This window comes from Ixodes scapularis, unplaced genomic scaffold, assembly GCF_016920785.2.
Source record: "Ixodes scapularis isolate PalLabHiFi unplaced genomic scaffold, ASM1692078v2 PGA_scaffold12__126_contigs__length_90152505, whole genome shotgun sequence".
NCBI classification, from domain to species: Eukaryota; Metazoa; Arthropoda; class Arachnida; order Ixodida; family Ixodidae; genus Ixodes; species Ixodes scapularis.
The window spans coordinates 40,437,043-40,508,206 of NW_024609838.1; the positions used below are offsets into that span (position 1 = coordinate 40,437,043).

General features: G+C 46.4%; 3 protein-coding genes across 12 annotated transcripts; 2 read left to right on the forward strand and 1 right to left on the reverse strand.

Moving 5' to 3' along the window:
- The first annotated feature begins 2,715 nt into the window (after nt 1-2,715).
- Nucleotides 2,716-52,694, forward strand: LOC8043995 (calcium homeostasis endoplasmic reticulum protein). 10 transcript variants are annotated; one of them, XM_040206904.3, is made up of 21 exons: nt 2,716-2,854; nt 7,233-7,403; nt 12,402-12,598; nt 15,445-15,582; nt 16,941-17,017; nt 17,930-18,004; nt 18,506-18,617; nt 21,111-21,161; nt 21,256-21,294; nt 22,197-22,334; nt 25,386-25,601; nt 25,865-26,564; nt 26,807-27,079; nt 33,055-33,105; nt 34,192-34,266; nt 37,077-37,234; nt 37,680-37,813; nt 42,990-43,178; nt 46,165-46,371; nt 48,878-48,957; nt 50,503-52,694. In XM_040206904.3, the coding sequence occupies exons 1-21, from the start codon at nt 2,818-2,820 to the stop codon at nt 50,700-50,702; spliced, it is 3,318 nt and encodes a 1,105-aa protein (XP_040062838.2). In that variant the 5' UTR covers nt 2,716-2,817; the 3' UTR covers nt 50,703-52,694. The 10 variants fall into 10 exon arrangements, with proteins under 10 accessions (XP_040062838.2, XP_040355571.2, XP_040355570.2 ...); XM_040499637.2 differs by having other exon boundaries at nt 37,137-37,234; XM_040499636.2 differs by having other exon boundaries at nt 25,868-26,564.
- A 5,864-nt stretch (nt 52,695-58,558) lies between these two features.
- On the reverse strand, nt 58,559-60,965 carry LOC8043999 (heat shock protein 68). Its single transcript, XM_029971344.4, has one exon. The coding sequence runs from the start codon at nt 60,567-60,569 to the stop codon at nt 58,665-58,667; it is 1,905 nt and encodes a 634-aa protein (XP_029827204.3). The 5' UTR covers nt 60,570-60,965; the 3' UTR covers nt 58,559-58,664.
- A 1,397-nt stretch (nt 60,966-62,362) lies between these two features.
- LOC115312540 (heat shock protein beta-6-like) lies at nt 62,363-63,207 on the forward strand. Its single transcript, XM_029971341.3, has one exon. The coding sequence runs from the start codon at nt 62,552-62,554 to the stop codon at nt 63,104-63,106; it is 555 nt and encodes a 184-aa protein (XP_029827201.3). The 5' UTR covers nt 62,363-62,551; the 3' UTR covers nt 63,107-63,207.
- The last annotated feature ends 7,957 nt before the right edge of the window (nt 63,208-71,164 follow it).

A 71,164-nucleotide genomic window follows, 5' to 3' on the forward strand; every position in this document is an offset into this window, starting at 1 on the left:
ACGGTTCTCGAAAACCGCGCTCACGAGAATAATCAAAACGGGTTCGATTTGGTTAACAAGAAAAGCATCGATTTTCCTCTCCTTGCTAACCTCGCTCACAAACTAAAAAAAAAAAAAAAAAAAAGTGCCAAAATTTGCGTTTTGTTGCCTTGATAATATATATATATATATATATATATAGCAGGGTGTCGAACCGGAACCGAACCGAAAACCGGAACCGAACCGGTATTTTTTCCGGAACTGAACCCGAACCCGAACCGCTATATTGTTATTGCGATGAACCCGAACTGAACCGGAAAAAAATAACGGTTACCGACTCATGTCAAAACGGTTCGGCCACGCGCTGTTGACAATGAATGTGCTATCAATGCCATTTGTTTTTTAAGTGCCGTCAACTGACACACACCTCGCTTACATATTTTTCTTCTCCACTCAGTCTTAGGAATATAAACGCTGCATCCATGAATCTTGACAAACGCTGCATCCATAAATCTTGACATAGGAACCAGTATTGCGCTGGTCGCGGCTTGCACGAAAGAAAAAAAATTAAAAGGCTGTGCAAAAAAAAAAAAAAAAAATCGCGTCACGGGATTTTGTTTTCCTACAATCTCGTAAATCCTAAATGCTGCTGTGTGCTCATTTCATAACACGTTTCTAGAACGCGCGAGTTCTTGAAGCTTGTTTCCATCGGAATGAGAAAAGAAAAGGCTGTGGAGTTTGATAATAATGCATCCGGTTTCGTATAGGCACTTAGAAGCTAACATATTTGTGAGACAGCGAATTCTTCTATTTTAATATTTATCCTATTACGCCCTTCTGGCGTTGCGTTCGGTGAAGTGTTTTTCATATTCCGTATCCTGTTTAATGAAAACTTCTTTAAGGGTCTAATTTGAGTTACCGAAGGCTAGTTCAAATAAAGAAAGCTGTATTTTCTCCCCACTGTTCCTTCAATTGCTTACACGCCGAGGTGGCGGGATAGTTAGCGAGTTCTACTTGTAAGTGGGTTTGTAAGGAGGTCGCGGATTTTACAGCTACTGCGTCGGACCCAATTAGATGAAGTCCGAATGCGTAAACGTCGGTGAGGTAACCTTTGAGTGCACATAAAGAAACCATTCCTGGTAGAAATCCCTGAGCCTTACACTACGATGTATCCCGTTTCGTATGTGCTGATTTCAGATGTTTTATTTGTAATTTATTTTGATGTTGCAATTTGTCATTTATAATTTCCGAACCGGTTCGCGAACCGGTTCGCGGATCGAATTAATCGAACCGGAACTGAACCGGAACAAAATAAATTTACCTGAACCTGAACCGTAACCGAACCCGTATATTTTTCGGTTCGACACACTGATATATATATATATATATATATATATATATATATATATATATATATATATATATAAAAGAAGCTTCATAGAAAGATTTCAGTTCTAAGTTCAGTCACCCTGCTTGCCCTTCGACCACTGCGTCCAAATCTAGAAGTCAAACATAATAGTAATAGTAAAAACAACATCAATAAGAATCATATAAATAGCCAATAAACCTGTCTTCCCTTTTTTTTTTTTTTTTTTCTTTTTCTTGAAGCACTACAGTGTATGTTTACTAAAATGACGTTCAACGTCTCGATTTAAGAATATACATGCCCATGATCAACCTTATTTTATAATTTATTTTATTAATAAATATAAATATTCAAAATGCAGTATAAGTTCACTAACAGTATCCTACAAAACACGTTCAGGTGATTATACCGTAAAATTTTTATCCAAATAATGCTAAACCTGAAACACCCTGTCGTTACAAACCCTATAAAGCCGGTCGTGTTGTAAACACGCGGCTTATGTGTGCATAAACGCGGGATTACTCGTACATCGCGGTGCACCCAGTGCGCGGAACCGAATTTGTTTTTCTTTGAATAGCGGAAGCGTGCGAGCGGCGCGAGCATCTCAAACGATCCCCAGGAGGTGCTGCTTGAAAATGCATTCGGAATTGGGAAATGACAGTGTCTAGATGTCCCACTTACTTCGTCCGATTCTTCGTACTCCATGCCGACCGCCCGGGCCGCTAGCCGCTACATGTCAAAATGTCGAACGCATTTTCTCCCTGCTACCGAAACCAGATGGCAGCACCATTCAATATGACTAAATTAAAAGATTTCTGATTTAACGTTCTTGAAGGTATGTGAAACGTTACTTCGAGTTATGCGCAGGAGGCAATAAGTTCTGAGAGGTTGACTGAATCTCTGGACTGAAGTATTGAAGTCTCCGTTTTGCAGGTTTTGCATGTAGCGCATGGCTGGGAGCAGCTGTGATCCGTAGAGCAGAAGGTGCGCCTAACCGATTTTGAAGAGGCTGTCACACAAACTGCAGCTTTTACTAGCTCGCGTAAAAAAATGTAACCTGAACTTTTTGTATATTATAAAAAGTCTTGTTAAACTTGTGTTAACTAGATGGCGCAAGTAATCGTTCAATTAAGTAAACTTACCTGTGTGCGTTTGTCTACCAGTCTTTGTGCTATCATCATCATTATAATTGGTAAAAGTAAAAGTTCAATCTTTAATTTACGAGGCCAATTTTAGAAGAAAATTTATTGTATTATTTTACGTATTTATTGCTGTATTTATTGTGAGAATGTTTTTAATTAGTTTGTGCAAGAAAATAATGTCAACAATGTAAGCAAAGCATGCCACCAGGAGGCCAGCGTCGCTTTTCCGGATTTTTTTTTTTTACACAGTGAGAAAAACGTTGTTTGGCGGTGCGCGAGTGTGAGACATGTAGACCTGTAAATCCTGTACATATTTCGGCATTTCCCCAAATGCCTGACATCATGGATGTGCCCACGGCTCCTCCAGGTGCGTTCTCTTTAACCGGACAGTTTCAAAACGTCGTTATCTATCGTGTACGTGACCATGAAAGCTCCCGAAAATTCTCACCGCGAAAAACACGCGCCTCGTCTCCGCGACGCTAAATTCGCATTGTTCTGGGCCTGCTAACTTGACGTCGCTTCACGAGCAGCATTTCTTTTTAACGTCCCTAGTTTTTGCCTGTGTCGCTCAGTGCAATACCCTGACGTAAGGTGATTCGTAAACAACTGCAGACGACTAGCGATCTCGCCAAGGCGGCTTGGATGCTGAAGCTTTGAGGCATTTCAAAACCCTGCCTCATTTTGGCTAGTTTTCTGTTCCGTTTCTCTGCGGCTATAAGGAATTGTGAACTTTGTTTCGGTAATCGTTTCAGTCCCTTCTTTGTACGGTTCATCTGCTTCGCTTAAAGAAGCATTGCGTTTTGCGCGCGCTTCGACTCGCTTACATTATCAACGTCAAACATACCGTGACCTAATCTGTCTCGTGCGTCGCTGTAGAAATACGTAGAATCTTCGGGCCTACAACTTTCGCAGTATTTATATCATACACTCCTGAGAATTAATCTTTCCGATGAGCGTCGTACCGGCGTGCAGCCGTTTATCACTATGGGGTGATGCACGTTGAAGTCCTCGGGGCTAGCAGCCATAACAGGCAAAAATCTCATCCTACAACGTAAACCAGCGCCACCATACTACGGCAGGCCGACCTCATGCTGTCTAAACATTCAATGTCTAATTTGCACTTGCGCTGCTCTTGCACACAACATTGTTGGCAAAACACCAATGCATAATGTATTTGATGTCTCACCAATACAAAATATTGTCATTATCACACCAGTACCCAACACCTGTATAGTCTGTGACAGGTTAAGAATTCAGTAGATCCAGGGACTCCGGAACCGGGGGGGCAGGGGGGGCCAGAGCCCCCCCAAGATTTTTCAGAATGGGGCTGAGCCCCCTCACTTCGACTTCGAAGAAACGCAAAGCTCTTTATTCATCTATTGTAATTCCTCCAGTCAGCGAAGCAGTGGAAGAGGCCGGATCAACGCCAAATAACCTTCTTCTGCTTTGCCCAGCAAGGTGGACTTTCAAAATAAGGATGAAAAGGTTCGCTGAAAACTACGAGTTCAGGAGACACTGAACGAGCTGTTACAAGGAGAATATTCGATTGCAGACAACAGCAGGGCCAATTTTGAAGGGTTATCAGAGGCTTTTGAAAATGTTTGAAATGCTGCTAGGAGTAAACATTTCTATAGCTTTGTTCGGTCCATGCGAAGGACTTGCAAGGGTACAGCAACGTTCAACGTTTCGCGCCGCAGGTATCAAAGAGGCTGCAGAGACTCTCTGCGAGGCATTGTCCCGTCTGCGGTCTGAAGTCGAGTTTGAAGAGTTGTGGGACTGCGCGAGCTCAACTGCAATGCGGCTAGGTTTGAAGGACCCTCGCAGCGCAAGGCCGACGAAACCGCCAAAAAGGCTTGAAATGAGCAACACACCTTCTCCGCCAGTTGTACTTGATTGCAAGGCAGCGTTACGGAAGGAGTATTTTGCGGCTGTAGACTGCATTCTGAGTGAAACTCAACGGCGGTTTGAATAGCCTGGTATGAAGCAGGGGGGGGGGGGGGCTACTAAATGTATAGAGCACCTTGATTAACGCTGCCGGGGGAAGACAGTTCACAACAGATGACCTGAAAGAGGCCTATAGGAGTGCATGCATGTGATTCTGATCTGGCCCGACTCTCTGCGGAGTTTTTACTTTTGCCGGCTCTTTTATGCAACCTAGATTCCCTCACAATTGACGCCATATTGAGGACACTACAGGCAAAATCCGTCGAAATTCGTGACCTCCTGGACGAAATCATAAAATATACTAAACTTCTTCATTCTGTGCATGCCTGCATGCATCTGTCGCTTCGGGGGGCGCTCGTTTAGTGCCTTACACCGAATTAAAACGTATCTACTCAGCGCATGGGTCAGGGGAGGCTAATACACCTCCTTATTTTGCACATTCAAAAAGGAAGTACGTCAAGCTCAACCTGGATGACATCAAGGAATTCGTCTTCTGGACTGCTGAGCGAACGGCGACCTTTTGTCTTCCTTGAGACGATCAACACACATGGCTTTATATATGGATCTGTTTCCTTCATCACGCTTTTGTGCACATTTTTAAAATATGTATTAAGATGTCATTGTATATATGTAATGATCTTGGCTTACTCGTTCATTTCATAGCGTGGGTGTCTTTTTGGATGAACATTGGAAGAATAATAAACGTGATTCTCCGCAAACTTAATTTTGCAATGCAGTGTATCCTTGTAGGAATTTTGAAATTGTCTGAAGCACTATGCATAAGGGTTTTTGCGATATTGGAGAGTTTTAGTGGTTCGTACGTAAAAGCATTGAGGGTCGGAAAGTGCATGCGCAAAATGCAATATTGCGTTCTACGCGTGTGCATTTCCTACCCGCAATTGTATTGCGTACGAGCCACTAAAACTCCCTACTGTTGTTATAAAACAGGAAGGACAAGTGATTGTACATGCTAAGTAAGGAACTTCATGCAAATAATATTTGATTTTTTAATAAACAATAAGTAAAACTAAGACTATAGAAATTCGGCTCCAGCCCTTGTCTCCTATAATAAAATATACAAAAACAAAATGCTTGACTTCAGCCCCCCCACTCAAAATCGACTTCCGGAGTCCCTGTGTAGATCTTATCAAAAGCACGCTGGAAGCTCGCACCTCCAGCGTGAGCTTACTGCTTTTGATAACACTTTGTCGCATCCTCTAAATATTTAATTCTTAGCCTGTCGCCAACTGTAACATTTTCCGACGCTTGTCTTTTGCGATGGGCACGCAGTCAGAAATTAACTATGGGATGCATTGGCTTTGTTTTGTGTTCCCTAAATTGTAAGGAGCATTCACTGGATGCAAGTCTCACATGTTACATATTGCTTGCGTCGAAAAACCTGCAACAATGTGAGGGTCTTAAAGCGGTAACATAATGGGACCTTGAAAGGGTACATCCTGGCAGTACCAGAGTCGCGGAAAATTTGCTTTAACCCTGCGGAAAGTTTTTTTTCTGGATATTACTACCAACTCCGACAATTTTTGTGATCTTATTGGGCACCGCACGGAGTGCCTCTCAACCATTTATGCTCTAAAGTTGTTTGAGAGGCACTCTGCAGAAGCAGTACTTGACGAAATGCATGACTTGCATGTGACGCCACCACGCCATGCTGGCGGTCATTTATGCATGTAACTCTTGCCGAGAAGAAAATTGGGTGGTGCGAAATGTACGCTGCGCAATGCACTCACTCGCTCAGCAGCAAGGAGACCGCAATATCAGCTGTGCCATCATTGCAAGCCATATGGAGCTTATGGAATCGTGACATAAATCAGAATTTTTCTCGAGGTGATTAACACCATCAGAATTATAAGACAACGTCAGAACCATTATTGTGGGCACCTTCATTTTCCCGAGAAATCGTCCATAATTTGAGTCGTCTTTAATAAGGAGGCAAAAATGCATGTTTTTGTGTAGTTTGTCCCCGAAAATTGTTGTCTGTACAACGAGGTACCCATAATAACTGGGTCTATGTTATTGAGGCATTACTGTATTTGTGCATAGACGGTACTGCAGCTCACGTCAAAACTCCTTTGGCTTCCCAAGTTGGAATGCTTGCACCTCCATTTTGAATCTTGGAAGGGTGAACTGGCAAATCCTTCTGTCACTGTTTTCCTTTTTGCAGTCTACTGATCCCCGGTGTGATTCGTTAGTCAGACCCTGTTGAAATGCACATAGGGTAAAAGAAATCGGTGAACACTCTGTAGTATTTTTTTAACAGTACACACTAGCATCTGCTGGTTTTCGCAAAAATAAAAGGCACGTGGTAAGCACTCGGTTCGAGTGCTTGAAGTCAGTCTCCCCAATTTGCGCGAGCCTTATTAATACAACTCTTCAAAACACTGTCTTTTTTTAATACTTAAAATGATCATCAGCATCACTTATTAAACGTGAGGGCGCAAGTGAGTTGGATGAGTTCGTCATTGTAGGATTACCCAAGACTGCGGTGACGACAGAAAAATGAAGAAGGAAAGACTTCTTTCCTTCTTCTGTTTTTTTTTTTTTCTGTTGTCCCCACACTCTCGAGTAATTCTACAGGGAATGTCACTTGCTTACATGCCATCAAGTGTCTACGACAAGACCCTTATTGCTCACATGTGCCATCTCTACTTCTGCTCCTCCGACATTCTCATCTCCTAACCAGTCTTATGTTGCACAACATGAGGGATGTTTCAGAAGTTGCGCATCTGTGCTGGCGTCCCTCGCGGTTTCAATAGCCACAACCGGTGTCCCTCTCCTTCCAGACCAAGAGTTGCGCAACATCATTGACAAGCTTGCCCAGTTTGTGGCACGGAATGGACCGGAGTTTGAGCAGATGACCAAGCAGAAACAGAAGGACAACCCCAAGTTCTCGTTCCTGTTTGGTGGAGAGTACTATGCCTACTACCAGCACCAGGTCTCCTCACAACAGACCTGTAAGTTCCTTACCTCTGTATCCTGTAACTCAGAACGCTGTACCTCCGAGACTCGTACATCCGAATCCTGTGTCTTTGAATCCTGTACCCCTGAACCCTTTCCATATGACTCTTGTACTTGGAATCGGGACCTTCTAAATATTGTGCCTCTGAATCCTCTATCTCTGAGTCTTATACCTCTGAATCTTGTACTTCTGAATCTTCTGCCTCTGAATCCCATATTTCGTTCTCTACCTCTGGGTATTTTGCCTCTAAGTCATGTAACCCCTGTACTGTATTTGTCCTGTATATGAGTCTGAGCCCAGGTTATTTGTACTATGTAATAACTGTATCGTGGTGCAAATGCAATTAGGCTTACTTATGGCTGAGTCCCACTAGAGTGGCGAACAGAAACAACGGTACTGATTCGTCTGGCGTCGCACTCCGCTCGAGGAGGAGGAGGAAAGAAGGAGGAAGAGGAGGATCGGAGAGGAGGGAAGAAAGAAGGGGAGGAGGAATAGAGAGAGAAGAGGAGTGGGTGAGGAGAAAACTGGGAAGGGGCCCCCGGAAAATTTGTTGGGAAAAAAAAAAAAGAAGGGGAGTTGCAATCGGGAAGGTCCCCCGGCGATTTTTTTTTTTTTTTGGGGGGGTAGTTTGTTGTGGGGAAAGCAGACGACGACTTTCAGAAGCACAGAAGCAATGAGCGTGCGCTCTTCACATTGCGGCTATTTCTCAGGTTTTCAAGAACGTACTAGATTAATGGTTTTGATTTCGTATTCGTGAATTATAGTTTTTTTGCGAAACTGGGTCAATCCTGGGTAAAATTGGTTTCCCAAACTTATCTTAAAGGGATTGTTTGTATTCTGCTGACAACTCGCCACGTTGCGCTGTTAGCATTTGGAATCTGGGTTGAATTTCACAACGTGAATTATAGTTTATTTTCAGGACTGGGTCAATTCCTGGTTAAAAATTTGTTTCTTAAACTTATGTGAAAGGGACTGTCCCTATTCCGCTCACAAATCGCCACGGTGCGCTGAGCCGAGGGTATTAAATATATTAACCCAATTAATTATCTGTAAAAGCGACCAGTGTTTAGTCAAACATCCAGAAACAGAGTTTCTAAATCTGCTAGAACGCCCTAAGCACATGAAAAGAAGATATCTCATTCCAAATCGTCTGCTTCCCCACAACAAAGTACCCACAAAAATTCGCCGGGGGACGTCTCCAACCCCAAGTTCCTTCTTTTTTTTTTTTCCACAACAAACTTTCAGGGGGCTTTTTCAGTTTCCTCCTCACCCCCTCCTCCTCTCTCTCTCTCTATTCCTCCTCTCCTTCCTTCTTTCCTCCTCTCCAATCCTCCTCTCCCTCCTTCTTTCCTCCCCCTCCTCGAGCGGAGTGCGACGCCAGAGGAATCTGTACCGAAACAACCGACAAGCCGCAGGCACGCGAAGATATCTTTGGCAGGCTTGTAGTCGCTCATACTTACTTCGCGAGAACTGAGAGACTCAAGCCTGCCAGAGGTACCTTTGCGTGCATGCCACACGTGCTTGAGGCATGTCGGTTGTCCGTTTGTCGCTCGGGTATTATCAACATGGTTGTCAAAAACTTGATGCAGCTACAGCTCAAGACACTCTAGTTTGTGTATCGTGGCCCTTTTAGAGTCTTGGATTTTAAGTGTGCTTTAATTCTAAGTGTGCTTTCAAGGTGAAATTATATCTTTGTGAAAAATCTCATAAAGGGAAGCTAAAACACTTTTAAGAAAAAAACAAAAAGAACGAGTTAGAGGTGATTTTTGGCGTATTTTTATCCCATAAATCTGAATATCACATTTGTTTTCCCCGAAGATGTAACTAAATGCGAGAAAACGTGGAAAAACCTCCGACAAGTCATAACGTCATACTAGGATCTTTGGGCTGCCAAGCGCGTGTCGCTCGTGTGAGCAGCGCGTGCAATTGCCAGCTTGCCAGGAGGGCAAGCTGGCAATTGCCCGCCCGCACTGATACCAGTTATGACGTCCCTTTCTGACCTTTTCGAAAACAGGAAAAGTGTGCGCACATATCTTCGATTAGTGCTGAAGATGTGCGAAAGCAAAGATTTTAAAAACTCCTAATATGACGTCACACCTCGGGAAGGAGGGTCTTCAGCGGTACTTTAAAAGTCAATTTCTCCAGCCTCCATGCACCAAATTGAAAAATAACCCCAATATTTGTGATCCTGGAGGCCAAATGAAGACGTTTTAACTGTTTATCCTCAAATACAGAACCGCTTCAGTTTCTCTTCAACTTCTAAAACATGCTAAATTAAGAAGAAGAAAAAAAAAAGGGGGGGTCCTGGTGTGCAAGCTAGAATATATTTGCCTTTGCTTAAAGGGGTAGGGAAACGAAATTTCAGCGCTCATTTTCTGGCTTTAATGTGCTGCATGTTGCACCCTAACCTCAATAACACCAGTCTTCCGTTGAAAAGCACAAGAAAACTAATTTTAAACCTAAATAAACGACTTTCAATGTGCACCTAGTGGATGCATGCTAAGCCTATTTGGGAGGTAGTCTAGCAACGTTGTGGAATCTGCTACGTAGTCGTGACGTAGCAGATTCCTTCGGAGCAGCGCCGCCCTTTGGCATTTCAACGTTTTCCTTCTTAGCTTTCCTCCTGAACTCACAAATCGCGCATTGTACCAAAAAGTCCAAGAAGACGGAAAGGAAGGACTCCCCTCTTTCTCGGACTCTCGTTCGTGCAACCGGAAACAGCCATTCTCCCCCTAGAAGATTAGCACGTCCCTCAAAAATCGAACAAAAGTTGCTCTCCCCACCCCGTTCAGCCCTAAGCTGACAGTGTTGTGGAAGCTGCGTGCTCCTTGGGCCAGCCACACGCTCGTCACCCCACGGGTACTTCGAACGGCTCGATTGTAACGCGCTGACGCTATTGACACCACCACAACGCTGACAACGCCACCAAGGACAGAGCTCATAACCACGCCTGCTTTGCTACTCCACGAACACGGAAAATCTTTTCTTTCTCTTTTTGTTTGCGCCGGATATCCCATGACGCATCGCGCTCTCCGCTCGCTTCTCTTCGAGCGCTTGCTCGAGTGCACCGTTTGGAACGAAAAATATAGCCAGTCGTTCAAAATACAATTGTGCGATTATCATTTACGGCCATTATCCGTCATGCCCGACTCATTTCCAAACGAAATCTGAATATTTCAATTTTTGTTTCTGTACAGGTTTTGATTGTAGCTCTTTTTGCTAGTAACCCCAGTACAATGACATAATTGTTTCATAGCAAAAAGTACCATATTTTTTTCTCAAGGCGCATATCAAAAGCTTTAGGAAGGCATCGATGAAACTATTCTGGCTTGCATATAGTTGCTTTCTTTTTTTTTTATTTTGCCTGTTTAAAAAGAAAAAAGAAAATTGCTCCATCAAAGAGTTTTTGAGTTTTGAAACATAAAGTAAAACAACGATAAAAGTGGCACCATACTCGTGCCTTCAATATAAATAATAAAAAAATATTGATAAAGAAATTGTATTGTCTAGTCTCCTTTTTCTCTTGTATATTAATCTCTTTATTATAGTATACTTTGTCCTAAAATATCTGTAAAAGGTGACCGAGGAACAAGTTCATTTTGAAAACAAAAACCTGCAGATTTGAGCTCATTCAAGTGAAAGACTACAACTTTATTGAAAATAAAATGCAGAGAAGAAAAGAGTTTGGCAGCAGTTGCATTGTAGATTTTGGCAGCTGCAGAACCAGCACCAATTTCCCCAGATCATAGAGTAAAATTAATATATTTATGCAATATTCCTTTCTTATATCATAAATTACATCAGTACTGTAGTAGTTCTGGGAGTAAAATAGTTCCTGGTTTCTTGCGGTGTCTTGCACGCCAACTATAGTGAACACTAATCATGCCATCAAGTGACATTGCAGTGTAATGCTACATAAAGGCATCACCTAATATTGTGAAAAAAAGGACGTTGCCCGTAATCATCATCATTGGAAGTTGAGTGAATAGAAGAAAACAAAGTTGCCTGGGATTCCAAGAAAGATGAGGAAGACAATACTGTGCCGCAGCTTGAGAGAGATTATAAACAAGTTTGCAAGTAGGTTGGCAACAGGGGGTATTTGAAATAGTCCATGCAGCGGTCTCTCCACGCTCCTTGACAACATTATGTTGGGATATCAGGGGAAGTGTGCCGACAGCACAGGCAAGGGTAATCCCGCAATTCATGCCTACCGTAAAATACCGGGCTAGCGCCCACTCAAGATTTTGAGATAATCATGAAAAAATGGGGGATGGGCGCTTGTCCGGTCATCAATTCTACAGATCAATGTACTGTGCATATTTTCTCGGATTTTACAAATTTGGGAATGGGCGCTTAATGTGGTATGGGCGGATGCACGGTATTCTACGGTATGAGGCACTACATAATTGGTACGCTGGACGCAGCACCGCCCTGCACTCCGGGGAAGGAAGAGAAGAAAAGGCTGACAAAAATGGTTGCATTGAGAATTTCTCTCCAGTCCGTAGAGGTATTGTTCAACTGTAAATAGGGGCTCAACCCTTTATACCTTTTCTTATATTTCTTGCCCGCCCTGTTTAATTTTAAACCCAATTTCCAAAGAGCCAACTTGCCTTTACCATTGTGGCACAGCTGCCAGTTTACAGATAGTATTGCACTGCTCTTGGCCTCTGGGAGATTCATGGAACGTCACATTTGAGGTGACTGCTCGCAGTGCGTGCTCAAGATGAGTTCTTATTTATGGTCTCCCAAAGAAGACAATCTTGATGTTGTGCAATGTGCGTGTTGGAAGCGTTGTGGAAGCTTGCTGGCAGCACGTGCTTAGCAGCGGCAAGCTCAGCTATGGCCGCCAGTGAATGGCACCTGTAGCTGCACCTTTACTTCTAGACGCCCATAACAATGTGGCACGAAAAAGCTGGTACTGAGTATACTGCTTGTTTTAGCGGTTTGTGGCTATGGCACATCAGCTTGCTCTCGCATCCCCTGCTAACACCAGCAGCGCTGAAACCCAAGGATGCAGCGCCGCAGGCGGTGGCAGCTGTGGGTGGCGCCAACCCGCAGTGGCCGGTAGCGGCTCCCACGACGGTGGCGCTGGCACAGCTTCAGCAGCAGGTGCAGGAGATTCAGGAGCAGATTCGCCAGAGCGAGCAGAATTTGGCTGCCCAACACCAGGTCCTCCTGCAACAGCAGCAGGTAAGCCTTTTTGGGAACCCACATTTCTAAAGGGACGGCATCCTGTATTGCTTGCGGGCCGTCGTTCCGTTTATCATAATAAGGTTGCAATGATCCATAGTTTAAAGCGCGAACATTCAAGCTATCGTTTGCCAACAACAGCTCGACATGTAGCTGGGGAAATTCAGTTCAGCCTTTTTTTGGTAACTTCGATAACAATACCCGATAGTAGTACAACCCCCCCCCCCCCCCTCCCTTAAAAAAAGTGTACATAATATGAGTGATCTATAATAACTAAAGAAAAAGTGAAAGCCGTTTACAACTCCCAGTAACGCCCGATTGGAGCGCAGCTCTTGAGGAGGAGGAGGGAAGGGTACTGGGGGGGGGGGTGTCAAGTGACCTTAGAGGGGGGGGGGGGGGGGGTCACGTGACGTGGGGTCACATGACGATGCCGATGACGTCATCAGTAACGATGACAATGCGGATACCATGACGTTATCAGTGATGTCACTGATGACGTGATCAGTGATGATGACGATGCGGATGCCGATGACGTCATCAGTGATGATAACGATGACGATGCGGATTTCGGTGACGTAATCAGTGACGTCACTGATGACGTCATTGGGGGGTCACGTGACCTTGGGGGGGGGTGTCACGTGACCTTGGGGGTCACGTGACCCTGGGGGAGGGGTCAAATGACCTCGGGAAATCACGTGACCTTGGGGTGACCTTGGGGTCACGTGACCTTGGGGTGACCTTGGTTACGCCGACGCCGACATTGCGGCGTTTTTTGCGAGATGCAACAGGTTGCATGCAACCTGCAAGTTGTATGCAACATACAACCTGTTGCATGCAATCTTCTCTAAGCTGCATGCAACAGGTTCCACAGGATGCAACAGGTTGCATGCACCCTGTTGCATCTTCTCTGAGCTGCATGCAACAGGTTGCACAAGATGCAACAGGTTGCATGCAGCGCGCAATTACGCCGACGGCAACGGCGACGCCGACGCCGCTCAGGCTGGAAACGGGCCCCTAAGAGCTGCGCTCTAAAATGAAAGCCGCTTACAACTCCCTGTAACGCCAAATTAGAGTGCAGCTTTTGAGGAGGAGAAGGGAAGGGTACTGAAGGGAGGGTATACCCCTCCTCCCTCCTCATCCTCCCTGCTACTCCTCCTGCCCTCCTCCTCCTTCACCTCCTTTGCCCCTCATCTTTCAACCTCCTCTCGTCCTCCCTTCCTCCTTGCCGCTCGAGCCCTCCTCCTCCATCCTCCTCCCCTTCTCCCTCCCGACGCCAACGCGTTACCAAACGTGTTACGGTTACGCCGCTCAAGCCAGAAACGGGCGCCTAAAAGCTGCGCTCTAAAATGCATGTAGTATTTACCCAGATTATTCCCACAAATTTTGTCTCTATAGCGAGATATTCATAAAAAGGCTCGAGGTACACCTAAGCACTTCTTATGAGTTGTGAATGCAAAAGCATGCACGCCGCTCTTCCGCTTCCTTTTTTCGTCTGTGGCATACTTGCGTCGACGATCATGCGTGGGCGTGGAGTGGAGGAGCTGATGCCTCGCAAACACGCAGCGCCATGGGGTGGCGGTCGTTGAAATTGACGCGCAGTGGCCAATGGGAGCCTCGTCGACACGTGCCAGCCAATGGGACCGAAGCCGAAATCCGTCGGCTTTACTCCGCTCCTTTGGGATCGGGGACCTAGGTGCCGTTTGGCTAGGCTCTCGCGTGCTGGCTTCACTCGGAGAAAGGATTTAAGGTGCCGTTTGGCACAGCTTCAAAACTGATGACGTCGGCTCGCTCCATGAGACATAATGCCTTTGCATAAATAACGGGATTCATTTCAACGAGTCACGAGTGTATGATGCATGCTGAAAGGTGCCGGCGAGGTATTGGGCATTGCTATTGGAGTTGAGGCCAGTTCACACTGCCCGTTCGCTTATGTTACGTTATGTTACGGAAGCTAAGGTCTGCTTATGTTGAGAGTCAATGGGACATTTGTGCTGCGTGTGAAGCGTGGCAACCAATTGAAGAAGTGGCTTTGCATGCGACATACGAAACATGGATGTCTCGGCGATTCATAAAGTAACATTAGAAAACATGAGCAAGTGCCCCCGGCACGAATGGGCCTTTATCGGATCGATCTACTAAAACTCTCAACTGGTGAAAAGGGGAACGGGTCATTGTACTGTAGCTGCTTAATTTATAATGGAGAAAAACCCTTTTGGAATATGTAGCATACTTTAGTAATGGAGGAAATAGGGCAATTTTATGCTTTCATTGGACTCTGAAATTGTAGGGATCAAGGAAACTTTATGGAAGACCTTATTATACTGCCTGCTTTATGCTAAACGTTTGATTGGAAGACCTGGAGACCGACTTTCTGTGGTACCGATGGCTTTATCAAAGGTATCGTACGAATACCAACTTCATGGCTCGGAATAATGCTTAATTGTCGTTATTATCGATAATTGCATAGTCAGTGAAATGCTAAGAATGCTGCTGACGCTCCACTTCCAGTGCGGGCTTCCCGCGTCTGGCAACTGTATACTGCATTGCTATCATATTATTGCGCATTTTTCCTTTCTCCTTGAGGGCTTGTAATAATGCTCTTGCATTGGAAATCTTTTCAGTAAAAAAAAAAAACTGTCCTGTGACTGTGTTTTACTAATACTTTTGTTTATCTCGATGTGTTTAGTTGCCTACCTCCCCTTTAATACCTTCTGGGCCCTGAGGGTACTGTAATAAATAAAAGAATATTGAGTAATTAGTTGTTCAGATGAACCTGTGGTGAACGTCGGAATAGCCGCAGTTCAAACGGTCGTTGTGCGATTCTCCTTCTCGACGCCTCCTTGCAGGTGCAGTTAGATGAGGCAATACGCAAGGCCCAAGATGACAAGCTGACGGCACAGGCCAAGAGCTGCGACCTCGAGATCGCAGAATTGGATAAGGTCCTTCAGCCTATCATTGAATCCTGCACAAAGGACGCCATCTCTGTGAGTTGGCCTCCGCCACCCCCCGAAGCGACGCTTCGTCCCACCCCGTTCCTTGTTTGTTTGTTTACGAGTCACACCAGACGGCCGAACAACAAACTCTTCTTGCTGGCTTGCCCCATGCACTTCGTTGAACTATCTTTGTTACGCTCGAGCATCTAAAAGTAATCGCGCCGTGTACTTGTTTAGACGGTGGAAAGTTAATCGGCCCCAATGGTGTTGCCACTGTAGACGAGAAATTTAGCCAGTGCAGTACCGCCACTAGCCTGGGGTCATTAACGTGTGTCACACTGTAGTGGCACACGACCGAACATAGATACAATGTCCATCCACAGTGTTCATCCAGATCAAAACGGGCAGGGGTGGGGATTGAGACCAGGACCCTTGGGTTCTGCAAAGAGAGCTTTTGCTCCTTGCACTGTGATCTGCGGTTCGATAATGAGGTCGGCCACCGATTTCCTGCTTGAGCGTTGACGAAAGAACTCGGTTGTCATCAAGTGGTACTGTCAAAGAGCACCCAGGCTGTCAACAACATGCTTTCTGGCCAGCTCATACATGCAGCACAGCGCCGAAGTATATAGTGCGAATTCAACACTGCATAAACGTTAGCATCAGTGCTTATTTGGCATTGAGTTAGCTTTGTATTGCGTGTGTAAACAGGAAGGCCTTGGGTCACATACAATGGAGCACTGATACAGTGCCGACATACTGCAAGCTCAGCGCCCTGTCTATATATCGCGCTCCGCTAAACACGTGAACAGGTCTTTTGGTATGTTGGTGAGTGGTGTTGATTGATTGTGGTCCTGGTATGTCTGCGCCGTGCGAGTCTTGAATTGAGGAGGTCGCGTCACTCTTTGGCTGTCAGGCTCACCCTGAAAGAACTACCATTATGTGGCAATCATTCTTCCAGGAATTGTTTTATTTCGTTTAATATTTTTTGAGAACAGAATGGGACTTCAGCGTAGGGTCTTGAGACCACCCAGGGAGAGAAGTTTGTGCTACAATTGTCAAAAGCTTTTTTTTCTTTTTATTGTATGACAGGACAGATTTTACATTCAAGAACCATGTTTTTGGGGATAGGGATTGATTTGCATTTGGATAGGAATGGCCCAAGCGTTTTCTTAGTGCACGATTTAATTAAAACAGTGTCTGCAGGGTGGAAATGAAATCCATTTTAAATCGTACTGTAGTGAGATGGCTAAAGTGTTTGTGTAGTCATGTTCCATGCCATTGTAGCAGTTCTCAGTGCATTGTATCAAGGTGGATGTAGGAGAAGCAGTTGTAACCGTTTTTCTCAAAGCTGAAAACACGCTTTTCGTTTCGTTGAGATGACAACACCGAACCCCCTCAACGTTTTTCAGGCTGGAAAGGGTTGGATTTTCTCTCATTCTACCACGCCGCAACGAAACGACCTAATATGCCAGTACCTTCTCAAGAAGTAAGTGATGACGAGGCTTTGGATCTTCTCGTCGTCTTGAGAATTTGTTAATATGTCTCTTGTGCTGGCTTCCAGAAAGGTAGCAAAAGCTAGTAGACTAGTACTCCTGCTTGTTTAGTAGTGAGGGTGATAGAGAGAATGTGCTCAAATGTAGCAATCCCAATATAATGACAGCGAAAGAATGCCATTATCAAGAAGCCACAAGATAAGGCAACCTTCACTAAGCAGAGTTCTGTCTTCATGCTATATTAATTACAACTTTTTATGAAGAGGTAACTGTTAACACTACTGCCCGAGAGCGTTGTGCCCAGTGTTGAGCCAGAGCAATTTCTTTTTTCGTCAAGCGTGCTTCTTGAGATTTAGGTAAAAAAAAATGATCTATATGTATTTGAATGGGCATATCAATATTATTAATACCGATGTCTGTTTATTTCAACAGGTTTTTTTTTTTTTTCTTGCTCTTATCAGAGTCTTAGGAGGACTGCTACTATCAGTCCTTCTGAAAAGGACTGATAGTATGTGAAATAGATAAGTCTAGTATAGCAAGCCACGTGTTTTGTGTCGTCAATAAAATATTTTATATAGTCTTGTTAAGCAATGTTTATGCCATGTCTTCTCGCATTAAAGGCCGGCCTACAAAATCGTTTTCCGCCGGGAAGAAAATCAGTTTCCAATTTTCCTCCTTCCATTCCCTCTCACGCTCTTCTCCCCTCCTCTCCCCACAGGAGTGGATCTCTGAGCTACTCCCCACAGAAAGGAGAAGGGTCTCCCTCTTTCTCAAAGGGAAAGAAGGGATAGAGGGAGAGTTTCCTCCTCCTTTCTGGTTGCTCGTCGGCCTTTACAGGCGTTCTTATTTTCGACGCAACTTTGTTCTTAGAACTTTGCATTCCTCCTTTGTCTATCTTCTGCCAGGGTCACCGTGCCCGGAGCACCCTTCGACATGAAGCTTCACATCGTGTACCTGATCAACGACGTGCTGCACCATTGGTGAGTCGCGTTCCTTGCCCGAACCATGCTGCCTGGAATGCCTCGTTAGTGGTCCGTCGACCTCCGCCCGACGACGTCACACTCGTGTCGCGCCGTCATACGACGCAATCGCGGCGGTGGCGCGGCGGCGGCGCGGCGGCATAGACGGATGCAGCAGACGCCTGTTCCGCTCTAGGTCGGTGTCTAACTTGGCAATCCACGGTAGCTTCGGTGGCCAGGAGTCGACGTTTGCTCATCCCTCTTGCCAAAACTTTTGCGACCAAACCGCCGGGATCGCGACTTCAGACTGCGTGGCATGCCGTCTCCCCTGACCTAATCTATCGACGCTTTGGTACCATTTTCGAAGCACGAGCAGTATAGGAAGCCGAGCGCACGAGTCAAAGACGCGCTCTAGGCACCAAATCGAAACTCGAGTCTTGCAGTCTGAATGAGGAGGTTTCGAGAAGACCTTGTTAGTCGGTTACTGTCTCTGCTGCGTTTGACGGAAGAATTTCCTCGCAGCGTGCGCAAAAACGCCGACGGCTTGAAGCAGGCCCTGGAGCAGTTTGTGGTTCCCATCTTCTGCACGACGAGCATTGGCGTGGACGAGGAGAAAGGCCAGAAACTTGCCAAGGTGAGCGTGGAAAACGCTTGGCTGCAGGCGGAAGATAGGCAGAGCGGGCTAGTATTTCGTGGCACTTCAAATGTCTTTTATTGCTGGTAGCATATGCTCCGTTTTACCGTAAGGGAAAGCAAATGCAACGCTACAAGCATGAGCATGTTGCAGAAAAAGAAGTTGGGTAAAGTGACCATATTCCTCGGGAACCAAGTATGGGGATGGAAGGTGTATTGTGTTGTGAGACTTGAAAACTCTAAATTTCCGTAACAGATCTCACTTTGTTATATCATGTACACCGTGCGCATTTCTTTTCCTTGCAGTTCGCATACTGTATTGTGTGCGCATGTAATATGTTTGGTTGGAGTATTTTTTTTTTGTATTAATGTATTTATTTTTGTAGATACTATGTTAATGGTACTGTTCACATGTTATATGCAAATTAAGAGGGGACACTACCCAAAAAAAACAATTTCTGCAAAAAAACATTCATTTTAAAAAATGTCATATTTACATCCACCAACATCTAGAGGGTATTCCCAGAAAGTTTCATTAGATTGTACTGCATAGTTAATTTTTTATAAATTATTTTTGGTCCAGCAACGCCAAAGAAAAGGTACAGGTTGGAGCACTTTGAACGTATTTTTCTCCATTCCACTTTCTGGCATAAATTTCACATTAGGAAAACTATCGTTTTGTTATTACATAACTTGGATTCATTTTTAAGAGTTTTTCTAGGGTGAAATATTAAGGGGAAGGTAACTATGAGCTTGTATTTTTTATTTTTGTCATTTTTCATGCTCAAAAGCAAAAATTTTGGACAAAGGATGGAAATCTAAAACACTGTATTTGTGTTTATGTGGCTCTTTTGTCATGAAAGATGGTATAACATAGAAATATAGCTCCATAGTTATCTGCTCTGAACTGTCCTAATACAATATAACACATGAAAACGACCAATTTATAAGTAATTTTAAAACAATAGTTTTCCTACGGAGGCACGCCCACTTTCATCTTTGAAGGTCTGCAGGTTTTTTTGTACTTCACCCAGGTTAACAAAATTTGGCAGAAGTGTTCTCAACATGAAAAGAAACAAGCCCTGTAAATATAATTTAAATCAGACGAGTGGTTAAAAAATTTACTTTTTTGGGTAGTGTCCCCCCTTAACCTTCAGCATCAGCATTGCTTTAAAGGGGCGATGCAACAATTTTTGTACTTTGCGCAAATACCACTTAGAAGGGATCCCTGACGTTAATGACCTATGAAACACGCATTCGTTTTTCACCCCGCGCAATAAAATTCCCCCCAAAAATTAAAGAAAAACGAGCAGCATTCACCCCCTCAACTCGCAGCCAAAACAAGCGACCACGTGATCTGGATCCGATTATATGCCGCCAATGTTGATCATAGCCACGCGCTGGGGTTGGCAAAGCACAGGACACGCGCTGAGTTCCAGACATTGTTATGGCTCGGCTATTGTCGTCATTGCAGCGATTGGACACGGGCCACTACCCGAATGCTTCTCAAGCTTGTAATTATCACGAGTCCAAATCAAGTGCCCACGCAATGCTGGGATCCAATCTATGAACCGCATTCAAAGATCATCATTGGGGTGTACTGCGATCCCCACGTTACGTCATAAATTTTTGCAGAGGAGAGATTGAATGAAAACATACGCTTTTGTCCTTGAAATTACACCGCAACAAAGGAGTTTCTTGGCCAGTGGCATTTCGTGCAAGTATCCTTGAGTCCCACTAGTGCCAGTAAGCTCGTGTAAAGTGAAAAACATTCCAGTTGAATATCGTTGCACCGCTCCTTTAAAGCATATCTTGTGGCACCCTCTCTACTGATGCATCCTTTCGTTTAACTGCGTTTTTGATCTCTTTGGGGAAGCCGAAGCTGCACAAAACACTGTCCCACAAGCCTGCTGGCGGGACAGTGGGACCACGGCCGGAAAAGCGGGACCTGTCCCACATAAATCGTGGCGTCTGGTCACTTTATAGTTGGGCTGACTGGTTCATATCAAGGTCAAAAATAGTGCCTAAAGAGAAAAGGATGGAGAACAAGTGGAACGAGTATAGTTGACATTTTCACGAGCGTTTGCATAGCGGGCCAACTCGGAGCGTTGCTCTTGCTTTTGTAGCTTTTCCTTTCCTGGTACATATGGGGAAATTAGGTATAGGTAAAAAGGGTCCTAGAATTGATCCCTATTCCTAGGGTTACGATGTCCTTTTTTAGGCCCCTAGGGTTTCACTAACTGCCTTTGTGATCTAAGGACATTGTGGCCCTGAATCTTTAAGGTTCCACAACTATTTCTAGGGCACCAGAGACTTTTTAACCTTGGATTTCTGGAATTGCACGAAATGTCTTGGGGAATATAGGGGTTCTTTGTCTCTAGGTCCCTAAGGTTTCAATTCCTTTCTCTAGGGATCCTGCAACTTTTTGTTTGTAGATTCCTATGTACAATTTGTGATCATGAGTACTGATAGACATCTCTCATCAATGTTTCAGTTGCTGAAGCTCTGGGAGACAAATAAGTACTTCCCACCCCTTATTCTTGAGGTAGGTGTCTCAGTGGTAGCCTTTCAGCATATCCTCATTTTTGCACCAGCAAGCTAATCTGGAGCATCGCTGTGTTTCTTCTTCTTGTCTTCAGCAACTGAAAAATCCAGCCATCTCCCTCGCCAATTACCAAGTGAGTGATCTCTATTGTCACTGGATTTTTTCAAAGTACTATGGGTTGGGCAATCTGCAATTTCTGTTGTTGAGATTTTTTTTTTTTTTTTGTATATTCTATTTTTTTTTAATAATGAGCATTGTTTCCTATTTGGTTTTCTTATATGGTATTCTACTACTGTGAATGCTGTAGGACTTGTGTCGTGCCCTCCCTCCCCCCCCTTATGCTTGCCCACTTTGGACACTTTTGAAGTAATGTTAAATGCAATGAAAATTAAAAGCTGAAATTAACAGGTCATTATAGTCAACCTGGAAAAGCCAGGGAGATTGTCACAAATTTGTTCCAAAACGCTGTGAAATAAAAAATATGCATAAACGTTTACTTTTTTGGCATGTTGTCTCTGCAAGGGCAGATTCAGGACAGATGACATACGGGCAGTTCCGTCAATGATTCTAGATACAGTACATCTAGCGCCAGCAAAGGTAGCTATAATTGCTGTTAACTTTTCTGTGTGACATTGTCAAGGTTAGCGTAGTTTCGACACTGCTACCGCCACGCACTAGTGCGAGAGCATGTGGCTTCTTGAGTCTTATTTGCATGCGCTCTTGTGCGAAAGAGACGCTGAACGAATCTAACACTCGCATAGGTAGCTTTGAATGCGTTGAACCACTGTGTAACCTAACTAGCCTTCACAGTGTGGCACAAAAATGTTGACGCCGAGTCTCGGGCTCATCCAACGTTGATCGGGGATTGTGATTCTCACTGTTTGTTTCCGAACCTGTTGGCGTCCATTCATGTTCCATGTTCAAGGGTACACTGGTGCGGTGTATGGCTGGAAATCAGTTGTACTAAATCGGTGTGACTTAATGGTAAGGGGACACTGTTGGACTGCCAGTATTTCCGCCTCTTTTCCTCCCCAGGCAAGCCTGATAACGGAGCACGCCGCAGTGATCACGTCGGTGACGGCAGCGGTGCAGGTCAAGTACACGCAGCTGCAGAAACAGCACCAGGACTTTGTGGCGCACCTGACATCTCGGTTGCAGACGATACAGTTTGGGGTAGGTCTCACTTCAGTGTCTTTTTACAAGTGACTGAATTTGGAGCTTAAGTTTCCTACCGTAACCTTATTTCCGTAATCTGATTTTAAGGGGGAACACTGGTCTTGGAGCTTTCTTTCTCATTTTTTGAACAAACCCAATGGAGCTGCACAATGTCTGGTGATATTTTGAGTCATTAGGTTAGTCCTCAGGATAATTATAACTCACCTGCCTTTGTTTGCAAAAACAATAGGAAAATATATTATTTAAAAGAATAATGTTTTAACATGTGACTAGATCAGGGTGTCTAGCAACCGGGAATCGTCAGGGAAATTTTAATTACCGGAAAAAATTGAGCAATGTCAGGGATATTGTCAAAAAGCGAGCCCAGTCAGGGAAAACGAGCCGGAAACGCCATTGAGTGCCCTGAGCAAAGATTTGAGTACTTGGGTGCAGAAAAACAGGCAATAAATTCTGCTTAGAGCAGAGCCCAGGCTCTGCTTACCCAATGTAGAGTGCCGACGCAAAGGGAACAGCCGACAAACCCAGTCAGGCCTTGGATTGGACTGGATTGAGGGCTAAATCCAGTTAGAGCTGCTAGATTTAGTAACAAATGGGAAAGCCGCAGACCCCAATCCAGTCCAAGCCAAAGGTATCCAAGAGTGTCCATTTGACGGCCACGCTGCCCTTCGGTTATTAAAAGAAGGCGTGTGTGGTTGAGCATCGTGTTTTCATCATGTTTCTGGAAGTGTCTTCTTCACTGACGATGTCGGCGGCAAGAAAGGGCTCATTTAATCCAGACTGGACGAACTCAAATATTTTGGAATATGAAAGTTGGATTAAGCCCATGCAAAATGATCCTCACAGTGCTCAATGCTCAATACCTTGTGTTGGAAAAGTCGGAATTTCAAAATATTTTGCTGGACACCCTGCTAGATACTACAAAATATGAAGAATGAAATGTTGGAAGTGCTCTATAAATTGAACCATTTGTAATGACTTTACAACACATTGAAATTCAGTGTTCAGTGTGTGGCTACCAAGCAATAAAACAATAGTTCACTTGAAAATTGTTTGTGCCCATATTAAATAGTCTGCTTTCAACATTCTATGCTTTGCACATTTAGCTACATGTGGCAAAAAAGTTATATTTCTGTCTGCCCTATATGCATCGATATTATAAATTGATATTATGCCTCAAATATTGATCTACAAAATAAGAATCTTGGCAGATGTGAAGAGACGAAGTTTTAAATTTCAAAATCGCTAATCCCCCCCCCCCCCCCAAAAAAAACAAAACAAAAAAAAACATTTGAAATGTTTGGGGCAGCCATGACATCAGTAAAGAAATAGCTTTCATTCTCTAAAAGATAAGCTGACAGCCTTGAGAGTGTTTTTGATTTCCTCTGATTTTATGTCAATGTAACTTTTTTCTTGTAGAGGCTATGTCAAGTTTTTTTTAAATAGTAGAGCATGCTACGAGCTTGCTGCGCATTAAAAATCAGTTTCTTTGTCAACTCGGTTGTGAATGTGTGCCACTTTGATCTGTTATTTCAATGTAAAATAATCGCTTGGTATGTGACCCCCACATTGATGACAATTAGTTCCCTTCCATGTCAATCACAATGATTTCTTTTAAGTTTACAGTGGTAGTGGCATTCATTCAGTCAACTTTGCAAGAAGTAACGGGAGCTGCATAATGGCACGAGTGCCATCCTGTGGCGGGGCATCACAAATGTAGTGTGCTGAAAAATCCGCTTGGCAGTCCACATGGCCAGCATCTCCACTGGAACTAACTCGCTTGAAAGTCTGTGTAATCTCATATTTTATTCTAGCTGGCAGTACAAGAAAAGCTACATATGCATGCTTATTACAGTGCAAACAGTAACAAACAGTAGGATCCCCTGCTAAAACTCTGGAGCATGCTTGTAGCCATAGCTTCACTCTGTCGGTAGCATGTTCACCTGCACTCGCTTGAACTGTCCTTGAAAGTGAATGTTAGTCGGTGTCCTTAAAAGGGGGTCCTTCATGACTGGTCATGCAACGGAAGCCGAAGCTCGCTCGCAACGTTTTGTGAGTCCTGGCATAGAATATTCACTGCCGGATTTATGTCTACGCTCAGTACTGAAACACTGGTGAGCAGAGCTCGGCTGCGAGTCAGTTTGCTGCTCAAGTTTGTGCTTGGCTCTCAATAAAAATGGGGGTGAATGTACCTGCCATGTTCTGCATTTGTCCCTAGTTTGTATTTGCATTCAAGAATCCAAGAATGTTCAAATTTAAACTTTTGTTTCATTACTAGGCTTTACCTTCCACAAATTAGGTGTCTCATTACACTACGTCTTAGATTTCACGAGCTTTTCCCTTTATGAGATTTCTTTTCATCTTTTCTGTAGCCAGTTGCAGCATCCAGTTCTTTTCCTAAATGCTTGCTAATCTTTTTGAGCTAGCTTGCTAATCTTTTTGAGCTACCAATGTACTCGTGTCTTGTCCTTCCCTCACCGCTTCCTTCTAACACAAACTCCCCAAATGCATCCCTATTCCTGGAAATTAGGGAGTCTTTGTCCCTTGACCGGTAAGAATAGAGGGACTTTTGTTCTCTAATTCTTGGGGAGGGTTACTAGTCATCAACACTCACGGTGCTCATTCCTGACCGGTAAGAATAGAGGGACTTTTGTTCCCTAATTCTTGGGGAGGGTTACTAGTCATCAACACTCACGGTGCTCATTCCTTCCCTCACGTCTACTTCTAACGAAGAGTACCTGAATGAACCCGCTTCCTGAGGATCTGGGGAGTCTGTCCCTTTGTCCTTATGGGTCCAGAGTCTTTTCATCCCCAAGTCACCAGGGTCAGTTGGGGGTCGTCAGCTTGTCCAGGGCTCATTCTGTTTTGTACTTGCTTTCTTACTAAAAGTCCCCAAATGAATTCCTCTTCCTGGAGATCCTGAAAGTCTTTGTTCCTTGATTCCTGAGAATCCAGAGTGTCTGCTTCATCACTAGGGATCTAGGGACTTTTCATTCCTGAACCTTTGGGGACAGTTTGCGAATGCCAACGTGTTTGGCACTTGCTTCGCAGCTTCTGCAGCAGACCATGACTCCGGGAACGGGCATTGTGCCGGGCCTTCCACCGCCACAACTGGTGGTTCCCCAGGGCCCCTTGGGTTCGGTGGTGCCACAGTCTCTTCCTGCCAGCACCGTGGCGCCGCCAGTCGGAGCCATGTCGGGACCACAGGGCTCGCCGGCTGTCACTCAGCCCCTCGCCAGCTCTGGACATGCTGCGACCGGCGCACCAGTGAGTGTCAGGAGCTGCAATCTTTTCTGAATGAGACGTTTCTGTTCCTGAAGGTTCTTTTGCTGTCCGCCGGTTCAGATTTTTTTGGTTCGTGCACGGCAAATGTGGTATGTGAGTAGCATGATTGAAACTCTGAGCTAGAGAGGGTAGGACGTGAAATGGGTTGGGGGATATCGCAGACGCAGTTAACAACTCTTCTTGTTGCAGCAGAGCTCTGGCAACACTTCTGATATGGTCTGTCTCTTGCGCTTGTGTGCTCGAAGCAGGGCCCAGCTGCCCCAACCACGACCCAGGCCCCCGAAACCTCCCAGGGGGACTCGGAACCCCAGACTGAGACCTCCAGGGACAACGGAAATAACCAGGAATCCCAAGAAATTGCCAAGGCTGCCGAAAGTGCGGCCACAGCACCGGACAGTACAAGGCCTTCTGACAGTTCGACGTCTTCGGACGGCTTGAGGTCCTCGGACGGCATGATGCCTTCGGACGGCATGATGCCTTCGGTCGGCTTGAGACCATCGGACGGGATGATGCCTTCCGATGGCTTGAGACCATTGGATGCTATGAGACCAGATGGAATGAGACCGGACGGTATGAGACCAGATGGTATGAGACCAGACGAAATAAGACCAGATGGGATGAGACCAGACGTGATGCGACCGGACATGATGCGACCGGACGGGATGCGACCGGACGGGATGCGACCGGACGGGATGCGACCGGACGGGATGCGACCGGAAGGAATGCGACCAGATGGTATGGGCATGAGACCGGATGGTATGAGGCCTGATATGATGAGACCAGATGGAATGAGACCAGACATGATGAGACCGGACGGGATGCGGCCAGATGGAATGCGGCCAGACATGATGAGACCCGACGGCATGAGACCGCTGGACAGGATGAGACCCTCGGACATGCTGGTCGGCGGGGACCAGATGGGAAGAGACATGTTGCGTCCTGGCGGTGAGTCCGTCGAATCGGTGACACACTTTGTAATTTCTGGCGAACGGATAACGGTGGGGCATTTCTCGCAAGCCTGGCCTCCCGCGTGCGCTCGCTGCTTTTCGCACGCACGCTGAAGCGTTGTCGAAGGTAGGAAGCGTACGCTGGAGGCGGGGCCGCCAGAGGACTTTACTGCCGTCTCAATCTGTCTGCGACTACAGTTAAATTGGCCACCATAGCCACGAGACCGCTCGGTTGTGCAGGAATGAACCAGGCGGGCGGCGGTTACGGACCGATGCCCGGACCGCCGCACTACGGGCCGGGCGGTCCGCTGGGACCCGGCGGACACCATGGGGGCGGCGGAGGGGGCTACATGGGCAACGGGCCCCACATGTCCCCCTTCGGACCCCAGCCCCCGCCGCACTACGGGATGCCCCCCGCAGGGTACAACCACCCGCCGCCCAATTTCATGCACCACGGAGGTCCGCAGATGCCGGGGGGCTACGGCGGTGGCATGCCGCCCAGGCCAATGCACGGTGAGTCGGAAGATTTGGTGTCTACACGTTGCTGGGCAGGCTGAGTTTCTTGGCGTGTCGTATGATACATAATATCATGCATTGTAAGACCTTCGGTGCATCAGTTTGGTGTTGCCCAAAAACTTTCCTCTGCAGCTTCTGTCTTGACAGAGATTTGCATTTTTGTTGGTGTCACCCTCCTAAACGTGTGGCTCGCCATTTCTTTTTTTTTTTTTCCTTTCCTTGCATGCTGGTATTATTCTTTTGTGCTCGGCCTTGGGAGAGGTTGTCACTGTCGTCTTCTATCGTGCGTTAGTAGACGCGTGCACTTGCGACACGTGTGATGTTGAAACTGGTATGAAAGAAATGCAGTGTAATCTTAGGAAGGTTGCCTTTGATTCGTAGGAGGCTCATGCTATTTCTGCCATGGGCATGGCTCGTGAAAGATTGAACAACTGACTGCCAATTTATTGTGGACCGGCGCTATATTTTACAGTCATCATAATATGTGTTGTGCCTACTGCATGTAGGTGTCAGTCCTAAAATAAAGGACTTCTGTCCCGTAACAATTTTATATGTCTTATAAATTTGTCGCAAGCTTGTAGTGGGCATTAGTTGAAAATAAGCTCTTCCTTAAATTTTGTGTGTGTGGCCCAGCATGCCATGAACTGGTCTTTTGTTGTGCCGTGTACTTAACCTGGGAGGTAAGTTTTTATTTGTCTGAATCTATAAACTGCGCTACATTCAAACATGCCTAAAGTAATGAGTGAGGGAACAAAGTCTAAATAAAGGAGATAAAAGAAAGCCAGGTTATATTCTGACTTTCTTAATTTTTGGTGGAATTTGGTGGCTGTGCTTCATGGCCAAGACTAGCGGTAGTACAATTGGATACGCTCGGTCATGGATGTCGTGACCATCTTCAGCTGCTGACAGTTTTTTTTTTTTTCCAGCGGCAGAAAGAATAACATTTTCTGTCTTTAGATTGCTGTAATGAATTATGCTTGGTTCAGTGGTCGAGTTTTGTGTTCAGTGTATATCCGTGTGGCAGTTCAAATTACCGTATTTACTCGCATATTGAGCACTTTTTTTTCCCAAAAAATTGACAGATATTTGGGGGGTGCGTTCATTACGCTGGGTAACATTTTTGCAATTATGTACTTCACGCTGATGTAATTTTAGGTTCCAATATCGTACTGTGGCACGTCGCCACTGACGGAGGCACACCCACAGCCGGTCGTGGGTGCGTTACAGTAACCATGCTCTATAAGTTGCAAATCTTTTTAGGGCGCTTTTGGTGTGCCTTTTGCCAAAGAAAAAGCACCCTACAAGGCTAACTCAGCAGGGAGGGCGATGTGATTGTTCTTAGGCCTAACCACTTTCACGATTTCACGGTCCGAAAGTGGATCACAAACGACTTTCTGCAATTTGGATTTCAGAAAGAACAGTGTAGGAGATGTAGGCGGGACGCTACAATCCCTACAACACTACTCGTAAGGCGATATCCCGAATGGACGGCCGTATTTTGGAAAAAAGAGGTCGAGATTGAACCAGGCCGACAAGGCGCGGGACCGTGAAGATACCTAGTTTCCTCCTCTCTTCGCTTCGCTCCCTCAAGGCGGCTAGACAGAGAAAACGCGAGTCCGTTCCCTCTCCTTCTCGGAGAAACATGACATGGACATTTCTGTCAAATGCACCTCCTTTCCTGGAAAAATATAGTCATCCGTTCCAGATATCGCTGTATGAGTGATGTTTTGGTGTTTGTAGCACCCCGTTGCACCCTTTTGCCGCGTGTTTTGTGGAATCCAGATTTCGGTTCAGCATTCCTTTAAAGGACACATGCAAAGGAAAAAAACATTTTTTTAGACAGCTTAGATGGAAAAAGGATGTCATAAAACGATTTTACAACAAAGAAAAAAAATTTTTAGAGAGATATTTAGGGCGCTATACGAATTTGTAGTTGGCACTCGCGGGAGCCGCCACTAATCACGTGGTAGGCCCGCGCGCCGCCGCGCTGCGTCGCCGCCACACGCTGAGCGTTGTGCGAACGCCGCTTCAACGCGTTTTTCCACGCTGCCGTCGCCGCCGCCGCACAAGTTCGTCTGCTTCGGGGCGCCGCTGCCGTTGTCTGACTGGCGCACAGGTCTACCACGTCTGCTTGCGCTTTTTCAGGAGTTTCCTTTGGGCTCTAAAAGTTACTTATTCATCTTAGATTTTTGTTATACTTCAAACAAAGATGAATAAGTTACTTTTAGAGGCCATAGGAAGCTTCCAAAAAAGCGCAAGCACCATGTGACAAATATGGGCCCGTCAAGGGCCACTTTTCCGCGGCGCCCGCCGGCGCCAACTACAAATTCGTATAGCGCCGTAAATATAGCTCTAAATATTTTTTCTTGGTTGTAAAATTGTTTTATGATAACCTTTTTTCATCTAAGCTGTTTTAAAAAAATGTTTTAGAGCGCAGCTCTTATGCGCCCGTTTCCGGCTTGAGTGGCGTCGCCGTCGCCGTAACCAAGGTCATCCCAAGGTCACGTGACCCCTCCCAAGGTCACCTCAAGGTAACGTGACCCCCAAGGTGACCTCCACGTGACCCCTCCCAAGGTCACGTGACCCCCAAGGTGACCCCCACGTGACACCCCGAGGTCACGTGACCCCCCTCCCCGAAGTCACGTGACATCCCCCCCCCCCCCCCCCCCCGGAGCATATTAAAGAATGAGGGGAGGAGAAGGAGGAGGGGTCTACCCTCCCCTCAGTACCCTTCCCTCCTCCTCCTCAAGAGCTGCACTCCAATTCGGCGTTACAGGGCTTTCACTTTTTTTTCCTTTACATGTGTCCTTTAATGCGTCCGGTGGGTGATGCATGTCCGAGGCTGGGCAATTCTTTGACTCCAGCTTCATTAGGTGTGCGCACCGTTCGGTTTCACCGTTGATCACTTCCGCAACTATGCACTTGCAGCCACTACGAGAGCGTGTATTGCTATGCTATGCTTGGATTGGCTTGGCTTGGCCTGGCCGCTTGGGGGCAAAAGAAAATTAGATTGGTCGACTTGGTGGCTAGCTGAGTTAGACGCAGTTCGAAACTCGTGGAGACGGAAATCGGAGGTGCATTCATTCCGGGAGGGAAAAAAAAAATACTCAAAATATTGATGCTCGTTGGGGGGAGAGGGGAGTTTGTTTATTCTGCGTGTGCATTCATTATGCGAGTAAATACGGTGCCTCTTGGGACATTTAGTTAATTTAGCCAACTGGTAAGTGTTCATTCATGAGCATTATTTTTCTCTAGCATAAATTTTGTCAGCTTTTTGAAGACGACATATCGAGGTAGCGCCCACCCCACTTTCACTGAAAACTGGAATAATCTAGTCATCGGTGCTTGTCCGGTCAAATCGGGCAATTAAAGGGCAACTCCGCTTCATTTTTGATATTTAGAAAACTATGCAGCCCTCTACAGTATCGTATAGGAAGACCCCATGTCAAATATTACGATCTAATTCCGTTTATATATTTAATAAACTGGCCAGCAAACCTTCAAGCGAGCCAAGTCGCCGAAATCTGCCAACTCTAGCGTGCGGCGCGAGGCGCAATCATCAGCGCAGTCAATGCCACGGAGTTGGAGCAGCTGACATTGAGCCACTACGTCAGAGGCATGACTACGTCATTCTCACGTTTTGCTTGTTCTTACTGCTCAGAGCGAAATTGAACGATGACGTCATGAGTTTCTCCTCCCGGTGTTGGCTGACCGGGCGTTCACGTGATCACCGTAACACGGATGCACTAGTTTACGTTGCCCTGCGCGCTTATCGGTCTGTTTCTCCGCTCCTCTTTTCCTCTTTCGTCTTCTCCCCTTCCCCTCTCCCCCGGGCCATCACCGTCCACGCCATGCGAAGCGACCTGCCCGCGTCCAATAAAAAAAAAAGAAGAGAGAAAAGACCTGTTCGCGTTGCGTGTCCTGTTTCTCGCTCCCTCCCGAACGTCACAAGACCACGTGGTTCGACGTGACGTGGACATGACTCTGACGACCCGAGACCAACGTTGTTTGACGCAACCGAAGTTTCGGTTTCGGTATCGGCTGATGTTTAAATTAGGATTACACAAATAATATTCCACATTTCGCGCATCCGAAGACGTAGAGTTTTTTTAGTAGTGCTTTGTGAATTTGAATGGACATGAAAGCCTAAATTTTTCGGAATTGAGCGGAGTTGCCCTTTAACGTATAATTTGCAGAATTTCCAAGTTTGGAAAACATTAATAATGGGTGCTTGAACAAAGTGGGCGCTTTCACAGTGTTTTACGGTAATTAAGCAGGCAAACTGGTTGTTAATCGACATGCTGAAACCTGAGGACGGAGGCCTAAAGGACAAAACACAACGTCTCAAGTTTCAGACGCTATGTTTTGTCCTTGTCTTTACCTCCATCTCGGGTGTGCCAGCTTATGTATTTTAAACAATTCTTCTTTCTACCATTCCGCTAAGCATAGTTTCTGTAATCTGTTCTATTCCACGTGTTTTTATTAAATTGGTATTCGTGATCCTTATTATATAAAACATTCAAAATGTGCAAAAGGCCATTTAGCGCATCCACAGTATTTTCTTTAATGCGAGCTCAATGTTATTTTTTAAAGCTTGCTTTCCTTCTTATCTGTCCTTTCTATTATAAATTTTCATTTTGCCTCACTCTTTGTAAGCATTAAAAAGTTGGAACGTATAGTTTTGTGAATTTATTTACATTAAAACGAGTGAAGTCACATTCCTCAAAACCTGCTTCATATGTAGACTTTTGTGCATGTTCTTAATGGATTTTTGCGCTCTTTCGTAGGCGATGATACCGCTGGTAAGTGTTAATAAACCGACATTTTATTTGTTTTGACGTTCGCTCACCTTGTAGTACTTGGCGGCTTTTTCGGATTTGGTCATGATATAACAGAATTGCACCACCTCACCTGGAGATCTCTGTATTACCGTAGTATTTTGAGAGATAGCCCACCTAAAATCTAAAGCAAATTGCGTGAAAATAAGGGGAAAGCTAACTTTCGGTGTGACATAGAGAAAAGTTGAAAACGTGACTGTTATAGATTTTGTGACTTGCGAAAGTTGTGTTCGCAGGGAGGGGCAGTGAACCAAAGATGACTTTCCTTCCCCATCAGCAATGTTCACTCGTCCCCCGCCGTGCTTAAGTAGCACTGTTTTTGCCGAGGCCACCGTTGGCCAGGTCCCTGTAATTACCAGAAGTGTGCCATCTTTCGGTGTTTCTGAGCTAATTGTTCTAAAAATAGAGGGCGAGCTATCTTTCGGGGTTGGGGCATTCCTTTGGATATTACGGTGATTAAATCTGCCACCAATTGGAGGATCTCGTGCTTATCTCATAGCATCATGTACTTATTTTTTGGCTATAAGGTATCCTCGAATATATATGTGCGTATTTAAAGTGTGAAAAACTTTTTAACAGAGTTCCCAATTTGAAAAATTTGTCCGACCATACATTTGTGCATTTTCTCCCTACATTTACTAGTGAAATTAATGTCGCATGACCCATACAACAATTCAGTTTTTGCGCTAAATTTAGCCAGAAAATTGATGTCGTGTGACCAGATTCCTTACAAAATTTAGCAAGGAATCTGGATTGGTACTTAGATCACGTGATGCCGCTTAATGTGACTTCAATTTCTCCACTAAATTTAGCTAGGGAATTGATAGAAGTATAGGTTCTTCTTCACTCCCAAAACAGTTGTTTAATGTCTATTAAACAAATTGGAACAATCAGACTTTAATTACTGTATTTTATGTACTATAAAACTTTTAAAAAAAATTGCTGCCGATTAAAATTTTTTTTTTTTTTTTCATTATACAGAAAAAAGTTGTGGTTGTTTTTGGGCACCAAAAAAGAGAAGCCATTTTTATTATTAATATTAAACTAAATAAACAAATTAGACCTATGCCAATAAGCCAGTCTTAATTCCTAGCTTGCCAACCTCATTGACCCTCGTTGCCACCACCCTTCCAGGCTACGACCCCATGGGCGACGAAGGGCAGTACTACGACGACTACGACATGGGTAAGCTTTCCTAGATGGCGCCTCACGCTAGCCCTAGATAAAGCCCCTCTATCCTGGGAAAAGTGGCGCCATTCATTGTTGTAGAAATGCGCGAGGCACGTGCCGCGCGCCACTTTTGGGAAATTCATGGTGTCTGAAATCTAGCTCAGTGCTGCGCTGTACCGCCATGATCTTCCCAAGGTTTGCACGTGCTTGTGCATCTACGAACCTTGCGCTACTTTTGAAACATGAAGGGGCTTTAGCCCTAGAGCCACGAAATAGGCTACACTTCAGAGTGACGACACGTGAGCCTTCTTGTTGCTTTACCGTAAAATCGTGTCAGTTATCTGAAGCCCTATCTGAAATCGTAGGAGGCTGCTGTTCCGTTCTCCAGAAAGGCTAAAAAAATACATGACAGAGCGAAACGACGTTGCGTGAGGTTACTGACACCGTATCTAAATCCTAGGAAGTTGTATTCCAGAAATGTAAGTGTTGCCACCAGTCCCTTTGAAAAATTCAGTGTGATTTGGTGGCTCAAATATAGGTTTAAATTTGTGTGTGCTAATAACGGTTAATATTTAGCACCTATTAGTCAATAGTAGATGTACCAAAGTTACGGTGTTCTTCACCGTACAGTTATTTCTCTTATTTGTTTCAGTTTCGGTGGTGTCGAGAAACTACCACTTGTATCGAAGCGCTTAGTTGAGTAAAACTCGATAAAATTTCCTACATTTTATTGTCATGAGCTGTATTGGGCGTGCCGAAGCTGAGGTTACTTCAAGCAACAATACTGCGAACTAAAGTGAATGCTCAGGCTCAGCATCTGTTTCTGTCTTCAAATTCTTCCTTCTCCAGCCATCAAAAGTCTGCCATTAGCATGTGCGGGCGATACACACTTGGGTGATGATAGTCATCGAAGTGGCCAGACCAAATTTCGGAAAGGGTTCATTGCGCCCGTCCCGCACTTTGCAACTAAGTGTCAGCACCTATGAGACGAATGGGGGGTCGATACTTCGGAGCGTAGGCTATTTGGTGGCTCCAGCTAGCCCCGGCGCGAGAGTCTGTTGAAGTGCATGATGCATTGCCTCTTCTTGTCCTTCTCTGAAGATGGAGGACCCAGGCCTGACTACGGGAGCTTTTTCATTGACTCGGACGCTGGGCCTTGCGAACCCCGCGCCCCTGGTAATGACGCTTTTCCGCGGCGCGGTTCTCGGGCTGGGCATTTTAGGAGGGGCGTCGCGGTTGTTTGACGTCTTGCGTCTGCGAACCCAAGGCCCCGTTCACACTGCTCGTACATCGTTCAAAAGCCGCAGTGTTCGCTCCAGACACGACATGTTCGTACGCTTGTACCCGTGTCCCACTAGAGCAACATACAGAAACAAAAGACACAGACAAGCCTCAAACCAGATTCTTTCACGATTTGAGACGCTTTGTAGAGTAACGGAGGCTATGCTCAAACACGAGCATCATGCGCGCGAGGGTATCTTTGGCAGGCTTGCAATCGCTCGCGCTTACTTCGCGAGCACCGAACGACTTAACGCCTGCCAAAGGTATCATCACGAGCATGCTGCATGGGTTTCAGGCTTATCGCTGTCTTTTGTCTCTCTCTGTCACTCTAGTGGGACGCGGGCATTGGAACACTTGTCAAGACAGTTTTTGTGCGACCAGCGTGACCGTCATTTGAGGAAGGAACATGCCTCGGACAGTGTTTGCAGATCGTCTTTTGTACGACGTAGTATTAGCGGTGTGACGGCGGCCCAAGGGGACCATGCAAAAACTACCTTTAGCGGTTTGGCTGCACGGTTTGTGTTGCGTCTCCCGGCTCAGATGCCGAGAAAACCATAAAACAGCTACATGGGTACCTTTGGATTGACTAGCTAGCTTTTGTGAGGGCAGATTATAAATTGACTTTTGTCTGTGCGCACCGGGTTATACTCTAGGAGTGCTGGTGTAGCTAAAGATACCCTTTATTCCCACGACCGAAACCTCTTACGCACGCAACGTGCTGGGTGACAGCGAAAACGCCATCTTTCCAAAACAAATTGAAAAAGAATAAGGTATTTACTTCCGTTACTCTTTCTGGCAGTCCACGTTCGGAGAACTTGCAATTGGATGCATAATTAATGTCAACTATGCTTTGCAGTTTCCAAAGAGAGACGTGGAGGTTTTGTAGTAACGTGTGAGGCTGACTCTTCGTCTTGAGCGGGCGCAGTAGCTAAGGGCACACACTAGATAGGGCAGTTAGCACATTTTAAGTCTTACTTGAGGGATCTTTTTTGTTGTTTTGAATTGTTCTTGTATAGCTTATATTTGATGTAATCAGGCAGGGTGAAAAGTGTTTTAGTATTGTACACAAGGTGGGGTTCCACAGCTGAAAAGCAAACTGTTTCTGTGGTTATTTCTAATCAAACTTGCATGAAAAAAAAAGAAAAGTTTGCCAAGAGAAGTTGTTAAGAGCCAGGGAGCTTTACAGCTTTTCTAGATAAAGGCCGACTGCAAAATCAGCAAAGCTGAAGATCATTTTCTCTCACGGTGTTGCTTCATGGGAAAGGTTTGCTGGGGACAAAGGCAATGTTTTGATGACTTCACGGGGTATGCCTGAAACTAGCTCGGTTGCCTGCAACTATTGGAGAATGCTGGTGCTCTTTTCCTAGAGCTTTAGTCCAGTTTGAAGCGATCCTAATTTGAAGCAGGTTAATTCTGGTGGCCTCACGATAGAGTGTACGACGTTGGGTGTTGCCTCCCTCATGATCATTTATTCTGAATAAGCAATCATAGTCAAAATGCCAAAACAAAAAAAAAAAATAGAATTGGAATACTCAAAATTAAGAAAGCAGAGAATTGCAGCATCTGGGGAAATAAAAGGGAGTAATAATTAAACTATAAAGTAAAGGTACAATTGCAACATTAACTGAAAAGGTATTCGCTCTTTCTCACGCGAGTTGAAACGTGGTGGCGCCAGTGTGCAAATAGCCCCCAACCCGTTGTGATCTAGGCGGCGGGTTTCGCTGTATTTGCAAAATGAAATATACACGACATCATCTGGAAACGTCCACTTATAGCACTGTCAGTCTTGATTCTCTCATCATAATGGTGAGTGAGAAAGGGGGGAATATGTGTGAACCGGAAGTGTGCCGGGGCTATGCGGAAGATGGCGCCACCGAGTTTGTTGCCAAACAAAAAAAGGGCGAATACAGAAGCTCATTGCTACTAGAAAGTTGCCGTATTTTGCGGACTAGTTCGTGCATGGTGTGTAGTCCGCAGGGGGCAAATTTTAGTTGAAAAAGCTTTTCCTCTCATAGTCCGCACCTGATGCATAGTCCTCGTCTGCTCGAAATATTGTGCCTCGTCTGCTCGAAATATTCTCATACACAGCACAACTTGAAAAATGCCTGCTTTACTTGCTCACAAAAAAAGCTAGCGTCGTACATAAATCCTCCTTAACGTGTTTCGTCATTTTCAAAATCTATAGCCACTCTTCGGAATAAACAATCTAGAAAAAAAATCCTTGTAAAGCCTGCATGCGTAGATAGTCTGCGCTGCATAAAATTTGTAAATAATGTAACGGAAATTATAACAGAATTGCAACAATAAAAATTAACATACAGTGACAATGCCAAAGAAAAAACAGTTCAGACAATCTTATGAATAAAAATAGGGTCTAACAGTTGCAATTCACCTTAGAAGGATAAACATAAATTGGTAAAAAATTGAAGAAAAATTGCACAGGTAAAAAGATGGTTTGAAAGGCTAGACATCTGCAACCCCAACACGTAAGTTGGGAGAGGCTCCGCAAGAGCGATGCCATGGACCCACGTAGTGCCCGCAAGACGCCGCCGAGGATGGCGGACGGAACTTTGCGGAGTATGCTTTGCACGGGACGAGGAGAGAGAGCGAAGAATGGAAGGTGGGGGCATCCAGGGTCGTGCTCCTCCCCTCGTCGGGGGCTGGGGTAGTGGTGGTGGCGAGGGCACTGAGCTGCCTTGGTGCAGGGCCAGGCCTGCCCGACGTGAGCCAACCGCCCCCCGGCTTTGTGCCTCTCGACTCGCAAGGCTTTCCCCCGCCGGACCTGCCGGAGGCCATGGAATGCCTGGTGCCCACCATGCCCTACTTCGAGCTGCCGGCGGGACTCATCGTGCCCCTGGTGAAGGTGTGTGCCTCTCTCACTACCTCTGCAGACTCGTTCGGACTCGCCGTGGGATTGAGAGCGAACTCACTGTGTGGGTGGAGGTTGTCCGAGTTTGGCAAACTCACATTCTCTCACTGTTGGATTCTAAGTGACCTTTAGTTTGCCTTAGTCGCTCAGACTTGCCGTGCGATTGTTACTAAAGTTCAGCACCAGCAAGCTCACTCGTGGCTTGGTTGGCAAATTTGAGTTCAGCACGCTCATTACTGCACGAATGTGGTTGAAGTTGAGTTTGTCAAATCGCTCATTTGCCGCACGGTTGGTGAATGAAATCGAGTTTGGCAAACTCAGTCACGCTCGCTGCTGCACGATAGTGATTGAAGCTTAGTTTGGCAACTCGCTCACAGACACGTTCATACTCGCCGTGTGATTACGAGGGTTAGTTACACGTCACTGGCTTACGGTGCAGCTGGAGGACAGCGAGTACAAGGCGTTGGACCCCAAGGCCCTGCGTCTGCCGCCGCCAGCTCCCCCCAGCGACGCCCTGATGCAGGCCGTCGAGATGTTCTACAGTCCACCGTCCCACGAACGCCCACGCAACAGGTGAGCAGAGGGACCACGTAGCACACTGCCTTCTGCTAATCAGCCAACTCCTGTTTCATGCACTTGATGCAATGTAGCCGAGGTTACTATACTTCATTTCACCTTAGGTCCGAGCGCGGACAATGTTATGAGCCGAAGGGCCAATGAAACAGCACAATAAGTGCAACGTCATGGCGTGCTCTCTAGGCTTGATAGGACTAGCCAGCGGAGGAGCGCGCACAGAGAGACAGCGAATACCGGCTAGTCCTATCAACTGCAGAGGGCACGCCATGTTGTTGTGCCTCTTTCGCTGTCTGATTGACCCTTCTGCTCATAACATCGGCCATGCTCGCACTTAGAGTGAAACCAAGTATAGTGCTGTTTGGCTGCCCTAGAGTCACTAATTAAAAGCTACGCTTAGACTGAGTGAAGACTCCGGGCAGCGTACCTAAAGCTCTGAGGGCGCATTTTGGAATCGTAACGATCGGTGATTGTGCCTGCCCTGCACCAAACACCAAGACGCCGGCGCCTACGAGAAAATTTGGGAGTGGAGTGCCAATACGCTTATTTAATGGTTCTAGGCTGCCCATAGGAGCAGTAACTTTCTCTAGCCATCCTCTGGTAGTGGTACCCACGTTAGTAGTGACCTTGGACAGATTTAGAAGGTCAGGATGCCCCGATCCAACTCTTCCTAGACAACGAGGCGATAGGGCTGGATTTTCTACGTCGCCTACCAAAGACCTGCACGGGGCATGGGTTGTACACGAGTGCTGCGTTGGTGCAAGACTTGTGCTGTAGGCATTACAAGTAATCAAATTGCTCGTAATCAATTTCTGCTTGGTGTAATTTTGTGATCATTCGGTTACATTTATTAGGGGCGAAGCTCCTCAGAGGCTAGCCATGTCCGTATGTCCGTCCGCCGTCGGGTGCACGTGCGTAGGGCAAAAAAACAACTACCGCATCTCCACGGGGTGAATGATGTTGATTGGGGCGAAGCTCTGATGGTGCTTGTCTGCGTAGACGGTGAGCCGCAGCATGCCGAGCCTTTCGTTCGCTTTCATCCACGTCAGAAAGAGAATATGGGGTATGGAACGTGGTTATATTCGCATTTGAGCATTTGACCGCCGCGTGGCATGGATGAAAACGAACGAAAGGCTCGGCATGCTGTGACTCAGCGTCTACGCAGACAAGCACCACCAGAGCTTCGCTCCAATCAACATCATTCACCACGTGGAGATGCATTTTTTTTTTTTTTTTTTTTTTTTTTTAGGGAGTATTTTTTAGAGCGATCTACTTTTGGAAGTACTAAGATAGTGCATTACCGTTTTTTCCCTCCCCTTTCTAACGGTGCCCTTTGTACGCGTTTCCTACAAAGAAATCCTCGAACCTAATCTCTGACAGTGGGATGGTTTACCAAAATAGGTTGATTAAGATGATGAGTAGCTTACAATTGGGTGAGTCTAATCCAATAATGGAGAGTACAGAAGACCCTTCCTAAAGCCTTCAGAAAGATCTGTCGTTTTGAAAACTTAGAGTGATCCGAAAGGTAACGGTTACCTCTCGGAGTAACGGCCAAATACTTTTCCTTTCGAGTGATCGAGTAATCTACCTGAAAGTCTCTACTGGCAACGAGGAAAAGGTTATGTTGATGGCAGACGGGGGTTCACTCTTTGGACTGTAGAATTTGTTCCCGACCGATTACGAGCAGGTTCATGGCGTCAAACGAATGCCTTGGAAGATTCCTCCGGCGCCCGCGCAGCAGCATGAAACAAATGCTCGGCATACTCTGTTTTTTCTGCCCGCTCGACCTGCAAGCCTGCCTCCCACCGACGTCGCAGCACTGAAAAGCGCAGCTGTATTCGAATGTTGGTTTTGGCGTAATTTTCCTTAGCTGATTTCACAATAACTATTTATTTATTTTCTTGCAAATACCCTAAGGGGCCCCAAGGGGCATTACAGAGGGTGGGTGGTTAGCGCGAGGCGAAACTTGGTGTTATCAGTGAGGGCGACGATGCTGTCGGAAGGCCATCCCAGTCGACATTGGTAGTGGGTGGAAGAGAATGTTGGAATGCTGTAGAAGTAGTCTTGGGCCGGGAAACATTGCCTGAGTGGTCGAGTCTTGCTGATATATAACTGGGAGGGCTAAGAAGGGACTCTTTAAAGGTGCAGAATAATATATTTTATGAAGAAGGCAAAGCCGGGAAAATTTTACGACTCGAGGAAAAGTCAGGAAGGGTTAGTTGTGATTTAATTGCAATAACACTCAAAAACAGGAGTAGTTGGAAAAAATAAAGCGAGCAGCACGATTTTGAACCGCTTTATTTGCATTAGTTAGGCCAAATAGTGAGGGTGCCATGTAGATGCATATTCTAGTTTAAGACGAACAAGACTGATGTAAAAAAGTCATTTTAGGGGAGAAGGGACAGATTTAAGATTACGCCGGATATAACCAAGTGATTGATTCGCTGAGGAAATTTTTTGTATCAATATGAACATTCAGGATAGGTCAGGGGAAAGTGACAAAGTAGTCCGAGAGCTAAGATCTAAGAGTTTATTGTGTCATTGTCTCCCTTATGAAACAACCATATTTTATCGTTCATCGGCACTGATTTTGGTGGCTTAATATAAATAAACCAATGAAGTGCTTTGTGGTCGCTAATGCCATCTAGAGGAGACAGAGAATTAATGAAAGATGGGTCAATGGGAAGTACTAAATCAAGTAGATGAGAGGTAATGTCGGTGACTCTGGTAGGAAAAGAAACTAACTGGGTTAGATTGAAGGAAAAACACGGGTCTACGAAACTGCTGCTAATATTCACGCCGCCCAAACAAGTGAAAGCCAATGCTTTCTGGTTTGTGCCTGATAGGTTAAAATCATCGAAAAGAAAAATAGGTTTACCAGTCTGATGCAATGCCAGCATGGACAAGTCATCGCGAAGAAGATAATTAAAATTAGGTGAAGTGCCAGGAGGACAATAACACGCCCCAATCAAAAACAATCTAAAATAACTATTCACGAGAACACAAAAAATCTCTAGAGCGCTGGAAGCTAACACCCTAACTTGAAATACTTTTGTTAACAGCGACAAGAACGTCGCCTCGGCGGACCACTATCACACCAACGCACGTGAAAATGTGGATGATCCGGCATTATTTCACTATCATCCATATCAGAATGAAGCCACGTTTCTGACTTTAGAGCGAAATCAGCGTCACGTGAAGAAATCAAAGATGACGAATTGTCACGCTTGGGCAAGATGCTACGTGTATTTGCATATAACACACTAATTATGCTCTGCAATCTGGTTTCATCAGATGGAGCATGCCCCACGTGCCCCCTATTTCATTAGCTCTTTTACAGCCTCTGTTAAGCTATCACATATGAATGTCTTGGGGTCAGTGTGAAGCTTATCCAGCTGAAGCTTGAAAGGCAAAGTTGCTGCATGGCAAAAGTGACGAGGTTGTGGCACGTAATACGAGCATTTTTACAAAAGTTTTCTGAAACTGAAAACAACCTTCCTTTGTGGCAAAAACTACTCTGCAGTAACTGGTTTTAGTTCTGAAAGAATAAAAACAAGTTGCAATAGGCTGATCTCTTCCCTCTTAAAATGTACCAATTCTATGGGCTCGCTCAATATCAGAACTTGCTAAGACGATGGGAACGGTTTTCTTTAAGCACTTTTTGTTCCGATGATGGCCATGGCCATCATCATCGTCGACTTATAATCGAACCAAAGCATTCCATCGCCGGCAAAAACGAAACAACCGTGATATCATGAACACCTCGGCTTGTTACGAGTTCAGCCGGCTGTACCTCTAGGATTGCACTATTCTGTGCACTCATTTTACAAATTAATTATTTTTTTATTTGCACAAACGAGTATTATTCATAGCGATTCTCAAATTAACCCGAATATGTATATGGCGGTGAACAGCGCGCGGTGCCCCGACTCCCGGGGGGGGGGGGGGCAGGGGTGCGGTGGCGGCACTTCTTGTAAGAGCCACTCCGGAGGTTGCTGGAACAGCCTCACGTGGCTCACTCACCCCGCGGCTTCTCTTCGCAGTTTTTCGCACGATTCACGGCTGCACATCATTTGATCGAGTGGTGAGATCATGCTGGAGTGCTAACTATGTTTTTTTTTTGTATTGACGTGCATGATTTGGCAGTTTAGGTTTTCGGTGCTCGTTTATGGCCATTCTTCACTCAGAAGCAACCAACAACTACGCTGTTAGACACGAGTTCGACCTGTCGGAGCGGGTGATGCTCTAGTGGAGTCTGCAGTGGCGCGGGATCTAAAACTGTGACGGCGAACGAAGAAGCTGCCATAGGCCAAAGTCTGGATAGGTGGGGGTGCTTTCCGGAGTTGGAGGTCAGGCTGGCGACGTAAGCCGCAAAAGTGTGCAATCGGTCCCTAACCATGACAGCCAACGCGATTGCCGAGCAAGCGCGGAAGATGCGGTTGATCCTGTCGTTTGCGAAGTGCGAGATTTCGTTGGACGACGCCGACGACCTGCTTCGAGAATGTAGCAGTGATGACGACGCGACTGACATCACCAGTGCGGACAAGTCGTAGTCAAGTCGCGGACGGAGTGAGAACGACTGTGAGCAGCTTAGATGTCCCGCCTCCAGCGTGAACTTCCTAGTTTTGATAACACCTGGGCATCTCATGCACCTCGCACGTGCGTGCGCAGCGAATGTACGCCAGAAGGCATCCAAAGCGCACGATTGCCTTGCTAGGACGCCTGGAGTGCAACTCCGACAGGCCTGTTTAGCGTCCCATTCCGGCAACACACTGAAAGTGGTCCCGGAGTTGCAACGAACGGGTTCACAAAAGTTGGAGTGTTATTCCATCGGATGTCGCGATCCTGGCGGTTGGTTGTAAAAGGCCAGTGAAAAGCGTGAGAGGAAGCGAGCCATGGACTGCAGGCCAAAAAGTGACCTGCGGCAGAACAGGCGCTTGCCAAATATGAGCCACCGCTGCTGTGACACTGCCGAGTTTGCGGCCAACGACAGCGTGACATGTTCATGACGTCCTCGGGCGGAAATCGAGGGACCTCTTTTTGAGGCTTGGTAAACACACCAGTGGGAGACGTCTCAAGTGGTGTACTTGTTTATAAGGCACGGATTCCTCGGAAACAAACAAAACACACGTTTATTTTACTTTGAGAGCCGCCTTGAATGCGCTTGTCCATGCAGCGAGGGCTGGGAGCAGCTGGGCCTGTACGAGTTCTTCAAGGCCAAGAGCCAGGTGGTGCGGACCAAGCCCAGCCAGGACTCTGACGACGGGGGAGAGGAGGAGGACCGCAAGGGGGACAAGGGACCCAAGGACGAGGACCGGCCGCTCAGGGAGGACCCCAACCGACGCCGCTACCGGGAGAGCAAGAGGTGCTCCCTCTCCTTCTCTCCCTCCTGCCTCCTCTTCCTTTTTTCTTTGTTCTTTATTCGAGGAAAACCCGCAGCGCCTCTGGGGCATTATTGTGGAGGTGTGGGCGATGCATTTTAAAACAAAAAGGCATTTTCGCAGCAATCATCATCAGTACCGGAGCCAAATTAAGAAATTTCGAATCCCTGGTGACATGATTCTAAGTCATGTGACGTCATTTTCCCCGCTAACTTTAGCGGGGAATTGAATTGGTGTTGAAGTCACGTGACGTCAGTTTGCCCGCTACATTTAGCAAGGTTATGCTGATGTTGCGAAACACGGAAACAGGCGCCTAAGAGCTGCGTCTAAAAAAAGTTCATGAAGTTGCACCGTGAAAGTCACATTAAGAATTGCATGACCTTTTTATACAGCAAGTTCTGCTCTCCCATGTGATTGGGTAGTGGAGTAGAATAAAAACAAAAGAAAGCAATCTTTGGTAGCGGAGTCGGTTTGGGAAACATGATCAGTTCAACGATAAAGGAAACCAAAACTAAAACACTAATACGTATGAGGCGGTTAGCACTAAAGAGGCAGTGGAAGCCTACTATTTGGCCATATGATCGCGACTTTTCCAGTACACTGCACAATTCGAATTACCGTATGTACTCGAGTAATAGCCACGCTGTTTATGAGGAAAACCTGAGGGTTCGCTTTTCCGTAGAGCACGCAGATTGCCAATCACTGCGATTGACAGCATGATTCCAGCTGTTTACAGGACAGAGATAACGTTTTCGTGCGAAGATAGCATCTGTATAGATTGCATTTGTATGGAGAATCCTGTTGTCGATCTGGTTATTCGCTATGTCATTTATGCGCAATGCAATGATTGGCTGTATATGTGTTCTCTGGGGAAGCAGACGCAAAGGCCTTGTTCATAAATAGTCTGGCTTTTACTCGAGTAAATATGGTACGTAATAGCTTTTTTTCTAGAACAGTCAACCTAAAATTCCTACCTACTTTCGTCTCCTCTTTGCATGTGCCTTTTAATGCGCTGAATTGCCTTCTTACCTTCCAAGATTGTCGGCAGAGCGTCGGGTTCAAGCGAGCCTTCTTCAGAATTAAACCCATACATACATTTTTTCATATGCACCGTCCGAAACACTTTTTAAACAAAATACGGTGTACTTGATCAAACTCGTGTGTGCATAGCGGGAACCCATTCCTTTAAAATCTCGGTGTCAGAGTGAAAAGGGTGGTAAGTGGCAAGAACAACTGCGGCGTGCGCTGTTCGTGCAAGCCGACGGCTACACATGAGCGCGGCATAGTGCATGAGTCACTTGCTTTAGTGCCATGAGAATTCCGCAAACTCGTGAACAAACAAGAGAACAATTAAAACGTCAGGCGATTGAGTTAATGGCCCGACCGGTCAACGGATAAAAGCAATCGCTATGCAGCAGCAGAATCACAACGGCTCGAAAAGTAAGTAGAGCAGCCTCGAGGGAAGCGCGGCCAGCCGGGTCGGGGTCCCCCCGCCGGACTTTTCGTGAACTTGGCTGACGGGCTTCCTCCTCTCTTCCCTTTCCCTCTACTTCGGAGGGACGTGGCTTCAGCGCTACTCTGAACGTGCTTTTCCCGTTAATCCGCGCATAAAATGATCAAACGAATACAATGTTCGTGAAAACTGACGTCTAATTAACTAGCCTTGGGTGTATGTGCTTATGTCTAAAACCGCTTCAGCTTCCCTTTAAAACATCATTTCCGTAAGGATTTTAAAGGGGTACGGAAACAAAAATTGAAATATTCCGATTTTGTTCGGAAATGAGTCAAGCATGACAGATAATAACCATAAATGATAATCGCACGTGTGTATTTTGAACGATTGGCTATATTTTTCGTTCCAAACGGTGCACTCGAGCAAGCGCTCGAAGAGAAGCGAACGGAGAGCGCGATGCGTCATGGGATATCCGGCGCAAACAAAAACAGAAAGAAAAGATTCCCCGCATTTGTGACGCAGCAAGGCTTTGTTGTTGGTGCCGTTGTCAGCGTTGTGGCGTCAATAGCGTCAACGCATTACAATCGAGCCGTTCAAAGTACCAGTGGGGTGACGAGCGTGTGGCTGGCCCAAGGAGCACATAGCTTCCACAGCGCTGTCAGCTTAGGGGTGAACGGGGTGGAAAAAGCAACTTTTGTCCAAATTTTCAGTGAAGGGCCAATCTTCTAGGGGGAGAATGGCTGTCTCCGGCTGGCGTGATTATCAGCTTTGCCCTTGGTGGCGTTGTCAGCGTTGTGGTGCTGTCAGTAGCGTCAGCGCGTTACAACTGAGCCGTTCGGAGTACCCGTGGGGTGACGAGCGTGTGGCTGGCCCAAGGAGCACGTAGCTTCCACAACACTGTCAGCTTGGGGCTGAACGGGGTGGGGAAAGCAACTTTTGTTCGAGTTTTGAGCGGCGGGCTAATCTTCTAGGGGGAGAATGGCTGTTTCCGGTTGCACGAACGAGGGTCCGAGAAAGAGGAGAGTCCTTTCTTCCCGTCTTCTTGGACTGTTTGGTACAATGCGCTATTTGTGAGTTCAGGAGGAAAGCTAAGAAGGAAAACGTTGAATGCCAAAGAGCGGCGCTGCTCCGAAGGAATCTGCTACGTCACGACTACGTAGCAGATTCCACAACGTTGCTAGACTACCTCCCAAATAGGCTCCGCATGCATCCACCAGGTGCACATTGAAAGATTGTTTATTTACTTTAAAATTAGTTTTCTTGTGCTTTTCAACGGAAGACTGGTGTTTTTGAGGTTAGGGTGCAACATGCAACACGTTAAAGCTAGAAAATGAGCGCTGAAATTTCGTTTCCCTACCCCTTTAAGGACGCATAAGTGCCCTGTCAGACACTTCTACATGTGGTTGGCATACCCGTGGTTAAGAGACAAGGGGAGCAATCGGAGAAACCCTCCGGGAAATGAGCTTCAGAGCTCCATACCTGGAGTGCTGTTCACCTGCACACCGAACTGTCCGCAGTCCTCCGCACACGAAGCAAGAGGAGGAGGCGCACCGGCGGAAGAAGAAGCGGAGCCGCAGCAGGTCCGAGTCGACCTCGCCTCAACGCCGCCACAGGCCCTCGAGGTCGAGGTCGCGCTCGAGGTCACCTTCCAGGTCAAGGTCACGGTCCGTGTCCCCCTCCAAGAAGCGCTCCCCAGACCGCAGTCCGACCCCGCCGTCCTTCTTGTGAGTTCATTTATTTCAATGCCTCTAAGTAGCCTAAATAAAACATAGATGAAAAGTGTCATAATATGAAAAATAAATGTCAAGTTGTAACCGAAACACGAATTAATAAATTCACTCAACGTACCGTAAGGTCCCAAATGAGCACTCGCCCCGGACGGTTCGCCCGTCCCGTTTTTCTCGCCGAATATTCTTCGAATTAAAGTTTCGAAGCAGTCCTCGCCCTGCTTAATTTGCGTGATGTCTAACTGCCACACTCCCGGCAAAAGAAGAGGGAAAAAAAGAGCTGGCTTTAAAGTCTGGACAGATTGGTGGGGTTACCCTTTTATTCCGCCAAGTGTTGAGCAAGATTAAGTTTGCCTTATTTGTAGTACTGTGGTGAGTTGAGCTAGTCGGTATCACGACAATATATTAAAACAGTGCACGAGCAGAGAGGGACTCAAGAGAACACGGAGCGCCGACTCCCAACCAATGTCTCGTGAAAGGAAGAGGAAGACGGGGCATCAGTAATGAAACACTCGTGCAATAATAAAAAGGAAAACCGGCGATGCAAGAATGAGTTGTGCTAGAAAAGGAAGAAGAAGAAGAAAAAAAAAAGCACAAAGGGGACCCCGACTAGATCCGAGAGAAAGAATAACAATAAAAATCCAACATTTCTAGTCCAGCCAAAATCAATCGTCGTAGGTGTCGGCTAGGAAGGCCACTTCCTTATCACTCGGAGATAGTGAGGGTGGCTCATACATTGCTGGCCAATCTTTTTAATATGATAAAGGGTCAGTGCTATGTGTTCTCTTCTCTTCTGCTCTGCTTCTGCACTGTTTTGGTATGTTGGCACCATATCTTTTCACTATCTCAGCCCATTAATACAGTGCAACTCACTAACGAAGATGAGAAAATCCAAAATTTCAATTGTTATAACCAATTATCGTTATGTGTGGACTAGAAACTGATTGTGTCCAGTCTAGAAACTCTAGAAAATGATCGTTATAAGCGGTATATCGTTATATGTGGTATCGTTGTAAGTGGGTTGCACTGTAAACGCAATAAATATATGAAACGAAACTGCTACAAGTGAGTGCCAAAATTTCCTTATTTGCCTTCAATACCTTAGTCCATGGTGTTTAAATGAGGTGCAAAATACATTCAATACTTTAGTCTATGGTGTTCCAATGAAGTGCTAAATTAATGAGGCGGCATTAGAGATATTAGAACAAACTTGCCTAGTTTGCTTATAAACTTAGTCTAATAACGTGCACAGTTTATATGTGCCAGCAATAGCACCATCTTTTTGTCATCTTAGGATCTTAGTTACCAACCCTCTTCTTCACTGCTGCATACGCCGTTGCTTGCCGACAATCGTTGGTAATATTAAAGGGCGAAGACGGCAGAAAATGCGCCTCAGTGATGCATCAAGCGGCAGCTTGTGCCATCTTGCCAAGAGCAGTGAAGGTATGCGGCGAACCTGCCCTTCACTATTGCCACCACACGCCACGGCGCTAGGTGGCGCAAGCTGCCACCACTCGCCACGGCACACTTCAAGAAAGAGCATCCTGGAAGCCCGTGAAAGCGAGCTTACATTGACCGTGATTGGTAGCATCGATTTCTGTGACATCCGTGCTCCGGCGTGTTTTCACGCCATGGAGCTCGAGTTTGCCCTGACCACAATTTGCAGTATCGGTTCTTGTTACATGCAAGTTCGTAGTAGGTTCCCACATGGTTATCGCACCCTGGAATTTGTTGTGTATGGAACCTGCAGTATCAGTCAGACCTCCACAGAATGTAAAGATATGATAACTTAGTTTTTTGTAATGGTTTCCAAATGCCTTTTTTTCCAAGTCTCTAGATTTGGCGATTGCAAACGGTGACATTGTAAACTGTCTCCGGTGAACACTTGGTCTTTGCACACATTTTGTCAAGGTAACTTGATGGCGGTGTTTCACTTCTCTAAGTGGAAATTTCGGCAGAGGGCATAACAGCTTATTTGACAATCTTGTCCTATGCAACTTTTTCACGGAATGATATAAAAATGTTTGTGAATATAGTGCAAAATACTGCGGAAGCCCCGACTTTCTACAAGCGTCCACTATTAACATTTCCCAAACTTGGGAATTCTGCAAATTATACGTTAAGTGTCCACACCTTCCAAAGTGCCGGCATCAGACGAAAATATTCACCCTGTTGCGGCTGCCACAGGACCGCCAGTGACGATGACAAGGATATTGTATGAAAATAAATTGGTTTTCTCCAATTTCGTTTACCTTGCCTTTGAAGATCTTTATTGGCCACCATCTTGGTTTTTACCGATTTGACCAGACAAGCATGCATGTAACCCAGTTTTCAGTGAAAGTGGTGTAGGCGATTCCCCGGTATTTTACGACAGTTATAATACTTTACACTTAGCACTTTGAAGTTGAGATATTGCATGACATCCCTACCATTTTGGAACTGTTTGCCTTTTGTCAAGCTCAACTGGGATGCTTGTTTTTTGTTTTGTTTCTCTTTATGTTAGCGGCTCATCGTATGGTGGCGACCCAAGGGACTCGAAGCTGGACGAATCCAACAAGGGTCATCAGCTGCTCCGGAAAATGGGTAATGTGTCTGGCGGTCATCTGGAAAGCGCCAAACATCATTACAAAGAAAGTACAGTAAAGTAATACCGTGATATTCCGAACGAACGCCTACCTTTTCACGAGAGATAATCGGAAGAAAACAAGGCGGGTGGGTGAATTTTCGAGATTTGCCCGCCCCCTCCTCTTTTTGGCGGAATGTTTTATTATCGTGAAGTTCGTTGCCTGCATACGTGCAATGAACACCGCCGATCGGCATCGGTGCTTATTCCGTGAGAGCATGTTTCTAAGACCATGTTCCCTTTGTTAATATCCCCAGCCTTTGCTGATCTGTAGATTAAAAAATAAATGGAGTTAAAAAAAAAAAAAGAAAGTGTCAACAAGAAACCAAGTGCAACCAGCGAGCGAGCAAGCGAAAGGCGCGACGAAGGACAATGCTGGGGTAGCGATAAAGTTGGGGATCACAGTGACAGATACTTGGGTGGGCGCCTTGTCAGTCACAAGGAGTAGGCTCTTGCGCAACTTTCTTGTTTGGTGCGTACATGCGTGCATCAGTCCGGAGACTTCTAAAGAGAAAGGTCTGCCCAGATGTCCTGAGTTCTTTGGAATTGCTATTTTTGGAGGGTTGGCGATATATTGGGACTTTCTTTGACAGAGATGTTTAGGCATAAAAGGGGGGTGGGCAAGTTCGAGGGTGGGCGTACATTCTGGATGTTACGGTAACTGACCAATATTTTTATCTATGCAACTAAGAAACGTTTTAAGCTATCTGTTACGACGGAATGCTTCGTTATATTTCTCTTAATAATCGAGCGCAGAAAGAAAATGCACCCACCTTTTTCCATAGAATATACTCCCGGAAGTCAACTTAGACTGGTGCCTTCTGCTTCAGTTTGAAACAGCACACTGGCGCCCGCTAAAAAAATTATTCGCATATCCGGTATGGGGGACGAAAAAATTATGCAGGCTCAATCATGCTGACAAAGGCCAGGGAGCACAGAATTCCTCTTACACAAACTTGTGAGGTTTTTTTTGCTTATTATTCATTTAATAATTATTTTCATCCAAAGCTTGCTGCTGTTGCCAGCACTTTTGTATTGAAATAAAAACATTCACTAATCCATACCAGCTGTGCCAGTAGCTCAGTGGCTATAGCAGTTAACTGCCACCGCACCGGCCCAGATACGAGCCCCGCCAGGAGCTTGAACTATATAAAAATCTTTATATATAATCTTAACATCTGTAACGCTCCCAGCATATCACTTGTTTGTGACATTTTTCTCACAGAAAACGCCACATAAAACAGACTCCTTGTTAAAAACAAGACATTACAACCTGGAGTAGAGTAAGAAATATAGATGAGGCAAAACGAGAAGTCACGATAAAAGCCTGAACAACTTCCAGTTGCCTGGCACGGGCAAAACAATGTTTTCCCCTATAGCTGAAGTCCCACGATTTAAGATGGTGACGGCTAAGCGAAAATGGAGTATAGACCGCTCCGTCCCCAGTTTTTTAAGTTTTTTTTTTTTTATTTGTTAGTATTCTCAGAAATGTGACGGAATTGCAGGTTGGGGAGGGGCGGGCCTGGGTGCGGCGGAGCAAGGCATTCAGGACCCCATCCACCCCGGCGACGTTCGGGACCGCTCGGACCTGTACAAGGGGGTCGGGATCAGCCTGCACGATCCGTACGAGAACTTCCGCAAGAGCAAGGGCCAGGCGTTCATCAACCGCATGAAAGCGCGCTCCGACGACATCGTCGGGAAATGATCGCCTCGCATCCCGCACGCTCGGGTTGCCCTCTCCTGGCTCGAAGATGTGTGCCGCAAAGTTCTGCTTTGTCAAGTTCCACTTCGCAAAGTTGAGCTTCACAAAGCTCGACTTCGTGGGAAATGTGACTTGCAAAGCCCGACTTCGCAAAGCTCGACTGCGCAAAGTTCGACCTCACAGAATTTGATTTTTTTTAAGTTTGATTTTGCAAAGATTGACTGTGGGAAGATTGATTTTGCGAAGTTTGACTTCGCGAGGCTTGACTTCGCAAAGTTTGTTTCTGCAAAGTTTGATTTTGCAAACATTTTGTAAAGTTCAACTTCACAAAGCTCAACTTTGCAAGGTTCGACTTCGCAAAGTTGGAATTTGCGAAGGTGAATTTCGCAATGTTTGACTTCATGGAGTACCACTTCACAAAGTTCAACTTGGTAAAGTTCGACTTCGCAAATTTCGACTTCGCATCTTGGTTCACTTTCACTGTACAGAGACGGGAGGGGCGGGGTTTCATTTGCAGACGAAGTGCATATTCTTGGCACTCAACACACCGTTGTGAGCCTTCTTTTTTTTTTTTAATTTTAGTTATGCATGTATGAATCGAGTCAATAGAGGAGGATGAAAACGGTGGCGAATTATTTGTGTGGCCTACGTCAGACGCGGTATAGACTGCCCTCTACAGTGCTTCGGCCATGCAGTCTCGACCAAAGTTTGTGCAGGTCCGAAGCACCATCCAAGCAAGTGAGCTCAGTCCCAAAGCAGGTTAATGGAAATGACGCTTTTGTGTGTCATTCTAAATCTTTTAATGAGTTGCATTTCAGGCTATGGTAGAGATTTGTGAACACTAATTAAACTTCAAATGGTGCTGTGTCCATTGTGACCTTCACTGTGCAAAGCTGACTTTGTCACCTCTGCATTGTGAACACTAGGATTGTCACAGCACTACTTGATATGAATCACTGTTGGGGCTTTCCTGGGCCCTACTATTTTTTTGTTTCTCACAAATAGGTGAAGTGGAGGGTGATAATGCCTTGTTTGTGACAGTAGGGTGATACCGTTAAAAGTTTTAGAAGCCACAGTTATTTTTTTCCTAGCAGTGTCAGTGTTTACTTCAATGTTTCTTGAGATATGGGACAATGAATGACACTCAAGCTCAAAGTCTCCGTTACAGTTTTATTAAAAAGCTTGCGATGGAAGCAGAATTCCGAAAGCAGTTTGCCCGGGTTCAAATGGAGCTGGTGTTCAACAAGAGCACAACACATTAAATTTGATTTAATCTTTAGGATTATTTTCACACTTAACTACACAGTGAATATACTTTTTGGTATGGAGTGCAATGCCTTCTTTTCCTAAAATTATATTTTTTAACCATTTGCTCTATTGCTCGAGTTGTATGTAGGGCCTGCAGACATTTTATGGTTCTTCAAACGGCCACTTGTGCTTTGTGGCATTTAGCATCCTAAAGGATCAGCACGGTGACATGGGCAGCACCCTGTTTAAATGTCGAAATCTATGCCATGTTGCCCCCCCGTAAGTGTCGAGAACCTTGAAAGACAATGCTGGGACGACACAAACAAGTCATTTTGGCTGCTGACGTTCAAATTGCATATGAGCGGATATTTTTCAGATCCTCATCTTTTCATTGTACCATATCAGTGTGTTTACTTAGACACTGCTGTCTCCAGCTGTAATTGGTGGACGGAATGGGACATAACAAGCGATGGTCGGTTCTGTTGCAAACTGCAGGAAAATACTTTTGCTTTCATACTTTCAGTGATTGTCAAAATACTTTCATTGATTGTCAAAATTTGGTTTTTAAAAGCCCCTTTTGTTCTCCACCCATAGCTTTATACAGTTTGTGAATGGATATGAGCGAGTTACCGCGTGCGGGATGTTGAATATTGCGAAGGATGAGGACGTTGAAGGAAGTGTCTGTCGCTAGACATATTAGCAGTGCTGTACAAAATCTGGGCCACATTAAAAATTCATTCCAACTGGTGTCTTTTCTGCGTGGTTTAGGGAAGGTCGTTTCCCCAGCTATGGTCTGTGTAGTCTAGGGAAGCTGTTATCCAGGGAAGCTCCCCATTTATGACCTGTGTAGTCTGGAAACGCACATTTCCCCACAGGGCTGGCCTGAGTTGTGGGTGACCTGGGGTGGTCGCCCAGGGCGCCATCAACAGGGGAAGGGAGGTGCCGCCACGCCCCCCCTTTTGAACTCTTTTTTTTTTTTTTTTCTGATTTATTTGAACATGGCGCTTGACAGGACGCTATATGCTCGATCGTCGTTCGTTTTTGGGATGCGGTTCTCGTCTGACAAAAATGCTTGTGATACCACCGTGGGCCATACTCGCATGTTTACGAACAGCGTGATGTCGATAGCTAGGGGTGTATAAAAAAAAAGAGGAGGAGGGGGGCGCCAGGGTCAGAGTTTGCCCAGGGTGGTTGTTGGTTTAGGGCCGGCACAGTTTTCCCTGCTAGTCTTTCTTGAATTGAACTTGAACTTGCCCAACAAAAGCAAATCTATCCCTAATTGTAATACTTCCAGTTCACAAAATTTGCGGAGTTAAGAGAAGCTATAAAATATGATACTGGATTTCAATTTTGCATACTCTCTCAGGTACAAGGAAACTAGTAAACAAGGATAGGGAGCCAAAATGTGATCTTTGCTGTAAACTGGCGGATATACAGGACTAGAGGCACTTCCATTTCGTAATAGTCGCATTTATTTGTTTTTTCATACAAAATTGCAAATTAATTAATAATTAATTTTTAAGCAGAAAGTTAAAATCGAAACAAGCGCTCATCGGGACGTCACGCCTTCCCGCCAATGTCCTAAAAAAGAAAAAAAAAACGAGGTTACGGCGGTCGAAAGGAGAGAAACGCCGAAGGTCACGCGGTTGGTGCCCCCGTGAGAGCGCGTAATGGCGAATTCAACGGGGCGTTTTGGAGCACGCCCGGATCAATTGACCAGATTTGGAATGGAGCACACGATCCGAACGGGGTCGCGCCGCCTACGGATTCCCTACAGATCGAGATCTGGAGCGGGAGCTAGTCCAAAGCGACCAGTGAAACAGGTCCGTCTCGATCCCGATCGCCAGGTGAAATAGGCTCGCTCCAGAAAAGTAGGTCCCGGAGCGCTCCAAAACGACCAATGGAATTCGCCATTAGCCTTTTATTTTTTTACTTGTATTTATTTTTAGAGCGCAGGGGCTCTTCGGCGCCCGTTTCCGACTTGAGCGGCGTCGGTGCAACCGGGCGTAACCGCGCGTTGCATTATATCCCCACTAAATTTAGCGGAAAAGTTTCTCCTGCTAAATTTAGCGGAAAAATTTCACAGCTATATATAACTGAAAATTTCCCCGGTAAAATAAGCGGAAAAATGTCCCCGCTAAATTTAGTTGAAACAATCCCCGCTAAATTTAGAGGAAAAATTTAGCCGAAAAATTTCCCCGCTAGATGGGAAAGAGAGAAGGGGCATACTAGAGTTCCTGTATACACCAACTCATGTTTACAAACAAACCGGAGCACCCCTAGCGGACGCCACCGGCGCCGCGCATGCGCGATGGGGGTGTGGGCAAGAAGTTCGCCGTCGCCCATAAACAAACCATTGAAATGCGATGTTGTCGGCGTCGGTGCGAGTCCCCCTGCCCTTTTTCTCGTTCAAATTGTTGATTCTACGTCTCCCCGGCGATGTCTGACTATCTTGAGCGGCGTCAGCGAAATTACCGAGGCTCGTTACACCACAAAACTTCGCCTGAATAATGTGACATGTGGCGATTCATTCCGCGTGGACGCCGCAGTATGTACGCTAATGCTTGATTCGCATGATGAGATTTCGCTCGCAATTTTCAGTCGCGACGCCGCTCGGGCTGCAAAAGCGTGAACCGTAGCCGAGATGGTCGACGTCGATACTGAAAATCGCAAGCAGAATCGGACCAAGTGAATTAGGCATAACAAGTCGGTGATGGTCACTGGTAACAATGATCAACATCATCGTGTATCCACTGTTTACATCGAGCCTGCTTACCAACCTTCAAATTTAAGTCTTTTGAGACCTGTACTTACTTCTTATCGCAAGTACTGGGACAAAATTTGGTCTACGGGCCGGCGTCGTCTAAGAGAGCAGACGACAAGCAGAAACGTTTGAAAGAGCAGACGACAGTTCGAACGATCAGAAGGTCATTTGAACTTGAAGACGCACTGAATGTAATCCGTAGGTGCTCCGCACAACTTGACGGTTTCCTCGATTTCATGTTGGAACAAAACAAATAAATCTGACGACCCAAGTATCCGTGAATTCAACCCAAAGTGCATCCCACCCAAGCAATCGTTGTCCGACGGCGTCTGATTTTCCCTTTTCACGGCACTTATCCAGATCCTCGGACAAACCGAGCACGTGAAAACTGACCTTCAAACTTTTCTCGACACTTTTGGTACAGCCCCCGTCGCGGAGCTTTGACGAGAAGGCAGGTTTTTGTCCGGTTCCTTTCAAAACAACGCAGGAATACACGTCTGGCATGGGTACTTCTGCCCACAGTTCCAGACCGGAAGTGCGACCGACGCGCCACCACCGCGCCGTGACGTAACAGAGATGAGTTCGTGTATAGGAAGGAACTCTAGAGCATACACTTCCCTCCATTAACTTCGGCCCCAACTTTATGTGTGACGAGTTTAGAGACCCATGTGTTCTATTGACTACTCAGTCAGGTAGTACTCAGTTGTACTCGGTACCGGACAATCCACCGAGTTTTGATAATAGGGAGTTGTAGTAGATCGTTTTTCTCCTCCGCTACGGTATCCCCGAAGAAAACGCCGCAGCTGCGCATGCGCGCCGCCAGCCTTCTCTGCATAGTTCAAGGTCTTGTGGCGGATTACGGAGCGCTATCCGGGTGCTTAGAGGGCTGCGGGAACGGTCTACTACAATTCCCTAATGACATTTTAGAACGCTCGCAGAGTTTAGGGTTCGTACCGTATGGCACACCCAAGGCACAGAGTCGAAGGTTCGGACAGGAAGACCAGAGAGGTCGTCGAGTCGACTTGTAGTAGTCTCCAGGCTGGAGACTGGGCAACGAACCAAGCCTTCGCTTGGTTCGTAGTCATCATCCGCGAAGTGTAAAGAGCATATCAACAAGGCTCGATTTTGATTTCGGTAACAATCCTGCAGGGTTCAAAATCAGTAATACAAAAAATTCGCCTCATTACTCAACTTACCCTGACGATTATCTCCCCATCTAATGCCCTCCGAGCTTGATAAAAATATGGTAAAGTCAGAACTCATCTAACTCTCCATCTCCTATTAAAAAAAAAAACGAATTAGTATGAAACAGTTTATATGAATTAAAGAGGCGTTTTCACTGAAGTAATTTCGTCCACCCTTTTGTTGTGAGCTCTCTGGCGTGTGTGTGTCAAAGACGAGCATTCCAAGGATTTACACGATCCCTCTATGCGTAGAGCATAAAAGCTTGTAAGTCTTACCACGCTGACATCTCCTTAACAGGTTGCGATGTAATCCTTCAAATGAGTAAATTTGTTTGAAAAAAAAAAAATAACTAACTACAAAGTGGCGGATTAACGTCATGTGAAAACACCCTATAGAGGGTGTTTCTTTTTAGGCTTAACACATAAAAAAAAGGCCGTGGAAGCCACACCAATGCGGATGGTGCAGGTGAGTTACATAGCCAGGAGGACATAGTATAGTGTGCTTATTGTAACGATCAGTCGGCTAATTAACTAAAAGATGTTAACTAACGTTTCAATTATCGAAAATAGACATATGGTTCTACCGTCCTGCTGAGCGTGATCGAAAAACACTAAATTGGACAATAATAATAACCGGGGGAAGAGGATTTTTGATACGTCACTGGGATGTAGTACTTTGTTAATTGTGCTACATTCTTTAGGGTAGCATTTCAATGCCGCTTGTTGGCTCACAAAATAGTTCGATTAATTTCCTTAGGCGTCGCTAAGAGGGAGAGACCTTGCGGAAGCTTCTGCCTCGACCGATGGCGGGCGCGGGGTCGGAACGATAGGTTGGTGATGCATTATGGGGGTGGGTGATTTCATAGCATCCTCGATCATCCGCACCGGTGCGCACCGGGGCACTGAGGTGCGCCCCTTCATCTTCGATCACGTGCACCGGTGCGCACCGGACGTCCTCGATCAACGAAGCGCACCCTCCCGGTGCGGCTTTTCGTTGCCCCAACGCGCACCAAGAAAATCGGCGGTGCGCCGGGGGGCAGTCCCATCAGGCATTGCGGCCAGGAGCGGGAATCGAGAAGATGGCGGGAGTAGCAGACGCGCAGACTGTCGAGATGGCGATCTTGCAAAAACGAACACGCCTCGCAGCTGCACTAGATGATTTCCTCGGGTCTTCTGACGGCGAGACGACGAGCTTCTCGCCATCGCTGCGATTACTGGCGATTGCTGCGGTGGCAAGGAGCGCCCGAAAAGCACGAACTTCGTGGACAGCGGCGCGAGGCGTTTCGATGACAGCGAGGTACGGCTATTATCTGGTGTTTCGTTTTCTTGAACCAATAATGATGGCCAACATACACATGTGGAATTGTCACCCGCTTCGAGACCCCATCGACAATCACGTCCACGATGTTTATTTCTGTGGGACCGTCTAATCCGCGAGTAAAAGAATAGAAGAAATTGACAGCAGACGGGCACCGTGCGCTGACCTACGCAAGAAAAAACGAACAAAACGCGAAGTGACGCAAGGTGGAGCTCGCCGCGGTGCACCGGCGCGGCGCAGTTTGTCCTCGATGTTGCACCGACATCGCGCTGCACGACCGAGGAGCGCTGTGCACTGTGCTGGTTTCAGGGCGATTCCGGTGCGAGTTGATCGAAGATGCTATCAGATGGCATCGAACTGGGAGCGGCTGGTCGACATTTGTACTTCACTCGATATTTCTGTATGTAATTGTCTAATTTATAGCATAAACTAATCCAAAGGTATTTTTGCCTACAAAAAGTGGGACAGAGTGCCGGAATAAAAGATATTAAAACGACTGCTAAACCTGGCCGTGATCGTAAGTTCACACAGCCCCATTTTCTTACGTTCATTGTGAAGCTTTACTTTGCACCGGCGGTTTCGCGGGCGGATCCGCGCAGGCGGATAGTAGACCATGAAACATGGGAGATGAAATCGACTCGTCGCTGGCGGAAATTCTGGATCGGTCCTATAGGACCGATCCAGAATTTCCGCCAGCGAAAAGTGGGGTTTCCGCCAGCGAAAAGTGGGGCAGCGGAAAGTGGGGTTTGGAGCCTGTCTCGGAATCGACTCGTCACTGGCGGAAAGTCTGGATAAGGGTAATATGGGTCTATAGACCCATATTACCCTTATCCAGACTGGATAAGGGTAATATGGGTCTATAGACCCATATTACCCTTATCCAGACTTTCCGCCAGTGACGAGTCGATTCCGAGACAGGCTCCAAACCCCACTTTCCGCCTGCGCGGATCCTCTTGCGATTACGCAGGGACGCCGTCAGAGGTAATTTATTCTCACCAATACAGTGAAGTATCTCCAAAAAACAAGGTCCGTCCCGTCGTGTGGACATGCTTTGCTGCTTCGTGTAAAAATATAAATGGAAACAAAAGTACACACAAAACGTCTTATTACACTGTACAACGTGCCTCAGTGTCTGCAGACACTGTCTAAAGCTTCCCTGACGGCTTTCTCATATTGGTCGTACAAAAACTGTCTGCAGACATGTTGGAAGCATATATGGAGCAAACATGCATCCGTGAGGCGTGTCCAGTGATACTTCTGTCATAGTGTTTGCAGCGGACAGCGTGTCTTACGTATGATGTATGGGCATTCAGCAACCGGGGTGAAACACACGAAACACCGTCTCAAAGATTCTCAAAGTTCAATTTATTAAATATCTAACTGTACAAAATTATATACATATATACAAGACATTTGTTCATTGGAAGAGACCTAGGACATACACGGGGCATTCAATCCACTTCTTCAATCGTGGGTCCTCCATGACTGGGCGCACTCTGCTTCGTGCCCTGATGCAGCTTGCTCATGATGGGTGAACAGTGCTGCTGCAGCTCCTTCAGTCTGTGCTCGTACTCCTCCTTCTCAGCCAGAGTGTTGGAGTCGATCCAGGATATGGTGTCCTTGCACTTGTCCAGGACACTCTGCTTGTCGGAAGGAGAGAGTCTGTCTCCCGCCTCCTCTGCGGCCTGCTTGACGCCGTACACGTAAGACTCCAGTCCGTTCCGGGCGGTCACCTTTTCACTCTGGAGTTCGTCTTCGCGCTTGTACTTCTCCGCATCGGCCAGCATACGGTCGATGTCCTCCCTGGACAGACGGCCCTTGTCGTTGCTGATGCGAATGCTCTCTTGCCGACCCGTGCTCTGGTCCTTGGCCGAGACATGCAGGATGCCATTGGCGTCCATGTCGAAGGTCACTTCGATTTTGGGTACACCCCGCGGTGCAGGGGGTATGCCACTCAGGTTGAACGTTCCCAGCAGATGGTTGTCCCTGGTCATAGCGCGTTCACCCTCGAACACCTGAATGGTAACGGCCGGCTGGTTGTCCGCGTACGTCGTGAACGTCTGCGACGTCTTGCAGGGGATGCGGGAGTTACGTTCTACGATTTTGGTCATGACGCCTCCAGCGGTCTCGATGCCCAGTGACAAGGGCGCGACGTCTACGAGGAGCACGTCTCGAATGGCCTCGCTAGCGTCTCCACTGAGAACGGCAGCCTGCACTGCGGCGCCGTAGGCCACCGCCTCGTCCGGGTTGATGCCCATCGAAAGCTCCTTTCCGTTGAAGAAGTCTCTCAGCAACTTCTGCACTTTCGGAATACGCGTCGAGCCACCAACAAGGACGACGTCGTGAATCTTGGATTTGTCCATCTTTGCGTCCTGCAGAGCACGTTCCACCGGCTCCAGGGTGCTTCGGAACAGGTCCATGCATAGCTCTTCGAAGCGAGCTCTGGTGATCTTGCTGTAGAAGTCCACGCCTTCAAACAGAGCGTCGATCTCGATGCTTGCTTCGGCAGAGCTGGAAAGAGTCCTCTTGGCTCGCTCGCAGGCTGTTCTCAGTCTCCGGACTGCACGGGCGTTGCATCTGAGGTCCTTGCGGTGTTTGCGCTTGAACTCTTCGCAGAAGTAGGTCACAAGCCGGTTGTCGAAGTCTTCACCTCCCAAATGTGTGTCTCCGGCGGTTGATCGGACTTCGAACATGGAGCCTTCGTCGATGGTTAGCACGGACACGTCGAAAGTCCCTCCTCCGAGATCGAAGATGAGGACGTTCTTCTCTCCCTTGAGGTTCTTGTCGAGTCCGTAGGCCAGTGCTGCTGCGGTGGGCTCGTTGATGATCCGCAGCACATTGAGGCCAGCGATAACTCCGGCGTCTTTCGTAGCCTGCCTCTGAGAATCGTTGAAGTAAGCAGGCACCGTGACCACAGCGTCGCTGACCTTCTGACCCAGGAAGGCCTCCGCAGTCTCCTTCATCTTGGTCAGCACCATGGCGCTGATCTCCTCCGGGTTGAATTTCTTCCGCTCTCCTTTGAACTCCACGCTGATCTTGGGCTTGCCAGCGTCGTTCTCCACCTTGAAGGGCCAGTGCTTGAGATCACCCTGGATCTTGGGATCATCGAACTTTCGTCCAATGAGCCTCTTGGCATCGAACACTGTGTTCTCCGGGTTCAGCGCAGTCTGGGCCTTGGCTGCGTCTCCAATGAGTCGCTCGGTGTCGGTAAAGGCAACGTAACTCGGCGTCGTTCGGTTTCCCTGGTCGTTGGCGATGATCTCGACACGACCGTGCTGGAACACACCGACACAGGAGTACGTTGTGCCCAAGTCGATGCCGATGGCCGGCGCTCCGCTCTTCGTTCGGGATGGCATGGTTGCGTAGTTTGCTTCGCTTGGCAGTTGATGCCACAATTTGAAATTCGCGCTCTTTGTATCAGCTGCGAAATGATTGCGGCTGCGAGCCCGCGATCCGCCTTATGTACGACTCCCTCGTCATTCCAGAAGCTTCCAGAGAGACCGAGGTCTCCTTTGGCGAATCAGCAGCGATTATCGCCGTGACGTAAATCTGGGAGCGCGTCCATTGGTTGGCTCGATATAGAAAGCGCTGGAAGCCTCCCGCGTCGTCTGCTCTATTCGGGTTCAGTAAAGCTGCGCTTGTTTTTAGTGCCGCTTTTCTTTCCGTGTTTCTGGTTACAAGTTTGTTTTTGTCAGAGTAACAAAGAGAGAGAGAGAGAGAGTTATTAATCAACGTTTATTTCGTCATATCGAGGGGGCTGGCGACTTTAGTTGAGTGTCCCTGAGAACTGCCTGAACCGTGCTTAAAGATTTTAAAGAACACTGAGTCAGTGTTTAATTTTCAATGCTTGTTCACTAGAATCATTAGTTACTCGCAGTGTCAAATGAAACATAAATTGAATCACATGTGAGGTATTAATAAACTTATGTCGGTGCGGACGTTCATTCAAATAATCCACACACTAAAAAATAGACGGGGGAGGGGGGGGGGGGGGTATTCTTACACCCGTTGTCGATCTGGCTGTACAAACTTTCACGGCCCCTCGTAAAATGTGGGGCCGTCTGTTCGACTATTGTGCGCTGTACGTCGAACTAAAGTTTCGGGGTGCATTATATGGGACAAAAGAGTGTAAGGTGATATAATACCTCTTCTTTTTTTTTTTCTTTTTTTTTTTCTAGAGTGTAGGGTACACGGTTGCATGTCTATTCCATTTGTAACGTATGGTGTAATGTGTTACAGAACGAGACACCGAAACATTCCTGCATTCCTCTGCGGTTGAACTCACGTTGCGTTGTTTGGGATTTCTGTCAAGAGATGGCGCCACCAATCCGTGCGGCGCAATGTTGGCGCAGCGTTTACGCGACGCGGTGCGCGTTCTGCAGAATATGCTCGAAGTTCCTCGATGCTCCTAGAGCACTATATAGCTCCTTCGGAGCAGAGTAGCGCAATCTAGAACGCCGTCTCTCGGCGACTAGCGGCGAACGCCCGGAGGTTCCAACTGCGGTCAGAAATGCATGGAGAACGTGAGGAAATCGTTGTTTCTTCAGTTTTGTGGGGATGTGCGGAATGGAAATCATTTTTGACATAATAATGAAACATTTTAGAATAATATGCGATAAGTTTTGTGCCATACAAGGACGTAACTTTTTTTAAAAAATTGCCTGAGCGCCATCATGCAGCAGACGACACGGCGACGTCACACCATTCACGTGACCCGCTCCGGCCAACCCGAAAAGCCCATCTCCGCTGCGAGCAAAAATCGTCTGCTTCAAACGCCATTGCCTTGGAAATTGCATTCTCAAAATTTGCACACGCATCCGATATTATTAAAACTTTGCTAAAGTGTTTAGTGCTTTACTAACTTCACGACAGACTAGTTTTGAAAAGTGTGAACTCGCCGTTCATTTTTTAATCAGCTGTGTTGTATCGATCTCCATGTATTCTCCCATAGGGCGGGCCGCCTCTTGGAACCCTGAGTACCACGTGACTCGCGCCGAGCCGCTCTGTCGGCCATCTTGTCGGCAAAACACGAGGTTCAAAGGATTGCGCTACTCTGCTCCGTAGGAGCTATATAGTGCTCTAGATGCTCCTACCCGTTTTGAAGTGCGCGCGTTACTCACCCGCTCGTGACGTAAACACCATCAACCAATCACATCACAAAGCGGCCTTTCTCTCTCCTCCTCGCCTAGAACATTCACGCGCTTTCGAGGCTGCCTTGAAGCGCACATAAAAAGCGCTCTCCCGAGCTCGTCTGCTACAAAACAACTCGCATTCGATCGAGTCGTGTTTCGAGAGCGCCAACTCAGTCTATACTCGACTACCTCGCTTCGGCATCGAGATGATCGTTTTCCCCATGGCTCCGATCTTCACATCGATGGACAGGGGTGCCTTCCCCGACTGCGGTTCCATGATGAGTCGGATGTTTGACGGCAACGACTTCGACAAGACTTTCTTCGACGGCATCGTACCTGTTGGACTCTTTAGATATCCGGAAGATCGCCGCAGCTCTTATAAAGGGTCCAGTCCGAAGTGTCCGTCCTCCGAGGTGTCGCTGACTCCGGACAACTTCGCGCTGAAGCTGGACGTCCGGGGCTTTGTTCCGGAGGAGATCAGCGTCAAGACCGTCGGAAATTCCGTCGAGGTGCACGCCAGGCACGAAGAAAAAGACCCCGAGGGACGCGGCTTCGTGATGCGTGTGTTTCGACGCAAGTACACGCTTCCCGACGACGTCGATCCGGCATCCGTGACGTCGCAGCTCATAGGACGTGGCCTGTTGGCAGTCGAGGCCCCGAGGAAGAAGGCGGAGACGACACCACTGTCTGACACAGTCCCCATCCCTGTGGAGCACACGTCTTCCAACGACGTCCCTTCAACGTCGCAGGAATCAAGTTAAGAAGATACGAACTTTTTATTTTAATTTAACGCCTGTGATATTTTTTTACTTCACCTTTATAGCTATTTAAGAAGCCTAATAAATTATATTTTTTATCATAACTATATCTGCGTCTACCGTTTTTATCAGCTACAAGCATGACTCCAGCCAACGTTTATCCAAATTCCAAAGCAGATTTTTTCCATCAAAACATCGCTTCTTGGAGTAGCCTTCTGCACAAATCATGCCCGGGATATTTCCATTTTCCTTCCACGCGGACGCGATTAGAAGGCAGAAGCTGGGGGAATTCGTGTGCAATAGCATGCTGCTTCTAAGAGAGCGTACCAGATTTATAGTGCCTGTCAATTTAGATGTAAATAGTTTAATCACTGTGCACAAACATTCGCGGGCTGGAGGATGACATGCAGGGGCGGATTTAGAGGGGGGGTCCGGATGTCCTTACCCCCCTCTTGATTTCTGCATGTGTAAAATTTAGGACTTAAAATGAAGGAGAGGGGGAGGGGGTTCCTAAACATAGATTATGCTGACCAACACCTGACCCCCCCCCCCCCCCCCCCCTCAGGAAATTCCTGCATCCGCCCCTGATGACATGGAAACATGGCGGAAAGCAGCTTGCTGGAAATAGATAGAAGTCTCTATTGCATTGCACTGGTGTGAAAAAATTATTACGTATTTTTGTCTTATTTCTGTGCGAAAATAAAAAAAACAGCGTTTAGAAACCGAACACTGTGCGTTTTGAGGAGCGCCGAAAGAACATAAAAACCCGGTACAACCTGAACAATACGATGCGCCTTGCGTCGCTCAGCTTTTCCTGGTTTCTTGTTTTCCGGAGCCTTTCAAAATGGGATAAAAATTATTAACCGATTGACCCGACTTGCCAGATTAGAGCAGTTCTTTTTTATTACGACAGGCTCTCTTCAAGCGTCTTGCATAGTTCAGTTTGTACTGGTCGTTTTTATTTTCGGTTCCGTTCAAGAAGTGAGCTCTTCTAAGCCACTGGACCAACCTACCACATTCATAATTCGCGGAAGCGGAGAAGTGGAAATGTGACGAAAGGAAAGATTCGCCCGCGTTATTTGAGGCTTATAGAAAAGTGGACCAGATAGAAGGAGGCCGAAATCTTTTTCAAGAAACACACAATCTTCTCTACAATTCTGTCTAACGATTTGATATGAAGGTATACTTGGACGCCGGCATTTTTCGTTTAGGAATCAAGCGAAACTTTGTATTAGAAATTCCCTGGCAGATTCACCACCATATACCCTGGTGTCCTTTCTCCAAGAAGCGAGGTTTTGATAAAATATCGTTGCTTGGCCGCTGTTTTTTGTAGTAGCGCGAAAAACAAAAAAGAAAAAGAAAAGAAAAAAAAAGAGAGAGAGAGAACAGGAGGGGGGGGGGAGCAACGGTTTTCGCAAGCTGTTTCTTTTTTTTTTTTTTTGCGATTGTGATATTTTGGTGTGCTTAGGTATGCTTTTGTGGTGTAAACAATTTTACGCACTCCCCAAAAATATTTTATCGTCAACGACAGTTGTAAAGTATTACGCACTGCCTCGGGTGCTTTGACCTTCCGCACTAGAGCGTCACAGGAGCGAGTGTTTCCGCAAATATAAATACGAGGACCTATTTCTCCCTTTGAATCGATCACTTGTGTGGCATCACGACGAATACACTTTGACCATGAAATCATAACAAATAATGATTGATGATGCAATCGATTGGGTCCCAACAGTAGAGCCACATTATTTAGATTGCAAATAAACTGGGCGTCGTTCATGCGATGTGTTTACTTCCACGTTCGAATGTGTTGAGAATGAGTAGCCAAAAAGCGGCAGTCTGCAGGCTAATTCATGGAGTGGCCTGATATCTCCCCAACTCGGGAAAGGGGGAGGGAGAGAGAGAGAGAGAGAAAGGGGTGGATGTTGTGGGAAGGTGATATTTATTCTCACTCAGGAAAGTCGCCGGTCGTTAAAAAGTCGACTCGCTCATAACGGGAAAGCTTGTGGGATATACACTCCGTGCGACGCGACCGGCGCGCCGCCGCGTGGCCGTTACCGAAGGTAGGCAGTGAGAGCCCTTGCGAAAGGAAACCACGCTGCGTACATTGGTACGCATTGAAGTCGGAGCGGTGCGGTTGCGCTGGGTTGACAGCATGAACTGCTGCGTCATTAAGTGCTCCAATAGTTATGCGTCGTATCTCGTGGGGACGATGTTTCACAATTTTTCACCTCGCCGATGTTTTGTGGGACAGCGACAACGATGGACCCGTGCCGTACGACGCGAGAAATTTGGTCTCCCGATCATGTCTCCTATACTGTGTCGGCACCGCTTTGCGCTGTGCGTTTGTTTTCGTACCAGTAACGCCTACATATTTCAGCTCGAACTGAAAGGCCATCCCACACTCGCGGGTATGCAGTGCGAATTTCGTTGAAGGAATGCCCTCCAAAGAAGTTTCGTCCTCATCGTACGTGTCAATGATATTTCCGGACCAGTATGGCACGCGGTCTGTACTTCATGAAGAAGGATTTGGACGGTACAAAAAGTGACAAATATGAATCTAAGAAAAACTACAATGAAACTTGGAATCACTGGACAATCGATGTTTGAGTATGGAAGTTTATGTGGTGTGCTTTCTTATTTGATCAGCTTCCTTTTGGATGTGGAAACGCTGACACCCCGATTCTTGTAGACAACAATTTTTTTTTTTTCTCGGCTTTAGAGCCACATATCGCAAAGTTGTTCGAACTGGAACTACCGTCCACAGGTCCCTTCCGACCCAGGGCTTAAAGTTTGGGGTGCCTCATGGGGTATCGACCCCCCCACCCCCACTGATTTTAACGGATGGTCTGAGACCCTCCTCCACAATAAGATAGCTTGTTTTCAGGGATGTGACATTTGGTGTTTGGGGTTGCGGGTTCAGCGTGGACAAAGTCAGCAGTGGGGTTTATTTTATGTGCATCTATTACATCTCATCAAAACGCCCCCCCCCCCCCCCCCCCCCTTTCCCCTACCTTCTTGTAGGGACCCCCCCTACCTGTGAAGTGTGCGCCTCCCGGCCATGATGAGTGGTATTCTCTTCACAGCCTTTGATGGTAAAAACCGGTTCCCATTTAGTTATGCCGCCAAAAAATATTTCCACCTTGTTAAACTATGCCACCTATTTTAGGTATAATAAATGTTTTGTCAAGTTACGCTTGTCAAAGTACCTGTGTGCCGAAAATCAGCACCTCGCACAACCAGATTACTACGCAACAGCTTACCGCAAAAGCCTTTGACGGCCCAACCGTGTGTTGGCCGGCAACTTTGTTTTCTCGGCTTTAGAGCCACCTTTTGTAAAGTTGTTTCAATTGGGAGTACAGTCTACTAGTCCCTTCCTACCTGTAAAGTTCCATTTCCCACCACGAGTGGTATTCTCTTGACAGCCTTTTCACCGTCAAAACCGTTTCCCATTCAGTTACGCCGCCAAACCGAATTTCCACCTGGTTTCCCTATGCCACTTATTTTGGGTATTATAACTGTTGTGTCAAGTTACGGTCATGTCCACGAACCTGTGTGTCCAAATCTGCACTTCGCACAGCCCGGTTATAACACAACATTTTGGGTCCAATATTGGATATTCCTGACAGCTTTATTCGTTCGAACCATAACTTCCACAATTGCTGTCTTAATAAAACTTGGCCAACTTAGTGCACAAACTTAGTGAGCATGTCACCCGCCTCCAAATATCCAAATATCATCGTATAGGGCGCGTTTTTCAAAGCGCCCCCTATAGTTCCCGCACGGAGCGTATAGTGACCATGAGTAAAATGTGGTATACAGCTAGGTTACTGATAGTGCAAGCAATGGGGCGTTGTGGAGGCGGGTGAAGCAAAGAAGCGTCTTCATTAGAGGCCAGAATTTCGGCAGTGCTTCTTCCATCCTCCTGACGCCAATCTTCCCAATATTGGATAAATTCGGTACCGCGTTGATCGCGCAAGCACGCGTAAATATTTAGTATCAAGTTATAAAACAGTCATCAGGCAGAGGTAAGGACGAATAAACACGCAAATAGTGCAAAATGAGATGAACAACCTATGAGAGGAGATATTTGTTTCAAACAGTAGTGAAGGGATTAGGGAAAGCCACTTGATTTCTAAGTTTCGGAAATGATTGTATTATCGACGACCTGAACCCTTTATTGCGCAAGCCAATCCTTGTGCAGACACGGTAATAATTCCAGCAGCCGCACGATGCCAGAGGGCGGCTGCTGGAACGACCCCTGCATACTACGACCCCTCGATCTCCACCGATCGAGCGGCCTCGGGCGGATTGAGCGTGCCCGCGTCAACCAGGGAAGGCACCTGGAAGTATCAAGGTCGTTGTGGCGCCCGCAGCTAGCCGCTCATTTCGCGCTTTTTGAGGATTATCCCTACAGGAAAAGCCGACACAAATGAAGCCCCTGCCGTCACGTGACTTTTGGGAGAGGGTGAAAAGAGGAGGGCGCGAGGCGCATTTTCCTACCTTGCGGAATATGGTTTCGTAGGTCGGCACATAGGTCTAACGACCCCAGTTGAGATGCGCGTCAAGCAACGAGATAGAGGGGCTTAGAGCGATAAAGTGGTATCTCGTTCACCAGGCAAAAGTGACCTTCGCCCTCTTTTTTTTTTGCCTGGGTGCCGCCATGTTGTACAATTTTGACCACTACACACGTGACCGTACCAAATTTTGACACTTTTACGCAAAACTGAACCGAAATTTGTATTGCGATCGCTGTAAAAAACAAGATAAACTATTCTTTCAATACTGTTAGCCTCAAAGATCAGTGCCTAGCTCCGATAAAAACCCAAAATACAGCACCGCGGCTGACAGATCTAGCGGAGCTATTGCGAAGCTGCCCGAGTTTTTGTCGTAAAAGCACATTTTGGACTTAAAGGGGCCCTGCAAGGACTTTTTGACTGGTTTTTAATTTGCATCGAACCTGAGCGCACTGAACGTAGTAACTTAATGATACTTTTCTTTTCTCGAATTTCGCTTTATTTCAAATTTTTTTGTTTTATTTATTTATAACATACTGCACACCAAGATGGTCCCAGCAGGAGTGAATAAGAGACAGTAACTCACACTCAGTACACGACAATATGTAAGCAATACTTTCGACAGGAAGTACATATAAACAACTTTTATACAGTGCATAAAAAGCCACCAGCAGCAGAAGAAAATGTATCAGTTAGGACGTGTGCAGCCATGAACTGGGAGGAAACGGCTAACTGAGTGGGAAGAAAATTCCAGTCACTAATAGACCGATCTCACCAGGAGTTGCGCGACGCCACCGCTGCCGCGGTGCATCCTGGTACCTGTAGTTCTCCCCAGTTTTCCGGCCGCGTCGATGCGCATTGTACGCCCGGCGTTTGAAAGTTTTCGGGTTAGCACGAGACTTTTAGCCAGGTGTTTACTCATGGTTTTCAATCGGTGGCTTCACATGCATGTTGTATGCCACGGAGCTATAATAACAGCACCAGGCAAAAAGGCCTCGGATATTATGTCTTCCCGCAAGAAAGAAGCATGGCAAAGAAAGGTCAACAGAGCCGGACAGAGCGGCAGGAAAAATAGCGTTTTACGATTTGTTTCGCGATTTGCTTCATAATTTATATCCGACCTATTGCACGTCAGCTAAGATGTATAAGAATACAGGGCACGAGACATACAGCGTGCCGAAGCGTTCCGTAAGCTGGGATCTCTCTAACCATTTGCTCCGAACCGCGGTCTATTCGTAGGTCTATCTCAAATAAGACCTCCGCACTGCTTTGTGGAGGCCGTTTTTAATACACTTCTTGCTCGGTGTATTTTGGTGGTTATAACTGTTATTGCGACGACAGGTTTCAAGCACAACTCTGCTTCAAAATATTAGGACAATCACTAAAAAAAAGCAGCGATTCCCGATATGCACCACTTGAAATAAAACAACCTTTTCAGAAGCAGCCTTCATTTTTTTTTTATACAAACGTGAAAAGATTACATAATGAAATTTAGAAGTGCAACACGTACCTACCGCCAAAAATGTAACAAACGAACCTCATTCATTTTGTTGTGGTCTATTAAAGGAGCTGTGCAACGATATTCAGTTGGAATGTTTTTCACTATACACAAGCTTACTGGCACTAGTGGAGGTCAAGGATACTCGCACGCAACTCCGCTGGCCAAGAAACTACTTTGTTGCGGTGTAATTTCAAGGACAAAAGCGATCATTTTCATTCAATCTCTCCTTTGCAAAATTTGATGACGTAACTCGGGGATCGCAGTACACCCATGTGACGATATTTGAATGCTGTTCATAGACTGGACCCGAGCATTGCGTGGGCACTCGATTTGGGCTCGTGATAATTACTAGCTCGAGAAGCATTCGGGTAGTGGCTCGTGTCCAATCGCTGCAACGACGACAATAACCGAGCCATAACAATATCTGGAACTCAGCGCGTGCCCTGTGCTTTGCCAACCCCAGCGCGTGGCTATGATCTACGTTGGCGGCATATAATCGGCTCCAGATCACGTGGCCGCTTCTTCTGGCTGCGAGTTGAGGGGGTGAACGCCGCTCGTTTTTCTTTAATTTTTTTTCTGGGACTTCTATTGCGTGGGGTGAAAAACGAACGCGTGTTTCATAGGTCATTAATGTCACGGATCCGTTCTAAGCGGTATTTGCGCAAAGTACAAAAATTGTTGCACAGCTCCTTTAAGCTGGTATTACTGATCCATTCTGCATTGGCACCAGTCGAGACCGCAGAAAAAAGCTTCCCCCGTCGGGCGACTGTTAGCGTTCGGATCTTGCGCAAACAAAATAAAACTGAAAAGAAACTGTCCACGAAAAATCATCTCCACCCCAAGCTTTCAGGTATCTGGCATGGTTGCTTCTTTTTGATAGACGCCAGTTATTACGCCGCGTCAGGCATGGCTTTTCTGTCTTTTCTGTAGATCAGTTCTTTGTGTGCAGGCTTCTCCCACTGTTCACCTGTACTCTGTCGCACAGGCTGTCAACCGGAATGAAACAACTCTTAGAAAACTATCGCTCACCGAGAAAGTCTATTTAGCTCCTCTTACTTGATGGCTGATTAAACGTTATGCACAAGGCTGAGCACCACCAAGCTCAGTTTTTCATCACATTTGATGCTGTTCCGTGGTGATACACCGAGCCGATGGTCCCTGGAATTTTGTTGTTCTTTGCTATTGCACTAGATGTTCACTTGTTTGCAAGGTAATTGAGACGTCCGAGGAGTCAAAATGCCCCAAAAACAGCGCCGTTTTTTTTTTTTTTTTTTTTTTTTGCTGTTTTTTTTTTGCGGCCGCAGTGGGATTACCGCGTGAACGGCAGTGGGCTCACGCGTTCACGAAGACGAAGAAGCAGACGACGACGAAGCAGACGACAAGGCGATTCTAAAGCGATAAGACGACCGAAACTGCTTTTCTGCACTTGCTGAGGAAAGTAAGGCATCACAAACAACACAATCTTATGAAGTAAAAACATGCAAGAGAATCGAGGTGATACCGGGGCGTGCCAAATGATAATCTATGATGATGTACAGTCGGGGACAAAAGTCTCCAGGACACGCGAGCTGCGGCTGAAACTGCCATCTGCCGGCGGGTCGCCTGGTTTCGAGATCACAGAAAAGCGCATGCGCGTCCTACTCTGTGTGCAAACATGTGTGTTTTCCCGCTCTTCTGCGGCACAGCGCCTAACTCGGAATCGGGCGCATGGTACCGCCTCGGAGATAGCGCTGGCGGCTTACGAGCGTCTGCTACACATTCCGAAACACGAGATACCGCCTGGGGCATTGCGCCGCATTTCGCCGTGTCAGCGCACCTTGCTTTATAACCAGTTGATTTTATCGCTCAGTTGAGCTGCCGTGACTTCTTGCTTTATAGGTGCCATGTCAGTAAGCGCTATCTCCGAGGCGGCACCCCGCGCCCGGTTCCGAGTTAGGCGCCGCGCCGCAGAAGAGCGGGAAAGCGCACATGTTGGCACGCACAGTAGGACGCGCATGCGCTTTTCTGTGATCTCGAAACCAGGCGACCCGCCGGCAGATGGCAGTT

What these genes read in the sequence shown, in the direction of transcription:
- LOC8043995 (XM_040206904.3), top strand. Translation starts at nt 2,818, where the DNA reads ATGCCTGACATCATGGATGTGCCCACGGCTCCTCCAG. An exon ending in GCACAAAGGACGCCATCTCT is followed by an intron (nt 15,583 to 16,940) that starts GTGAGTTGGCCT and finishes AACGTTTTTCAG; the next exon opens with GCTGGAAAGGGTTGGATTTT. An exon ending in TCTCCCTCGCCAATTACCAA is followed by an intron (nt 21,295 to 22,196) that starts GTGAGTGATCTC and finishes TTTCCTCCCCAG; the next exon opens with GCAAGCCTGATAACGGAGCA.
- LOC8043999 (XM_029971344.4), bottom strand. Translation starts at nt 60,569, where the DNA reads ATGCCATCCCGAACGAAGAGCGGAGCGCCGGCCATCGGCATCGACTTG.
- LOC115312540 (XM_029971341.3), top strand. Translation starts at nt 62,552, where the DNA reads ATGATCGTTTTCCCCATGGCTCCGATCTTCACATCGATGGACAGGGGT.